Here is a 72089-nt window from a genome sequence, read left to right as displayed (position 1 = left end):
TGTAGGAACTCAACCAAATATAAAAATTTTGAAAAAAAAAAAAATTATTTGGGGGGCCCAAATTTGAAAAAAAAAATATACCTAATGCAGGATTGTACTAAAACCGATATATCTAAACCGTTTTTAAAGATAGATTCAAACAGTTTTTTGCAATGTATTTGCAAAAGCATGTTCTACAAACTGTCTGTAACAGAATTTTAATATTAGTCCCTACGTTTCTAAAATAAACAATTAAAATTTAATAACAATTTTATGATTTCCTTTCTTGCAAACAAACGGACGTATTTTTAAAATAAAATCAATTAACAAAATTCTGTTACAGAGAAAGTTTTCCTAATAGTCTAAAGAATGTGTGTTCTAAATTTCATGCATGTATGTTTAATAGTTCAGAAATTATATCCATTTTTGTCTGGCAATGTAGAAAAAAAATGAAGTTACTGGAAACCGATAAAAGTGGGCTTGTGATTTTAAAAAACATAGCGCAGGAAGTTTAAAAATGACGTCTCAACATCCGATAAGGGCACAAATACCCACAAAATGTTATGCTATGCATTCCACACATATCAAAGAGTATTTTAAAGAAAAACTTTTTTTTTTCAAAATTTAATTTACCGGAAACAACAATAAAATTGGGCGAGTGATTTAAAAATCCATAGCGCAGGAAGTTTAAAAATGACGTCTCAACATCCGATAAGGACACAAATACCCACAAAATGTTATGCTATGCATTCCACACATATCACAGAGTATTTTAAAGATTTTTTTTTGAAAACTTACTCATTTTTCACCAAAAAAATACCATCCTTTCCCCTTCAGTAGATAGTTTCTTTTTACCCGATGACCCAGCCAATTCCAATTTCTCTTCCTGATTAGTTTCAGCGTTATTCTTCCTTCACCCACTCTTTCTAGCACAGCTTCATTTCTTAGTCAGTCTGTGACGCGCCATTTTTCTCTATTTCAATTGCTTCTAGTCGTTTCTCTTCACTTCATTGTAATGTCCATATGTATGTCACATAAATTGCCACACACAACAGAAAAAATCTCATAAACTCCTGGGATGAAGATGCCTAATTTAGCTTTGTCATTTATATTCGCGCTTTCGTTCAGTGGGAGTGAGTAAACTACAAAGTGGTGAATTTTGATTTAAATTTCAGTTTCAGTTCATTTTTCAGTCTTGCTTATTCTCCTCAAATGTTTTTGGACAAAATGTTATTTTCTTAAAATCCGATTTACTTTGGACAAAGTGTTACAGTAACATTCTTTGTGCAAGATTTTACTAATTGAATACCTCCCAGAAAAAGGATGTAACATCAAATTATTGAAGTGAGCGATTTAGTGGGAAAAGTGATTTTGAAGCATTTATTTATACAGGGTTAGTTAAAAGTCCCGCACCACCAAAATAACTTTTGAAGCATGCGGTTCAGTGACATGAAACTTGGTATGTGATGATAACCATATACTAAGAACTCAATAATGATATTACCGAGTTTTTTCTTCTTCCGGTTTAACCGGAAGTAACTTCAACTCTCTTATTTTAAATGGAACACCCAATATATATATTTTTATTTTTAAATAAAGCTCATTAAGAGCTTTTCAAAAAGTACCCACACTTGATGCCTCTGTACACATTCAGTGTTGCTAAATAAAAATTGAAGTGGTGCAAGATATTCTTAAAGCCTGGTTAAATCATTCCTTAAATGGTTTCTATGATCGAGTGACACATTGTAAAGCAGCTGAGGGCTACCAATTTGAGCACATAATTCAGAAGGTTAGCTAGCTTTGTTTTGTTTTTGTTAAGGAAGGAGTATTTGATTATTTTAATAATATTGGATACACTTTTCTGTTTTCTTGACTTAGCAACACTGAATTTGTACAGAATTATCGACTTTTTGAAAAGTTCTTAATGAGCACTATTCAAAAATAAAAAAATATATTGGGTGTTCCATTTAAAATAAGAGAGTTGAGTTACTTTCGGTTAAACCGGAAGTAGAAAGAACACGGTAATACCATTATATAGTTCTTAGCACATGGTTATCCTCACATACCAAGTTTCATATCACTGAACCGTATGCTTCAAAAGTTATTTAGGTGGTGCGTTTATTATTTTAATATTCGATACACTTTTCTGTTTTCTTCACTTAGCAACACTGAATTTGTACAGAAGTATCAAGTGTGGGTACTTTTTGAAAAGCTCTTAATGAGCACTATTCAAAAATAAAAATAATATATTGGATGTTCCATTTAAAATAAGAGAGTTGGAGTTACTTCCAGTTAAACCGGAAGTAGAAAAAACTCGGTAATACCATTATTGAGTTGTTAGCATATGGTTATTCCCACATACCAAGTTTCATGTCACTGAACCGTATGCTTCATAAGTTATTTAGGTGGTGCGGGACTTTTAACTAACCCTGTACAATAATAAATTATTGAATTCAATAGCTGTGCAAACTTGAATCCTTGTTCAGTGAAATGGTTTTGTTTGTAAATATAGGACTAGTGAAATATGCCAATGAAATTATTTTCCTTCCTCCTGAAACATGAATTATAGCTTTGTTGGTTACATTCTTATTCCGGGAAGGTCTTCAATTCTTCTTTTGAAAATGGCTGGATTGATTTGCCATCTTTCAAGCGAAAAATGCCTATCCAGGAGCTATTTGTTTAAAAGATTGGGCACTTGTGTTGTATTTTGTTTCTGTTTTGTTGCTAAATTTCTCAAACTATTACAACGGATTTGCTTTAAAATAAGAAAAAATTGCAAATCAAGGTTTCAGGTATAACTCCCTGTAAAGTTGATTTGAATAATTTCGAGGGAAAAATTGTTCCGAAGCCGGGTATCGAACCCGGGACCTTTGGTTTAACGTACCAACGCTCTACCACTGAGCTACCCGGGAACTCTAACCGACACCGATCCAATTCTCCCTCTATATCCACAGACCTCAAAGTGGGCTGACAACCGTCAAGCAACCAACTTCGAGTGCACACTAACTCCGTGTGACTTAAATTGTGGTTTTTTCTGTTAACGAACAGTGACGTGTATTATGCAAATCAAGGTTTCAGGTATAACTCTCTGTAAAGTTGATTTGAATAATTTCGACGGAAAAATTGTTCTCAGTGTTAGAGCGTTGGTACGTTAAACCAAAGGTCCCGGATTCGATACCCGGCTCCGGAACAATTTTTCCCTCGAAATTATTCAAATCAACTTTACAGGGAGTTATACCTGAAACCTTGATTTGCATAATACACGTCACTGTACGTTAACAAAAATCCACAATTTAAGTCACACGGAGTTAGTGTGCACTCGAAGTTGGTTGCTTGACGGTTGTCAGCCCACTTTGAGGTCTGTGGATATAGAGGGAGAATTGGATCGGTGTCGGTTAGAGTTCCCGGGTAGCTCAGTGGTAGAGCGTTGGTACGTTAAACCAAAGGTCCCGGGTTCGATACCCGGCTCCGGAACAATTTTTCCCTCGAAATTATTCAAGAAAAAATTGTACGCCTACCTAATTACAATCTTACTTCCCTATTACCTCCAAAAGTACCAGCTAAAAGAGGTTGAAGTGATCGGACTTATGGTTGGAGCTAGAGGTACCACTACTCTCTTCATGAAAGATGTGTTTAAGAGGCTTGGAATACCTACATCTATTATTCCGATTGTAACCTTAGCTGCATTGAAATGATCAATTGCTCTACTACAGCATCATCTATATTCGAAATGAAACCAAGTTCATTAGCATTCTTTACTTTTTTGTAACACTTACCTCTCTCTCTAAAACTAGGTATATTTCCACTAATCTCAAAATGTGTTTGCAGCTATGTACTTGTACTTATAAGAGTTTCATTGTGGAAACAAAATCAATGATTCAATGAACTTGTTAATATCCATATGCTTAAGTTGTCCCTTGTGGCAGCTCACGAATGGTGAGAAGATTTCTAAATTATTATTAGCAGATACAATTGAGCTTATTTGCAGTATGCTGTGGAGACGCATTACAGCCTCAGTCTAGTACAGGAACATCATTTTATTTTTACTAACATTTTTAATATTAACCTGGCTATACCTTTCTATTAACGATTGAAACAGGAAACACCGTTTGCTACCCCTTCCACGACTGGAGTTCGATGATACTGGCGTATAGAAGGGAAGAAAAGTAGTTCATCCATTTATGTAAACTAGGAAATATCGCAATTTTGAGTTTGATAATTTTCATTAGGTTTTTGTTTAATCAAAATACAGTACTGTATTAACAATAAGTGTTTTTACTCACAATTGAGTTATCCATTCGGACGTATTCATTATGCAGTGTATATTATACTGTCTACAGCACATTAGCGTACAATATAGAGAATGAAGTTAAATTGAAAAATAATCATAATATGGATATTTAAACATATTTTTTAAAATGGTGGCCGTTCATTTCGATACAGGCTTCAGTTCTTTTGTGCATATTATCGCACTATAGACTATTGTACCTAATCCCAATTACCAGTTTCGTCCTTCGTGCGAGTAACTCATGTTGAAATAATTCTGCACCTACTCTGTGAAAGAGTACCTTACGTACTGTAAATTCAATCTTCACTTCTGCCCGATCCGAAAAGATAAAATTACTCAGAAATGCCATCTACTGTCCGTTCAAGTGGTTTTGTCGCAGGGTCGTAGAAAGGGGGGGGGATCACGTGACAGTTAATTACTTAACGAGGCCCTTTTATTTAAGTTATTTTAAACACTTGTATAATATTACGTAGACGTCCAATAAATTCCTAACAGATATTAATGTTTTCAGAAAAGAGCAAAGACAGCCCAGCCACTAGCTGGCGAATAAAAGCTGGTGGGGGAAACCGGGATGCGACGTAGGCAAACGGACGACAGTACCTGTGCGAAAATGTGATTCAATATTGAAAGCTCTTTTGTCACTGGAAAACGCGAACATATTTCTGGAACGTACTATATTGACTAACTCAAAACTGCTTACGCGCCCTCGGCTCTGTGTCGTGAACGGTTGGAAGTTTACTAGTAGAGGGATGGGAGTGAAGTATATTCAAAAACTCGGGTACAATAAAAATTGAAGTAAAAATAAAATGATGTCCCTGTATATACAGTCACGAAGCTCAATACGTAGTAAATATGCATCCATAGATAGTTGCTAACCACTAGGATCGCTAATATCGCCTCATTACAGACAATGCGAAATAATACCAGCACAGTCTATTGTTCCTAGCAACCTCAACAACTCAAGCCTTCGCGACTGTATATACTAGACTGTGTTACAGCTTAGACATATTTAGAAATTGCCATAAGAAACCTATATGTATAAAAACACGAAGAAATTCCTTGATGAATGGGCCATGTTTAGAAACTAGGAGGCTTTGACAATTCGTAACACAAGAGAACAATATCAATTATGATTGGTAAGGGAAAGCTTGATGTTCTCTTGTTTACAAATTGTCAAGGCCTGCTAATTTATAAACATGGCCCACTGTTTAAGTTATTTCTTCTTTTTTTGTACATAGGTTTCTTATCATAATGTCAACTATGTCGTATATCAGAAAAACACACGATATGTCTCTTGAAAATAAATTAATTTAGAACATCTCTAACATGTCCGTAATGTACGATAGTCTTGCTGATAAGGCAAATAATGTCGTCGCATGTTCTGTTGTGTGAAATCCTTAAGAATCTTAGAAAAAATTAAATATTTCACTTTCCCTCATTAACATAGAATAAACCCGACACTTTTCTCTTACCGTTCAGCCTTAAATCTAAGTTTTCTAAGACATTGAGAAACGTTGGAACACTCCGAGTTACATGCTGATAAAGCCAATCCACCGCTGCTCTTCTTTTGTGTATACTGTTTTCGCTGTAAGAAAAATTCTAATGTAAACATAAGCACGTTGCTATCACATCCGTGATTGGCTCCCAGTCGAAACACTCACATGATGCAGGAAAATATAGTTCGTATTTGGAAACCACAATCTTGCATTATTTGAAAATAAAAAATTTAATTATAGTTGTTAAAAACGATAAACATTTAACTTCACTCATGTGTAAAACATTGTGTAAAATAAAAGTTACTTTTATATTTTGTTATGTACTAGGAACGCGGATGAATACCAACAGTAATACCGAGGTAGTCTGTTCTTGTAACCATGGTGGAAGAAGTAACAAGAAGCTTGTAACAAGCTGGCGTCACTTGAGCTCATAGTTGTTCACGTAAGCACATGGTACCTGAAGTATGGCTTTTGCATTCTCGACTGTCCATTGTGAAGACATAAGACTTAAAAATAATTTAATTACAGTAATTACAGAGGTGTGAAAATTATTAGAATAATCTTAATTTTAAAGGTTTTTTAATAGTTCCTTCACAAATATTCATTGAATTGATGAATATTGGTATATAATATTACTATACTGATGTAGGATATATTTACTACTAACAATGTCGGAAAGCATTGTTGTACATTGGTATTTTTCTTATTTTACAATTGTTATGGGAATTCAGAAATTATTATATTATGTTGACGGAACTGGAAACATCAAAAATTAATTAAGAAATGCTTTAAACAAATTGTTCTTTGCCTTTACATTGTTGTGAAGGTTCAAATGAACGTATACATCTGTTTTGTGCATATAATTTTTTATGTTTCCAATTCCGCCAACATAATATAATAAATTCTGAATTCCCATAACAATTGTAAAATAAGAAATATACCAATGTACAACAATGCTTTCCGGCATTGTTAGTAGTAAATATATCCTACATCAGTATAGTAATATTATATACCAATATTCATCAATTCAATTAATATTTGTGAAGGAACTATTAAAAAAACCTTTAAAATTAAGATTATTCTAATAATTTTCACACCTCTGTATAAAATAAACGTTTCCTAAGCAATTGTGTTCAATTGTATGGTTTTGTGTGTTTTAGTTTGGATAGTTTTATTCCGTGTATAGTTGGTATAGTTCATGTATTTAGTTAGTAACATTTTTGTGTTGAATTGTGTATCGTTTTTGTGCGTTTAGTTTAAATAGTTTGTGTGTTTAGGCTGTACAATTTATGTGTGCAATTTGTATAGGTTTTTGTGTATTTAGTTTGTGTGTGAGTTAAGTCTATATATGGTTCAGTTTGTGTAAACTTTTTTCTTTTTTTTTTATCGTGTGTTTAGTGTGGATAGTTATGTGTTCAGATTATAATTTATGTGTTTAGTTTCCATAGTTTTGGATGTTTAGTTTGCATAATTTATGTGTTTAGTCTGTATTGTTTTTCGTGTTTAGTTGGTATAGTTTGTTTATGTGTTTAGTTTGTAAGTGTATAGTGTAAGCTCTCTTGGACTGGCTCCCCAAGTGTAGCAGACCTTCAGCTCACCCTACACTCCTGTAGGAGGCCGTTGCCCTTATGGGATTTCAGGCTTTTCGTATTTCGTAAGCAAACGAATACATAGTAGTGAGGTTAGGCTTACTTGACGAGTAACGGGAAATGTTTAACATGAAACAGAATGTACAACAGTAGGCGGGAACACGTACTGAGAATCTTTGGCGCCAAACAGCGGCCAATGAAGCCTCACTTCAGTCACGTGCTATTGTTTATGCCAGGATTTTTCTTACAGCGAAAAGATTATAGCAACATTGAACAGAACACGGATGGGGGTGGGTGGGGTAGAGTGAGTTCCATAACGTCAGGAGCGTACTCACCAGTAGGATTCTGCAGCCTAATGTTATAGATAGGCTGTACTACTTGAATTCCAGAACTGTTATCAAGTTGCTGATGATGCTTGCTGTTTGCAGGTTGTCAGAGATGAAGGAGTGGAAGGTGCTGCTGCTGGAGTCAGGAGGGGAGGAGCCCCTGGTGAGCGCGATACCTGCGCTCACCCCCATGATCTGGAACTCCCGCATAGACTGGCACTACTATACCCAGCCAGACCCCCGGCTATGCGGGGGCAAGCCGTGCTTCTTTTCTACAGGCAGGGGTCTCGGCGGTGGCTCCCTACACAACAACATGATATACAACAGGGGCAGCAGCCTCGTCTACGACCAGTGGGGGAGATTAGGTTAGTCTCTTGTTGTAAACCTCGAACAAATACACATCGCGTGTTGCTGGAGGGACTGAAATGGATTGTCAATAGTCCCCAAATCTTTCAGTATCACGGACTCCTTGCAGCTCATATTTCATTTTGCCGGACCTCCAGAATGTTATGTGTATTTCAGGCTGGTTATCATGTTTTACACCTTAAACATTTGCGTAATCTTAAACTTCTTCAATAAATCAACGGCGATATTAAGTTTCAGCCTCAACTTTAAAATTTAAGAGAAAATACATAAATACAAACTAATTTTATGTTATATTATGTCTTTGCAGTGAAATATGAAAACAGTCTTTAAGAATTATCATTAGATTAGGAATGGTTGATGTCTTTGCTGTTTAAAATTGAAAGTCTTTTAGACTCATTATGAGGTTATCATTGGGATGGTTAATGTCTTTGCTGTTTAAAATTGAAAGTCTTTTAGACCTATCATCAGATTATCATTGGCATGGTTAATGTCTTTGCTGTTTAAAATTGAAAGTCTTTTAGACCTATCATCAGATTATCATTGGGATGGTTAATGTCTTTGCTGTTTAAAATTGAAAGCCTTTTAGACCTATCATCAGATTATCATTCGCATGATTAATGTCTTTGCTGTTAAAAATTCGAAGTCTTTTAGACCTATCATCAGTTTATCATTGGGATGGTTAATGTCTTTGCTGTTTAAAATTGAAAGTCTTTTAGACCTATCGTCAGATTATAATTGGGATGGTTAATGTCTTTGCTGTATAAAATTGAAAGACTTTTAGACCTATCATCAGATTATGATTGGGATGGTTAATGCCTTTGCTGTTTAAAATTGAAAGCCTTTTAGACCTATCATCAGATTATCATTGGGATGGTTAATGTCTTTGCTGTTTACAATTGAAAGTCTTTTAGACCTATCATCAGATTATCATTGGGATGCTTAATGTCTTTGCTGTTTAAAATTGAAAGTCTTTTAGACCTATCATCAGATTATCATTGGGATGGATAATGCCTTTGCTGTTTAAAATTGAAAGTCTTTTAGACCTATCATCAGATTATCATGGGGATGGTTAATGTATTTGCTGTTTAAAATTGAAAGTCTTTTACAACTATCATCAGATTATCATTGGGATGGTTAATATCTATGCTCTTTAAAATTGGAAGTCCTTTAGAACTATCTTCAGATTATGATTGGGATGGTTAATGTCTTTGCTGTTTAAAATTGAAAGTCTTTTAGACCTATCATCAGATTATCATTGGCATGGTTAATGTCTTTGCTGTTTAAAATTGAAAGTCTTTTAGACCTATCATCAGATTAAGATTGGGATGGTTAATGCCTTTGCTGTTTAAAATTGAAAGTCTTTTAGACCTATCATGAGATTATGATTGGGATGGTTAATGCCTTTGCTGTTTAAAATTGAAAGTCTTTTAGATCTATCATCAGATTATCATTGGGATGGTTAATGTCTTTGCTGTTTAAAATTAAAATCTTTTAGACCTATCATCAGATTATCATTGGGATGGTTAATGACTTTGCTGTTTAAAATTGGAAGTCTTTTAGACCTATCATCAAATTATCATTGGGATGGTTAATGTCTTTGCTGTTTAAAATTGAAAGTCTTTTAGACCCATCATCAGATTATCATAGGGATGGTTAATGTCTTTGCTGTTTAATATTGAAAGTCTTTTAGACCTATCATCAGATTATCATTGGGATGGATAGTGCCTTTGCTTTTAAAATTGAAAGTCTTTTAGACCTATCATCAGATTATGATTGGGATGGTTAATGTCTTTGCTGTTTAAAATTGAAAGTCTTTTAGAACTATCATCAGATTATCATTGGGATGGTTAATGTCTTTGCTGTTTAAAATTGAAAGTCTTTTAGACCTATCATCAGATTATCATTGGGATGATTAATGTCTTTGATGTTTAAAATTGAAAGTCTTTTAGACCTATCACCAGATTATCATTGGGATAGTTAATGTCTTTGCTGTTTAAAATTGAAAGTCTTTTAGACCTATCATCATATTATCATTGGGATGGTTAATGTCTTTGCTGTTTAAAATTGAAAGTCTTTTAGACCTATCATCAGATTATGATTGGGATGGTTAATGTCTTTGCTGTTTACAATTGAAAGTCTTTTAGAACTATCATCAGATTATCATTGGGATGGTTAATGTCTTTGCTGTTTAAAATTGAAAGTCTTTTAGACCTATCATCAGATTATGATTGAGATAGTTAATGCCTTTGCTGTTTAAAATTGAAAGCCTTTTAGACCTATCATCAGATTATGATTGGGATGGTTAATGTCTTTGCTGTTTAAAATTGAAAGTCTTTTAGACCAATCATCAGATTATCATTGGGATGGTTAATGTCTTTGATGTTTAAAATTCAAAGTCTTTTAGACCTATCATCAGATTATCATTGGGATGGTTAATGTCTTTGCTGTTTAAAATTGAAAGTCTTTTAGACCTATCATCAAATTATCATTGGGATGGTTAATGTCTTTGCTGTTTAAAATTGAAAGTCTTCTAGACCTATCAACAGAATATGATTGGGATGGTTAATGCCTTTGCTGTTTAAAATTGAAAGCCTTTTAGACCTATCATCAGATTATCATTCGGATGGTTAATGTCTTTGCTGTTTACAATTGAAAGTCTTTTAGACCTATCATCAGATTATCATTGGGATGGTTAATGTCTTTGCTGAAAAAAATTGAAAGTCTTTTAGACCTATCATCAGATTATGATTGAGATGGTTGATGCCCTTGCTGTTTAAAATTGAAAGCCTTTTAGACCTATCATCAGATTATCATTGGGATGGTTAATGTCTTTGGTGCTTAAAATTGAAAGTCTTTTAGACCAATCATCAGATTATCATTGGGATGGTTAATGTATTTGCTGTTTAAAATTCAAAGTCTTTTAGACCTATCATCAGATTATCATTGGGATGGTTAATGTCTTTACTGTTTAAAATTGAAAGCCTTATAGACCTATCATCAAATTATCATTGGGATGGTTAATGTCTTTGCTGTTTAAAATTGGAAGTATTTTAGACCTATCATCAAATTAACATTGGGATGGTTAATGTCTTTGCTGTTTAAAATTGAAAGTCTTTTAAACCTATCATCAGATTATCATTGGGTGGGTTAATGCCTTTGGGGTTTAATATTGATAGTCTTTTAGACCTATCTTCAGATTATCATTGGGTGGGTTAATGTCATTGCTGTTTAAAATTGAAAGTCTTTTAGACCTATCATTAGATTATGATTCGGATGGTTAATGCCTTTGCTGTTTAAAATTGAAAGTCTTTTAGACCTATCATCAGACTATCATTGGGATGGTTAATGTATTTGCTGTTTAAAAATGAAAGTCTTTTAGAACTATCATCAGATTATCATTGGGATGGTTAATATCTTTGCTGTTTAAAATTGAAAGTCTTTTAGACCTATCATCAGATTATCATTGGGATGGTTAATGTCTTTGCTGTTTAAAATTGAAAGTATTTTAGACCTATCATCAGATTATGATTGGGATGGTTAATGCCTTTGCTGTTTAAAATTGAGAGACTTTTGGACCTAACATCAGATTATCATTGGGATGGTTAATGTCTTTGCTGTTTAAAATTGAAAGTATTTTAGACTTATCACCAGATTATCATTGGGATGTTTAATGTCTTTGCTGTTTAAAATTGAAAGAATTTTAGACCTATCATCAGATTACCATTGGGATGGTTAATGTCTTTGCTGTTTAAAATTGGAAGCATTTTAGACCTATCATCAGATTATTATTGGGATGGTTTATGCCTTTGCTGTTTAAAATTGAAAGTCTTTCAGACCTATCATCAGATTACCATTCGGATGGTTAACGTCTTTGCTGTTTAAAATTGGAAGTCTTTTAGACTTATCATCAGATTATCATTGGGATGGTTAAAGTCTTTTCTGTTTAAAATTGAAAGTTTTTTAGACCTATGATCAGATTATCATTGGTATGGTTAATGTCTTTGCTGTTTAAAATTGAAAGTCTTTTAGACCTATCATCAGATTATCATTGGTATTGTTAATGTCTTTGCTGTTTAAAATTGAAAGTCTTTTAGACCTATCATCAGATTATCATTGGGATGGTTAATGTCTTTGCTGTTTAAAATTGAAAGTCTTTTAGACCTATCATCAGATTATCATTGGGATGGTTAATGTCTTCGCTGTTTAAAATTGAAAGTCTTTTAGACCTACCATCAGATTATCATTGAGATGATTAATGTCTTTGATGTTTAAAATTGAAATCTTTTAGACCTATCACCAGATTATCATTGGGATAGTTAATGTCTTTGCTGTTTAAAATTGAAAGTCTTTTAGACCTATCATCAGATTATCATTGGGATGGTTAATGTCTTTGCTGTTTAAAATTGAAAGTCTTTTAGACCTATCATCAGATTATGATTGGGATGGTTAATGTCTTTGCTGTTTACAATTGAAAGTCTTTTAGACCTATCATCAGATTATCATTGGGATGGTTAATGTCTTTGCTGTTTAAAATTGAAAATCTTTTAGACCTATCATCAGATTATGATTGGGATGGTTAATGCCTTTGCTGTTTAAAATTGAAAGCCTTTTAGACCTATCATCAGATTATCATTGGGATGGTTAATGTCTTTGCTGTTTAAAATTGAAAGTCTTTTAGACCAATCATCTGATTATCATTGGGATGGATAATGTCTTTGCTGTTTAAATCTCAAAGTCTTTTAGACCTATCATCAGATTATCATTGGGATGGTTAATGTCTTTGCTGTTTAAAAATGAAAGTCTTTTAGACCTATCATCAGATTATCATTGGGATGGTTAATGTCTTTGCTGTTTAAAATTGAAAGTCTTTTAGACCTATCATCAGAATATGATTGGGATGGATAATGCCTTTGCTGTTTAAAATTGAAAGTCTTTTAGACCTATCATCAGATTATCATTCGGATGGTTAATGTCTTTCCTGTTTACAATTGAAAGTCTTTTAGACCTATCATCAGATTATCATTGGGATGGTTAATGTCTTTGCTGAAAAAAATTGAAAGTCTTTTAGACCTATCATCAGATTATGATTGAGATGGTTGATGCCTTTGCTGTTTAAAATTGAAAGCCTTTTAGACCTATCATCAGATTATCATTGGGATGGTTAATGTCTTTGGTGCTTAAAATTGAAAGTCTTTTAGACCAATCATCAGATTATCATTGGGATGGTTAATGTATTTGCTGTTTAAAATTCAAAGTCTTTTAGACCTATCATCAGATTATCATTGGGATGGTTAATGTCTTTACTGTTTAAAATTGAAAGCCTTATAGACCTATCATCAAAATTATCATTGGGATGGTTAATGTCTTTGCTGTTTAAAATTGGAAGTCTTTTAGACCTATCATCAAATTAACATTGGGATGGTTAATGTCTTTGCTGTTTAAAATTGAAAGTCTTTTAAACCTATCATCAGATTATCATTGGGTGGGTTAATGCCTTTGGGGTTTAATATTGATAGTCTTTTAGACCTATCTTCAGATTATCATTGGGTGGGTTAATGTCATTGCTGTTTAAAATTGAAAGTCTTTTAGACCTATCATTAGATTATGATTCGGATGGTTAATGCCTTTGCTGTTTAAAATTGAAAGTCTTTTAGACCTATCATCAGACTATCATTGGGATGGTTAATGTATTTGCTGTTTAAAAATGAAAGTCTTTTAGAACTATCATCAGATTATCATTGGGATGGTTAATATCTTTGCTGTTTAAAATTGAAAGTCTTTTAGACCTATCATCAGATTATCATTGGGATGGTTAATGTCTTTGCTGTTTAAAATTGAAAGTATTTTAGACCTATCATCAGATTATGATTGGGATGGTTAATGCCTTTGCTGTTTAAAATTGAGAGACTTTTGGACCTAACATCAGATTATCATTGGGATGGTTAATGTCTTTGCTGTTTAAAATTGAAAGTATTTTAGACTTATCATCAGATTATCATTGGGATGTTTAATGTCTTTGCTGTTTAAAATTGAAAGAATTTTAGACCTATCATCAGATTACCATTGGGATGGTTAATGTCTTTGCTGTTTAAAATTGGAAGCATTTTAGACCTATCATCAGATTATTATTGGGATGGTTTATGCCTTTGCTGTTTAAAATTGAAAGTCTTTCAGACCTATCATCAGATTACCATTCGGATGGTTAACGTCTTTGCTGTTTAAAATTGGAAGTCTTTTAGACTTATCATCAGATTATCATTGGGATGGTTAAAGTCTTTTCTGTTTAAAATTGAAAGTTTTTTAGACCTATGATCAGATTATCATTGGTATGGTTAATGTCTTTGCTGTTTAAAATTGAAAGTCTTTTAGACCTATCATCAGATTATCATTGGTATTGTTAATGTCTTTGCTGTTTAAAATTGAAAGTCTTTTAGACCTATCATCAGATTATCATTGGGATGGTTAATGTCTTTGCTGTTTAAAATTGAAAGTCTTTTAGACCTATCATCAGATTATCATTGGGATGGTTAATGTCTTCGCTGTTTAAAATTGAAAGTCTTTTAGACCTACCATCAGATTATCATTGAGATGATTAATGTCTTTGATGTTTAAAATTGAAATCTTTTAGACCTATCACCAGATTATCATTGGGATAGTTAATGTCTTTGCTGTTTAAAATTGAAAGTCTTTTAGACCTATCATCAGATTATCATTGGGATGGTTAATGTCTTTGCTGTTTAAAATTGAAAGTCTTTTAGACCTATCATCAGATTATGATTGGGATGGTTAATGTCTTTGCTGTTTACAATTGAAAGTCTTTTAGACCTATCATCAGATTATCATTGGGATGGTTAATGTCTTTGCTGTTTAAAATTGAAAATCTTTTAGACCTATCATCAGATTATGATTGGGATGGTTAATGCCTTTGCTGTTTAAAATTGAAAGCCTTTTAGACCTATCATCAGATTATCATTGGGATGGTTAATGTCTTTGCTGTTTAAAATTGAAAGTCTTTTAGACCAATCATCTGATTATCATTGGGATGGATAATGTCTTTGCTGTTTAAATCTCAAAGTCTTTTAGACCTATCATCAGATTATCATTGGGATGGTTAATGTCTTTGCTGTTTAAAAATGAAAGTCTTTTAGACCTATCATCAGATTATCATTGGGATGGTTAATGTCTTTGCTGTTTAAAATTGAAAGTCTTTTAGACCTATCATCAGAATATGATTGGGATGGATAATGCCTTTGCTGTTTAAAATTGAAAGTCTTTTAGACCTATCATCAGATTATCATTCGGATGGTTAATGTCTTTCCTGTTTACAATTGAAAGTCTTTTAGACCTATCATCAGATTATCATTGGGATGGTTAATGTCTTTGCTGAAAAAAATTGAAAGTCTTTTAGACCTATCATCAGATTATGATTGAGATGGTTGATGCCTTTGCTGTTTAAAATTGAAAGCCTTTTAGACCTATCATCAGATTATCATTGGGATGGTTAATGTCTTTGGTGTTTAAAATTGAAAGTCTTTTAGACCAATCTTCAGATTATCATTGGGATGGTTAGTGTCTTTCGTGTTTAAAATTGGGAGTCTTTTAGACCAATCATCAGATTATCATTGGGATTGTTAATGTCTTTGCTGTTTAAAATTCAAAGTCTTTTAGATCTATCATCAGATTATCATTGGGATGGTTAATGTCTTTACTGTTTAAAATTGAAAGTCTTATAGACCTATCATCAGATTATCATTGGGATGGTTAATGTCTTTGCTGTTTAAAATTGGAAGTCTTTTAGACCTATCATCAAATTAACATTGGGATGGTTAATGTCTTTGCTGTTTAAAATTGAAAGTCTTTTAAACCTATCATCAGATTATCATTGGGTGGGTTAATGCCTTTTCGGTTTAAAATTGAAAGTCTTTTAGACCTATCATCAGATTATCATTAGGATGGTTAATGTCTTTGCTGTTTAAAATTGAAAAAATTTTAGACCTATCATCAGATTACCATTGGGATGGTTAATGTCTTTGCTGTTTAAAATTGGAAGTATTTTAGACCTATCATCAGATTATCATTGGGATGGTTTATGCCTTTGCTGTTTAAAATTGAAAGTCTTTCAGACCTATCATCAGATTACCATTCGGATGGTTAACGTCTTTGCTGTTTAAAATTGGAAGTTTTTTAGACTTATCATCAGATTATCATTGGGATGGTTAAAGTCTTTGCTGTTTAAAATTGAAAGTCTTTTATACCTATGATCAGATTATCATTGGTATGGTTAATGTCTTAGCCGTTTAGAATTGAAAGTCTTTTGGACCTATCATCCGATTATCATTGGAAGGTTAATGTCTTTGCTGTTTAAAATTGAAAATATTTTAGACCTATCATCTAATTGACATTAGGATGGTTAATGTCTTTGGTGTTTAAAATTGAAAGTCTTTCAGACCTATCATCAGATTATCATTGGGATGGTTAATGTCTTTGCTGTATAAAATTTAAAGTCTTTTAGACCTATCATCAGATTATCATTGGGATGGTTAATGTCTTTGCTGTTTAAAATTGAAAGTCTTTTAGACCTATCATCAGATTATGATTGGGATTGTTAATGTCTTTGCTGTTTAGAATTGAAAGTCGTTTAGACCTATCATCAGATTATCATTGGGATGGTTAATGTCTTTGCTGTTTAAAATTGAAAGTCTTTTAGACCTATCATCAAATTATCATTGGGATGGTCAATGCCTTTGCTGTTTAAAATTGAAAGTCTTTTAGACCCATCATCAGATTGTCATTGGGATGTTTAATGTCTTTGCTGTTTAAAATTAAAAGTCTTTTAGATCAATCATCAGATTATCATTGGGATGGTTAATGTCTTTGCTGTTTAAAATTGGAAGTCTTTTAGGCCTATCATCAGATTATCATTGGGATGGTTAATGTCTTTGCTGTTGAAAATTGGAAGTCTTCTAGTCCTATCGTTAGATTATCATTGGGATGGTTAATGTCTTTGCTGTTTAAAATTGAAAGTCTTTTAGACCTATCATCAGATTATCATTGGGATGGTTAATGTCTTTGCTGTTTAAAATTGAAAGTCTTTTAGATCTATCATCAGATTATCATTGGGATGGTTAATGTCTTTGCTGTTTAAAATTGAAAGTCTTTTTGACCTATCATCAGATTATCATTGGGATGGTCAATGCCTTTGCTGTTTAAAATTGAAAGTCTTTTAGACCTATCATCAGATTATCATTAGGATGGCTAATGCCTTTGCGGTTAAAAATTGAAAGTCTTTTAGACCTATGATTAAATAATCATTGGCATGGTTAATGTCTTTGCTCTTTAAAATTGAAAGTCCTTTAAACCTATCATCAGATTATCATTGGGATGGTTAATATCTTTGCTGTTTAAAATTGAAAGTCTTTTAGACCTATCATCAGATTATCATTGGGATGGTTAATATCTTTGCTGTTGAAAATTGAAAGTCTTTTAGTCCTATCATCAGATTATCATTGGGATGGTTAATGTCTTTGCTGTTGAAAATTGAAAGTCTTCTAGTTCTATCGTTAGATTATCATTGGGATGGTTAATGTCTTTGCTGTTTAAAATTGAAAGTCTTTTAGATCTCTCATCAGATTATCATTGGGATGGTTAATGTGTTTGCTGTTTAAAATTCAAAGTCTTTTAGACTATCATCAGATTATCATTGGGATGGCTAATATCTTTGCTGTTTAAAATTCAAAATATTTTAGATCTTCCAACAGATTATCATTGGGATGGTTAATGTCTCTGCTGTTTAAAATTGAAAGTCTTTTAGACCTATCATCAGATTATCATTAGGATGGTTAATGCCTTTGCTGTTTAAAATAGAAAGTCTTTTAGACTTATCATCAGATTATCATTGGGATGGTGAATGTCTTTGCTGTATAAAATTGAAAGTCTTTTAGACCTATCATCAGATGATTGGGATGGTTAATGCATTTGCTGTTTAAAATTGAAAGTCTTTTAGACCTATCATCAGATTATCATTGGGATGGTTAATGTCTTTGCTGTTTAAAATTAAAAGTCTTTTAGACCTATCATCAGATTATCATTGGGATGGTTAATGTCTTTGCTCTTTAAAATTGGAAGTCTTTTAGACCTATCATAAGATTATCATTGGGATGGTTAATGTCTTTGCTGTTTAAAATTGGAAGTCTTTGAGACCTATCATCAGATTATCATTGGGATGGTTAATGTCTTTGCTGTTTAAAATTGAAGGTCTTTTAATCCTATCGTCATATTATCATTGGGTGGGTTAATGCCTTTGTGGTTTAAAATTGAAAGTCTTTTAGACCTATCATCAGATTATCATTGGGATGGTTAATGTCTTTGCTGTTTAAAATTGAAAGTCTTTTAGACCTATCATCAGATTATCATTGGGATGGTTAATGTCTTTAGTGTTTAAAATTGAGAGTCTTTTAGACCTATCATCAGATTATCATTGGGATGGTTAATATCTTTGCTGTTCAAAATTGAAAGTCATTTAGTCCGATCATCAGATTATCATTGGGATGGTTAATGTCTTTGCTGTTGAAAATTGAAAGTCTTTTAGTCCTATCATTAGATTATCATTTGGATGGTTAATGTCTTTGCGGTTTAAAATTGAAAGTCTTTTAGGCCTATCATCAGATTATCATTGGGATGGTTAATGTCTCTGCTGTTTAAAATTGAAAGTCTTTTAGACCTATCATCAGATTATCATTGGGATGGTTAATGTTTTTTCTGTTTAAAATTGAAAGTCTTTTATACCTATGATCAGATTATCATTGATATGTTTAATGTCTTTGCTGTTTAAAATTGAAAGTCTTTTAGATCTATCATCAGAGTATCATTGGGATGGTTAATGCCTTTGCTGTTTAAAATTGAAAGTCTTTTAGACCTATCACCAGATTATCATTGAGATGGTTAATGTCTTTGCTGAAAAAAATTGAGTCTTCTAGACCTATCATCAGATTATCATTGGGATGGTTAATGTCTTTGCTGTTTAAAATTGAAAGTCTTTTAGACCTATCATCAGAGTATCATTGGAATGGTTAATTTTTTTGCTGTTTGAAATTGAAAGTCTTTTAGACCTATCATCAGAGTATCATTGGGATGGTTAATGTCTTTGCTGTTTAAAATTGGAAGTCTTTTAGACCTATCATCAGATTATAAAATTGAAAGTCTTTTAGACCTATCATCAGATTATCATTGGGATGGTTGATGTCTTTTCTGTTTAAAATTGAAAGTCTTTTAGACTTACCGTTAACTTATGAGTTGGATGGTTGATGTCTTTTCTGTCTAGAATCTCCTAGTCGTTATAAAACAATTTGTTAACAGGAAATCACGGCTGGGGATACAAGGACGTCTTGCCTTATTTCAAGAAATGGGAGAACAACCTGGACTACCCTATCAATAACGACGAAAAGTTCCACGGCGTTGGAGGTCCTCAGAGCGTCAAGAGATTTCCTTACATCGATAAGAACGTCTACCCACTTTACGAAGCCTTTCAGGAATTGGGATACCCATCCATCGACATTAATGCTCATTTTAAACCAGGCACCATGATACTTCAGTTCTTCCAGAAGAACGGTAAGCGACAGAGTTCGAATAAAGCATATCTGAAACCGATTCGCCGCAATAGGCCAAACCTGAAAATAGTTACAAATGTCAGAGTCACCAAAGTCATAATCAACCCCAAGACCAAAATGGCAGAGGGCGTAGAATATGCTTCAGAAAATAATAGAAATTTAAAGGGCAAAATCTTCGCGAGAAAGGAAGTAATCATCAGCTGTGGGGCTATTAATTCTCCGCAAGTACTCATGCTGTCTGGCATAGGCCCAAGGAGTACTTTAGAGCCCCTCGGAATTAAAGTAATAGAGGATCTCAAAGTGGGATACAATTTCCTGAACCACATGTTATCAGGAGGTCTCGACTTCGTGTTGAGTAATCAACAATCGACAACAGAGAGCAGTGACCAAATATTTGCAGACATTCTTAACTATGCCATCAACCACAGAGGTCCTCTTTCTGGTCAGGGCATTTTTCATGTCATCGGGGTGATAAATTCTGGTTACACAAACAAATCAGACTTTCCAGACATTACTTTCAATTTTGGACCTTCAGCAGGCTTGCTCAACACTGAAGCCTCCAACAGTCTGACGATCCCTCTGTCGTATTACACACGGTACACTCCAGCAATCATAAATCTCGCGCCGAAATACGTGGGCCTTATAAGCATAAATTCCTCTGACCCTTTCACCTTGCCTCAGATCTATCCGTGGTATAAATCACATGAGGATAACGAAATCTTCATCCGAGGGTACAAATTTTTGGTGAATCGCTTATCGAAGACGAAAGCTTTGAAGGACCTGAACATTTCTGTGGACATCACGCCAAAAGAACTCTGCAAGAACTACGAACTTTTCTCGGATAAATACTTCAACTGTTTGGCGGTAAATTATACTGATTTTACGAACCATTTTAGTGGATCTTGTAAGATGGGCCCCAAAGGGGATAATACGGCGGTGGTAAGCCCTGAACTAAAGGTTCATAACATAAAGAATCTGAGAGTTGTTGACACTTCAGTCACGCCAACTTTGATGAGTGGACATACCAATGCTCTAGCACTAATGATAGGAGAGAAAGGCGCCGATCTTATACAGCAGGACTGGTTGTCGAAAGTCTAGCAAGTTTGTATGTAGGCCTACAATTGCTTATGGTTAGGTTAAGGGGTTAGGTACAGCTTATAACTAGGGACCGGATTTTTATGTAATTACATATATTCCTTTAAACCTAACCGTATATAAATAACAAATCTTTGCGAATCTTGTAATTACCATTAATGTATTAAAATTTAATACTACATATTTTTACATATTTACCCCACATTGCATATTATGGCTTGATATTACATAAATCTAAACATTTAGGGGTTTTATTCATTTTTACTTCTCTAAAAGGAAAACAAAAAAAACCCTCTGTTAGGGAAGTTTACAATTTGAAATACACAGATTTTTACCTACCCAAGAAAAGATATATTTCGGCACAAAACATAACGTCCTTAGTTCCACGCAAACAACAGTTTGTAAATGCCTATAGTTTGAGGTTTTAGTAGGTACTTTGTTTCTTACAGGGAGCAGCTAAAATGCATGTGTCCCACATTTCCTCTTATTTTCTCCTAATCCAGTAAAGCGAAACAGTGCTTGCAGTACTGTTGTGTAATTCATTTCACTCAGTTCTCTAGTTTTAGTACTTGCAGTATAAAGTGTAAGTGAGTTTATCTACTGCTTTAGCTAACTAAAATGGCCCCTGTATCTTGAACCCTAACGACAAAAATAAAATCATGGATTGGGATTGACGAAGCTTTCACTACAGATGGAAAAACAGTAATGTGTCAAGTGTGCGGTAAAAAAGTCGGGTGCTCTATGAAATCACAAATGGAGAGTCTTACCTATCCTATACCTGTCAGATATTGATATGAAATATTTTCATGATTTTACGAATTTTGGTACATATTCAGCTTATTTTTCTTACATAAATATGTACATATTTCACACCTTGATAATACATAAAAATCCGGTCCCTACTTATAGGCCTAACAGTAAAATTTTGGAAATATTCATCATTTTTTTTCCCTCCATTACTGTATTTTGTACAATAATGAAAATTAGTATGTGTAAATCACTGTACTTCTGCTATATGATAAAAAAAATATTTTACGATTATAAAAAAATTATTTAGTATATTTTTTTCAAAATTCAAAATGGCGGCAGTTCGCTATGCAGTGATGAAGCGTTTCCCTCATAACTCATAAACTTTTTAACTTTTTCATATTCACCCCTTTTATTTTATTTACAGTATCATGCTCTTTCAACTACATTCCTTAATAAATAATTTTTTTTTATTTTGTGTTAGAAGTATATTCTGGTATTTGACCATTTTTAATGATTTTTTTTATCAGACAATCTATCAAAGGTAGAGAAGTGATCTTGCATCATATTGTAGACATGATACGCATAAATACGCACAAAAGATTTCATCACAGAATGTTGGATAGTTTTTGAGTTATGAGGGAAACGCTTCATCACTGCACAGTGAACTGCCACCATTTTGCATTAAAATATATATATATATATATATATATATATATATATATATATATATATCAGAGGTCTGCATCTGACGTTTTCGCTCGAGCGCCAAGCAGTTCATAGCATAATCCGATAGGTAACGCACAATCATGATGGGTAAAATTGTCGAGAGCGATAAATCCTCGAATGGTATAAGCCGAGCGTTAGACATTCGTTCTTGTTACAGTGACGAACTGTGTAGTAACCAGTGGCGTAGCGTCAATGTAAGCTAAAAAGCTTAGCTTCCCCAGTTAATAATAATTTCATAATAAACCTGCAGTTTATGAAGAAAATTATTTATTAATTTTAATAGAATTTATATTTACGCATTAAATATTGTGATGCGGCAGCTCAGGATGATTTGTGATGCAGCAGTAAACAAGAAGCCTGCACACACCAGCTTCCAAGCAGACTGGTTTCGTCTGTGTAATCCACCCCGCAGATTTTCCATCCCTTTCTAACTAAACTACCCTAGTCGCAAGGCTCGCAAGAAGCTAGCTTTAACATTTAAAATAAGTAGTTTCTGAGTTATCCCTTTTCGTCAGTTGTGTTCAGTTGAAGTGTTAGTGTGCATTGTGGCTGATATAATAAATAATGAGCCAAATAACAGTTCCTGACACTAATTTCCTTGAATTTTTTTAGGACAATTGTATTATCAAAACTGACTTACGAACAAAAGTGTGATTTAAAAAACAAATGACCGACTCCCTTGCTGTCAATGAAGGACACAACCAAAAGACAGACGCATACTTACGTAATGATATTAATATTGTGATTTCTCTAAGTATGACAGGGAGTGAGCTAATGTTATACATATACGTGTCTATTTGTTAAGAGATATGTGTAAACCGTGAAATCATATTTTACAACGTATCATCTGAGGTCATGCCTTATTGGTGTTACTTACGATGTTCCAACCAATCTTCGACTGCTGACTTGACATTGACTACTATTTATTTTAAGACTGTATTTTTGTAATACGTTTTCTCATATTGCATGAAAGACAACTTGAGTTAGCTTCCCTACTCAAAATTTCATGCTACGCCACTGGTAGTAACATCATAGATGTTTATCATTTCAAAACTTTGCAGTGTTTAACTAATCCCTCCATAGTACGACTACAAAACTTGCTTTAAAATTTAATATAAATGTTGTAGGTAAATGTTTTTTTTTTTTTTTTTTTTTTCACACAGGAGTGATATTGTTTTTGCCACATCTGTTAGATGTTATTGGATGTAAATGTAATTATGATAAACGGAGAACACAATCACGATAATGCAAGAACTGTATCAAGTTTTCTAGTAATAATAATAATAATAATAATAATAATAATAATAATAATAATAATAATAATAATAATAATAATAATAATAATCTCTAATAATTAGTGTATCAATCTTTGCGTCTGTAACAGTTGTGCAGCATGATTATTCGTTTTATTATATTATCTGTGACGTTATCTCTGTACTAATATTGTTATTAATCTCCTACTATATCAATAATATTTTGTAAAACGTTTCTACATTGTCGCAGTATATAGGCGGAACACTATGTATGGACCTATCATATTATATATGTGGTAAATCAAATATTGAATAATTATTAATTAGCAATAATAACTGTTTATCGAAGTTTTTCATACTATTTTATTTATAACTTCATGTTCCTGTTTTGGTACGTTCCATTGACTGTTCCATTAAACGTTTGTCATAAACGCAGAATATAAAGCCTTATTTTTACCGTGTGAGCAAAACATATGTGTATCTTATCTGTCGCCTTCCATATAAGATATGACATGTCGGTGAGATGACCTTGTACTGTGCTTCTATTTATTACGAGCGTATCACGACCGATCGTATCTCACTCGAGGGTGCGACATTCGACCGAGTTCAAGCGAGCGATTTAACTCCAATGGAGCACTCATATATATATATATATATATATATATATATATATATATATATATATATATATTTTTAATCGTAAAAACCCTTTTTCATACAGCATAAATACAGTGTTTTACACATACTAATTTTCATTATTGTACAAGACACAGTAATGGAGGAAATATATGTTAAAGATTTCCAAAATTGTACGGCTGTAAGATGTACGTACCTAACCCCTTAAGGAGTGTGAAGCAGAATGTATATTTTCTACAGCTTTTAAGGCAGAGACGTCATTTTTTGTACACTTCAACCAGTGGCGGTTCCTCGGGGGAGGGAAGGGAGGAACGTCCTCCTCACATTTTCTTCTTTTGAAAGTAAATACCAAATAAAATATGTGCCTTGAAATTCGAGGAAAATTCGATAATTTTTAAGTTCACAGCTATAAGAAAAACTCGGTTGATCGAGTTTTAAACGACGCGCGCTCATGTGCTGTAGAAAACTGTGAGAAAGATGCGAGATTGTGTTTGTGTGGAGGAAATTCAATCCATTCCTCCTCTACTGCAGTTAACACACATAGACAACAGCGCACTAGCGGCCAGAGAAAGAAGCAGAGTTTTAAAGCAAGTAAATGAACGGAGAGGGAGGAGATCCTCCTCTGAATCAGTCATGGGCGGGAAATAGAAACCGACTGGTCGTGCAGCAAGCTCGCTACCGCTGCCATCTAACGATGTTGCATTCAACCGGACTATAACACATCTAGGAGGAGACACAACAAAAACAGTTTTAACGCAAAGCTATGAAAGACACCATATAAACTTTTTTTTTTAAATTATAAATCAAAAATATTATTCACTGCACTTTATATAGGCTAGTATTCATGGTTTGAAACTTTCGTGGATATTTGAAAGTTAAAGTCTGGTTTATATAAAACTAAGAGGAAGTAGCTTAACGTAGTTGGCCCCTGAAATTCACTTCTATTCATTGTTTACTAGACAGGGTAACAGCCAAGTTGTCAGTTTTGTACAAATATATTTGAAACTGAAAGTAGGTACTCCGAACTACATCATTTTTAACATAAAAAATTAATCGGCCACCGGCAGCTTTGAACAATATGATAGTATGACTTTACAAGAACTGACATTCTTCAAAAGTATGTGATACTGAACTTGTAAAATGTACATGTGGCAACACAGACCACGTGGGTGGGTGCAGTGTTCTCGCTTTCCTCAGATTATTTCCCATTCCCATTTCCATTTCCGTAAAACGGTTCCGGTTACGAGTTAGTAGCTAGTCTCTTCCAACACGTGTGATGCTGTAGTGTGCTCGAAAAATGCTACGAGGTTGTGAATTTCCTTGTAATTGTTAATTTGTGCAATTATTCAACAATGAATGGAAGTGAAATCATTATATATTTCGGACAATTTAGGAAACTCAGTTTACAAGAACAGATTATTGCTATACAGAAGGGAAGGCCAACCCCAACACTACCTGGTCTTACATGTATGCATGTAGGCTAATTTGTAGCATGTTTCATTCAAGAAGGTGTCATTTAGAGCTGTTAATTTCTTTCCTCCTCTTAAGAAATATGCAGGAGCCTCCACTGACTTCATCCCCTTACTATAAATATTATTGCATACAGAAAGAACCGTAAGTAAAGTCAAGAGAAGGAATTTCAGTTCTAGGCTGTATTGAGACTTAATATATGATTTTTATTCCCGGTACTAAGTAGGCTAATTGGATACTTTAAAGTAGAAAGGTGCAAAGTGCCAAAATCATAGAAAACGAAATTATTATGCAGAAAAGTGCAATGTGCGTAGGAGGATGGTGTATGAAAGAGGCTACATCCACTTGTGTTTCTTAAGGTATATGTACACCCACAAAACGCAAGAAATGATGAAAAATTATAATTTTCAAAATATAACTACTTTAATAAAGAATTTTCTCCTCTTTAATTTGATATAAGAATTTTCGATTTATGCCTTATGGTTTTTCAGATAAGTCCCATTTTCCAAAATGCTGCGTCATCAGCCACGGTCACTTACTTTTGGAGTGCATTACTTTTGGAGTGATCTTCGTAGCAGTCAATCCCCTCGTCCAGCATTGCTTGTAAAATAAACTTCTTTCTAGTCCCGAAATGGATGCATAGATATCTGGGCATGATCATTAGACTGAAAAAACTTTTTCACATAATTTATCATCTTTCAGTGTTAGTCATAAAACTGTAAATTTGTGTGTCAGTGATGTTGTACGTCATTTTAATAAGAGTCCAAAAGTAGAAATTACAATTCTGAGGAGGATGGGCATAAACCCTGGACAAACACCATCGCAGGATTTGTTGCATCAATGGAAATAGGGACAAAAATGCCAAAAAAAAAACATTCAACACCTGAAGTTAAAACAAGGCGGAGGTATTTGAGAGGCAGAAAGAAGCTGAAACTGGACCGACATGAAGCTGCTTAAGGGGTGACATATGATGATGGAGTCTTCTAGGCTCTGAAAGTTTGTGGCTCATTTCCTGTAAATTGTAATTTTAGAATATTTAATTCTCTCAAACATTATATCTCAGTCAAATATGGTGATACCAAGAAGATATTGGTGTCATTTTGAAGCTTGAAATGTCCCCCAGTGCCTGACAATGAGTAAAATAACATTAATATAGTTAATAATTATCTACGGATTTTTTACATGATTTATGCAAAATAAAATGTTATTGTAAGTTACATATATGGTAATATTTAATTAATGTAAATAAAAATAAAAAATAGCTCTATGTCAGGCACTAAAGAATAGTTTTAGCTATAAAACAGTGAAAAAACTGTGGCTCTATCTTAAAAACTGCATGAGCTATCATGTTTGAAGTTGCATGTCAAAATTATAAACAAAATAATTTTTAAAAACAATTTAGACATAATTTCAAGGCATCTGTTCACTTCATTCTCTTTCTGGTACCATTCTGAATTGCATAAAAATTTTGCAGAGCAAGATTATACAAAACAAATTTTTTTTGTATGTAAAGGTGTACATATACCTTAAGCGAGATATTTAGATGTTACGTTGCCAGCACCATGCAGTTTCAGACGGTAAGCGCCCTGTTGAGCTGCATCATAGAATGCAATGGATCTTCATGTTTGTGCCCAAACTTACACACAGCGAAATGTTTTACAGATGTCAGCTTTCACGTTATAACTTTGGAGTTTGTGCATGTGATACAACGCAGTCTTACATGTGTGTGTGGGATGAAAGCATCGCGAGTAGAGGTGCCAATGAGATTGCCTCGTGTGTACTAAAACTGATGAATATGGACATAACAAACAAGAAGAATCTGATAACTGCGCAGCTGAAAACAAAAATCTTGTAATGGTTTTCATGTGTCTCTTTTTAGTTGCCATTGGTTTATTTGAGCACATAGAACGACGTTTCCTTCTCAGCGGCCACAGTTTCTTGCAATGCGATTCTGATTTCGCTTTGATTGAAAAATGACAGAAAGTGACAAAAGCCTTCATTCCTTGTGACGTGCTTAAAATCGTACAAGACTCTAAAATTGTAAAACCATTTCAAACCGTTTCAATGCTAGAGTCATACAGAGTGATTTATATAGAACTGACGCATTTCTTTCTTTAATTATTCCGTTGGAAATCCATTCAATGACCCAATTTTAGCACCAAATTAAGCAGAATGTTCTGGAGTTTCCATTCCTTGTCACTAGATGCGCAGATGTTTATGTTTTATTCCTATTGTTGGCAGCTGTTTTCGATATTTTGTGTCAACGTGAAAATGCAGTACACATTAAATCAACGACTCTTCCTTGTGAAGCAATACTGGATTACGAATTCAATTACAGCTACTCAAAGGGCATACCAGAGAGAATTTGGTGTTCGTAATCCTCCCAAAAGAAACACAATACTGGGACTGGTAAACAAATTGGAAACAACTGGATCTCTGGTGAGTCAAAAGGGCAAGCATCGTTCATCTAAGCTTCCCACGGTTGTTGTTGACATAAGAGCACGACTGGAGCAGTCACCCAAAAAATCATTAAGACTTTTGTCCCAGGAGACAGGGTACACCTACTCAATGTGTCAGAGAGCCTAAAGCCATATAGGGTTACGGTTGTTCATCAGCTACAGGAACCAGATAAGGATAAAAGATTGAATTATTGTAGTTGGTTTCAGACGTTCATTGTGCAAAATCCTGCCATATTGTCCATAACATGGATCACAGATGAAGCATGGTTCCATTTATCCGGTTATGTGACGACCGAATAATTTCCAGGAACCTGTGGCCACCGAGATCTCCGGATTTGACAACGCCGGACTTCTTTCTATGGGGTTACTTAAAAGACAGGGTTTACGCCACACGTCCCCAGACATTGGACGATCTGAAGCTCAACATCGCACAGGAGATTCAAGCTATTGACAACAGAGTCCTCCAACGAGTGGCCAGTAACATGGAACGACGTGTTGAGTTGTGCCTTATGCAGGATGGAGGACATTTTCAACATTTGCTATAGAGGTAAATAATCTCCCAAAATTCCTCTACATTTTAGGTATAATAAGTTGTCGCTAGCACAATTCGTTTTGAAACAATTAATGAAAGAAATGTGTCAGTTCTACTTAAATCACTCTGTATTTCCTTAATATGCAAGATGTTGCTGATCAACTACACTAATTTCCATCAAGAACTTGAATATTTCTAAGGCATGTTGCATTCAGTATGATGTTAGTAAAGCAGGTAGTGTTTCTGTGAAACAGTCCCACAATAATGAAGCAGGGCATACCATTAAAGTGCTTAAAAAGGAAAAAGAAACATGAAAGATGTGCAGTCAGCATTGTTTCAAGTTAAAGCATAAAATAGGGAAATTACTGAAGAAAAGAAGGGGGATCTACTAGCAATGACTCCCTATCTTCCAAATGAGGAGCATAGGCAGTTCTACAGGCAGATCTGTGAGTAAAAATTGCTCCAGAATAGGAAAAAATAGGTATTGGACTTTGCACCATTCTACTGCAACTGTACCCATTACTTAACCCTCTTCACAATCTGTGTTATATAATTAAATATGGAGAAGTAATGTCTTTACATACCACTATTATTAATGAGTAAACACTGTACTATTGCTGTTTTCTATCAGTAAAAAAAACATGACACAAATATGTGTACAATTATTCTTATAGCTACATTTTTTTTTATCTTATCTCCAATGTTTCATTTTGGCACTTTAACCCTTCTACTTTAAAGTATCCAATTATTCGTTTGCCCCAACTTCAGGGGCAACGTCTCAAATTTCACCTATTTCACTGAATTCGTTGCGCTAGCGAAGAAAAACAAATTTAACAGGTTAGAGTATCCTTGAGGACTTAGGAGCAGTATCCTGATGACGCAAGTATCAAGAAGTACTGGAAAAAAAAAATGGAAATGTTAATTATTTTCTGCACACGTTGGAAGTACCAAATGTCGTCTTCTAAAGATAGTCTGAGGGAAGGATTGAAATCTCATATAAACAGCTTAAAAACAAAGTACAAAAGTAATATAATAACCTGATATTGACATTGCTTGCTCAAACTTAATTTGTAAACAGTTGATAAATAATTTAAGAAATATTGCGGCGATATCACATTTACTTACATTCACGTGCAGAAACTTTCCCTGCACAAAATTACCGTAGGCCTGCCTTTTATTTCGGTTGTATATAACAATATAAGAATGGTTTGCATGCATCTGCTCTTTTATTAAATTTGGTTTATATATAATAATATAATATAATGTAATTTATGTTAATAAATTTTACGAACATATTGTTTCTTTTATTATTTATGTGTAATATCAGGCTCATCGCATTAAATTTAACAAGGAGCAGCCTTCTCGTTAACTACTTCATAATCGCTTCCTCATTCCATGAGGCCTAGTCTGCAGACAACAATGAAATTAATAGTCGAAACGATTCACACATCAATATGACGATAATGAGTTGTTTGAAATTGTAATGAATAATAATATGCCATTACAGAGAATGGATTCATTTGGAAATTTATACCATAATAAAATAATTCAGAATCAATCAATCAATCAATAGTCCTATTTTTTCATATTCGTTCCCGATCCCTTCATTCCAGCGGAATCTGGATCTTACCAAAACTTCATAATTAGACTAGTCTACGTTAAATTATATTTTTATTCTATACATTTATTAATCATCACCATTTCTATTATGATAATGTCTTTTTTATTACCCTTAAAGTTTATTTTAACATTTCTTTAAGCTTTTACACGTTAAAGAATCTTTTCCAAGTCCATCTGATACCTAAATCACAGATCTACAGCAACTGTTTTGAACACTGCCCCCTTGTATAAAGATATAAAGGACTGAAATAAAGAAGCATCAAAATACGTTATTCATTTTTTAATTAACACGTCATCGTCATTGTTGGAATTCCCCACATTAAGTAGACGACATCGCAGATGGCTGATTTTTTTTTTTTTCAGGAAATACTACGATGCACGAAATCACTTAAAATGTAAAAACAAATGAAGATGAATCCGATAATACATTAAAAATCATAGGTAAGCTGCCATTCCATTTGATCAATGTTGTACCAGAAGCAAAATCTGGGCCACGAATAAACAAATGAAGATTTTCAACTAACAAATGCATTGCCGGTGTCACCTATGCAACTCCGGTAAGGGACAATGTAGGCTTAACGTTTCTTAGATTTTCTCAATTGCACAGAACAACGCTCATCGTTAAAATCAATAGGGCCTATTATAGTTTGCTTATAAAGATATTGTTTTGTGTAAGTAGACCTCTATCGCATTTATACAGTGAAATATATTTGTTATAATTTTCAGAACGATATTAGCACAGCAACATCTAAGACATTTGAATCATTTTTAATAGATACTGAAAGCCTGGAACCAGAACTCTTGGTCTGCAGTTTTTTTTTTCTGAGGTATAGGCTTTCGATTCCATAGTAAATACGTCACTATAACAACATCATGACCTGAACCAACACCTGTCCAATAAGACAAGAATTTCATTATAATGTACTGTATAATAATTATTGAGATTGACAATAGATATTGATTTCCGTCACCTGAATGCAAGAACTAGGTAACTCAATTTTTCCTATTTTGAGATATTGCCTATTTACTTATTTACTGCACTAAGGAATATGTCCCGTTTTCTTTTACCTATTTGTTACATTGGAAAATAGATGTCGCTGGTATCGTTCGATCAGTTACCTAGTTCTTGCGTTATATTCTGTGCGATTTTTGCTATGCTATAACACAGATAACTAAAAAACTCAAATTTCGAGTTACCTAGTTCTTGCATTCACATGACGATATAATCATAGCAGTTGGAAAAGTGTCGTGAAATAACAAATTAAAAAATTCTTAGGGGCTCTATCAAGGCCCAAATAAAGACGCTAGCTTAGGAGATGAACGGGACGATAAAAATACATTTCAGTGAAATACCGATAGCGCGTTATCTAGCGGCAAAATTGTGAACTAGAGCCGGAGCAATTTGTCATACAAGATAGAGGGTGTCATCGTCGATGAAGATCGCATTTTGAACTTCAGCTGTTTTATTCATAAAGAAATAAACGACGATAAATTATTTCAATGTAATACCGATAGCGCGTTATCTAGCGGCAAAATTGTGAACTAGAGCCGGAGTAATTTGTCATACAAGATAGAGGGTGTCATCGTCGATGAAGATCGCATTTTGAACTTCAGCTGTTTGATTCATAAAGAAATAAATGTAAAACAAATTGTTTCCGCTGCCCCTTGTATATATCTAATAGACAGTATATGAACTAAGAAGGGAATCCAGTTTTATGGAGAAGAAATTTTAATAGAACAATTTTCTCTTCACATAATTTGGCAATTCTAAATGTTATAGATTTCATCCCCTCTCTTTTCCCCCCACCCATCACGTAGTTCCTGCTTCCTGTTTCCGTGTCTGAAATCCATCAACAGATTGTCGAATTAAAATGCGTGTTTTTTAATTAATAATTTAGTTATTCGTGTTTTGTTTTTGTTACCATAGATTTACGGAAATTGTAGAGGTTCATAATAAAGATATGGTAAGTTCTGAGCTTGTATTATTCTACCATAATGTAGTATAGTTTTGTTCGACTTTGTAATGTATGCTTATGCTGCCATATTTGAAGGGTTTTATGGTGTGCACGTAATATAATTGCGTGAATTATGGGTATCATATGTACTGAAATAAGTTGTCCACGTTTTATTAAGTAAGACGTAGGAAAATAAAATTCTTATACGAACTACAAAAACGTTTCTTTGCTTCAGGTTTCAGAGATATAAGGTAATCGATTTAGGCCTAAGTTACATGCATATAATCTTCAGACAAGGCTGTTAAGCTAGGGTTTGGTTGTACATGGCGTTCGGTTTTAAGTGAATGACGTAAGACTACCCACATGTTTGGAGTACTCCAGCATTTATAGTCACGAGATCCGCTCTCACTTGGCGGAATCGAAACGAAACATACAGCTGCTCTCGTCTAGTGGAATCGAACAGAATCGCATCGCGTTGCAGCCGAATGGATCGCATAATAGCTTTAGTATAGTTACGTGGGGAGGGGGGGGGGGGAAGAAAAAAAAAAGAGAGAAATCTGAGATATTATGATATTAAAACAAAATTTCATTTGCATACGAAAATAAAGTTTAATTTTTACCTGATGTTGCCATTAATTTACCTATTTCGCTCTTAACATTATCACAGGCATCATTATTTCAGCAGCACTTTTGTCTTTCGTTATATAGTATCGAGTAATTATGAACAAGAAGTAGTCATTTTTCGATCATATTATTAAACTTTTAATTTTCTCTGTACGTTCTATTTCAGAAATAACACCCAATAAATAAGTTATGCTACCAAAAATAAATAAATTTGTGGTTCATTTGTTTTGTTTGTTTGTTTGTTTTTTTTTTTTTTTTTTTACAAAAGTTTTACGAGAACATACAATCATACGCGAAATAATAAGTTCTGTTCTGGCAGCGATGCGGTTCGGTTCAATTTAATGAGCCGTTTTGTGCTGCATTGTATTAAATATTGCATATAATAATAATAATAACAATAATAATAATAATAATAATCTCAAATAGTACGTCTCACTTGACGAATGTCATAGGAAGAACAAATATATGCATCTGAAGTCCGATTAGTGTAATAAGTAGCTAGTCAGCGATGTATGCAATTGAGGGGGAAAGCATCTGGCCACCCTACCCCATTATCTCCTGGCTTATTTGCCTCTTGAGTGATGCCTTCTTGATATCACTTTTGAGGTTCACACTTGTCTTTGGACAGATGATTAAACAACAATAATAATAATAATAATAATAATAATAATAATAATAGTAGTAATATCAGGCAGTACATCTCACTTGACGATATGTGTCAGAGGCAGTTTGTATGCATCTGAAGTCTGTTTAGTGTAATAAGTAACTTGTCAACGATGTATGTAATGGAGGGGGGAAAGGAACTCGCCATACTACTCCATTATCTTCTGGCCTAGTCGCCTCATTAGTGGTGCCTTGTTGATATCATTTGTGAGTTTCATACCTTCGGACAGTTACAATAATAATAGTAATAATAATGTATTTATTTACTTTGTGTTTCATTAAATTAGAGAGACCATTAGATAATGGAGAAATTGTACAATGATGCTAACTTCTCCTGTATTTAATATAGAATACAGGGTGATGCCAATAATTCTTTGGTAGGAAGTCGAGACCATTCTTAGGGCAATTTATTCATGTTCGCCGGATTGAACCCGGGGATCTTCCGGCTGGGACTCTGTGGTTCCGTACGAACTACCAGACGTGGTTTCTTCTATCATAATGCACAGATAAAATAATTACGCATTAACATAACATCACAGTCTAGTAAGTTATATACAGTCGCGAAGCTCAATACATAGTAAATATGCAAACATTAGATAGTTGCTCACCACTAGGATCGCTAATATCGCCTCAATACAGGCAATGCAAAATAGTACCGTCACAGTCTATTGTTTCTAGCACCCTCAAAACTCAAGCTTCGTGACTGTATATAGTACACTGTGATAACATGCTGTTGCAGTAGCATCAAGACTAACTTATAAACAGAAATAGGCCTACTAGTTTTATGACTTACGTAAACTAGGTCCAGGCCTCTTTAATCAAATCTGAAGCTTTCTCAGCTATCATTAGAACAGCTGCATGTGGATTGGCGTTTACTAGTACCGGCATGACAGAAGCATCTACAACTCTCAGCTTTTTTATTTTGTGAACTCTAAGCGAAGAATCAACTACAGCTGATCTGTCACTAGAAGGCCCCATTTTGCATGTCCCACTGAAATGATAGGACGGATAACTGTAATTTGTTGCTAAGCAACGAAAATAGTTGAAAGTTCCAAAAGTGAAATCTTTACACTTCGTGTTAGGTTCTGTATCCACTGACATTCCATTTTCTTTTAGAGTTTTGGTGTTCATTAATTCTTTCACCACAAAATCGTTACCTTGTGAAATTACGTCAATATCATGACTGTCTAAAATATAATTTATTATAGGTTGACTAAATGGATCAGTTGTGTTTATAGCTATGTAACCTCGTGTTCTGGGACGTACAGCTATAGTTTCAACTGAGATGCGATTGTAATATGATAACGGTGTATGGAAACTTTGATTTGGATGGAAAAATTGCGGGAAAAATAAGAATTGTATATCAGGGAAGTTTCTTGTTGAGAAAGTAGAGTTTATATAAGCTGTGACGTCAAATGTGCCAACACTTGCAAGTGCTCCTTCATGTCTCCAGAAATACCGAAGGATATCATCAACTACATCCTGGTTTTTTGGTACTGTTTGTCGTTTTTCGTCTAATATCAAATCAATCCCTGTTTTGAAATGGTTTTGAAGGTTTCGTCCCACGTTTAGGTCCTCAATTACGGCAATTCCGAGCGACTGTAACGTTTTTATCGGTCCAATACCAGAAAGCATGAGCAACTGAGGTGAATTTACAGCTCCTGCACATAGAAGAACCTCTTTACTAGCAAATGCTATACGTTTGATGAATTTGTTGTCTTCTAGAACGTATTCCACTCCTTCTGCTTCTCTTGTTTCATGCCCTACAATCACCTTGGTTACCCTCGCGTTTGTGACGATGGCGAGGTTAGGTCGACCATGCCTGATCGGATCTAGGAAGGCCTTGCCCGCGCTTTGTCGAGTCCCGGCATTTTGAAAGAATTGCATCCGCATGGATCCCGCCTGACTCTCGGCATTGATATCTGTCTCCTTAAGGTCTAGTTCTTGTAAAGCGTTGAGGAGGAGACGGGAGTTTGAGTCCTGGTGAGGAAACCTCCCGATTGTCTGCAGTCCAGCTGTGTTGTGGTAGTGTGTATTATTTGCAATGCAAGAGTCGAGATTGTCCTCGGATTTCTTGAAGTAGGGGAGAACATCGTCGAAAGACCATCCAGGATTTCCTATAAACAAATGAAAGAGTAAATAAATTGTTAGAAATAAGTATGGCTACATGAACATACTGTTTAGTAAAATATAGAGGCAATTTTGAAAATAAAAACACGTTAATGAATTCCTTCATGTGCATAAAAAGTAAACATCATGTCGTTGTCCTCATCATTATCATCATCGTAATCATCATCATCATCATCATCATCATCATCATCATCATCATCATCATCATCTAGCGTCGTTGGTATAGCGCTTGGCTTCTATGCCCGAGGTTGCGGGTTCGATCCCGGGCCAGCTCAATGGCATTTAAGTGTGCTTAAATGCGACAGGCTTATGTCAGTAGATTTACTAGCATGTAAAAGAACTCTTGCGGGACAAAATTCCGGCACACCGGCGACGCTGATATAACCTCAGCAGTTGCGAGCGTCGTTAAATAAAACATTTAACATTTATCATCATCATCATCATCATAATCATAATCATAATCAATGGTATCAAGTGTTAAGCTATAAGGCCTGTTACGGTTTTCAGTTTTCCATGGCGAGAGATCCTTCCATTAGGACTGTAGGCTATTTGAAGATATCCTTTGAACGTCCTGTGTTGAATATTCTATCCTTATGTATGTACAACATTTACGAGTAAATCTATTCCTTGTTTCGATGCATACTAACTACCTCCTCTCTAAATATTGGAGAACATTCTGTATACAGAACGGTTTTACAATATACTACGAATAGTACAATACAAAGGGTTAATATCGATACTTAATAAGATACAATACAGAAATATTCATGCAGCGTTGTTGAATGTCATGAAATTTTTTCTAATAAATAGGCCTAATTTTTATTTTTAACATAAATGCGGATGACATGAATATGTTAGGTGAAAATCCACAAACCATTAGGGAAAATAGGCCTACAGGAATTTTACTTGAAGCAAGTAAAGAGATAGGTTTGAAAGTAAATCCAGAAAAGACAAAGTATATGATTATGTCTCGTGATGAGAATATTGTACGAAATGGAAATATAAAAATTGAAAATTTATCCTTTGAAGTGGTGGAAAAATTCAAGTAACTGGTAACAAATATAAATGATACTCGGGAGGAAATTAAACACAGAAGAAATATGAGAAATTCCTGTTATTATTCGGTTGAGAAGCTTTTGTCATCCAGTCTGCTGTCAAAAAATCTGAAAGTTAGAATTTATAAAACAGTTATATTACCGGTTGTTCTTTATGGTTGTGAAACTTGGACTCTCAGTTTGAGAGAGGAACATAGGTTTAAGCGTGTTTGAGAATAAGGTTCTTAGGAAAATATTTGGGGCTAAGAGGGATGAAGTTACAGGAGAATGTAGAAAGTTACACAACACAGAACTGCACGCATTGTATTCTTCACCTGACATAATTAGGAACATTAAATCCAGACGTTTGAGATGGGCAGGACATGTAGCACGTATGAGTGAATCTATAAATGCATATAGAGTGTTAGTTGGAAGGCCGGAGGGAAAAAGACCTTTAGGGAGGCCGAGACGTAGATGGGAAGATATTAAAATGGATTTGAGGGAGGTGGGATATGATGGTAGAGAATGGATTAATCTTGCTCAGGATAGGGACCAATGGCGGGCTTATGTGAGGGCGGCAATGAACCTCCGGGTTCCTTAAAAGCCAGTAAGTAACATACCTATAAATTGTCTTTATTATTTTAACAGTTACTTCGATTTATATTACTATAATTGTTTGATTCTCAGAATTAGCCTACATGTAACCACATTTGTTTCAATTTTGTTATTATTATTATTATTATTATTATTATTATTATTATTATTATTATTATTATTATTATTATTATTATTATTATTATTACATTGTTCCTGTATTTCTGCCATTTTTTATATTTGCTATAATACTGGTTGAGTGGAAGAGAAGGCTTTATGGATTTGACTCTGCCAGTAAAAATAGATCTACTAAATAAATGAATGAATAAATAAATAAATAAATAAATAAATAAATAAATAATAAATAAATAAATTCAGCTACAGAAGAGAAGGCGTGAGGAATTAGGTAATCTACTTCTTTAATTTGTTTTAATCTTGTGTTTTGAATTTCATTTTTTATTTCAAAAGGGAGGCTATTAAATATTTTTACTGCCATATAACGCACTGCAGCTATCCCCAGAAGTTGAGCTTGGAAATTCGAGCATTTCATATTGAGTCTTGGATACTTCGGGGATATTTATCTGAACGACAAGGGTAGAGGAAAAACCAGACGTTGGCATGTTTTACGTGGTTTTTCTTCAATTTGTCAAAGTATTCAGATTCTTACCCATTTCCTGCCAAAGGTTAAAGATACGTTCGTTTCCCCTGTTGTACATCATGAGGTTGATGAGGCTACCTCCACCGAGTCCTCGTCCGGTGGTAGCAGGACAGGACTCTCCCCCGCAGAGAGCCTCTTGCGGTTGTGTACTGAAACCCCAGGACAGCCTGCTAGGTCGAGCGAAGGGCGTGAAAGAGGGCACTCGGACTGGGAGGGGCTCTCCACCCCCCGCCTCCAGCAGCAGCACGCTCCACCCCTCAATCTCAGACAATCTGGGGGTCAAGAAACGAAACCTTCTTTTCATGGGATCATTATTACACCGCGGTTTCGGTATACCTACAGCTGTTGCGTACTTGTGTTGTGTAATGAACATTTTACGGAAATTAATTTATTGATCGTATTCCATACCCTTAAACACTTCACCCAATCCCAAATTTAGGGTTTTCACTGGAGCTGTGAGCAGTATGCGAAAAGGATAAATGCAAACAAGACGAAGAGCATGGGTGTTGGAAGAAAAATAAAGAAGGTAAACTTGCGAATTGTAAATGAGGCATTAGAGCATACATGGGCACAATTTTCGGTTACGTGAGGCACTCGATTTGAAATAGTGCTTACCCACTGAGAAGTCTTACGAAAAAAAAAAGAGACATGAAGCAAGGAACAGAGAAGGAGAGGCTGGAGGGAGAGAGAGAGAGGGGGGGGGGGTGGCTGACAGGACGAAGTTCCTCTTTTGGTTCATAGATGTCGCATTTATTCTTTTTGTTCCACTTTCCCACACTAGATGTCACCCCACCCTAAACCCCTATTTCCACTCTTTCCCGCTAGAGTGTGTGGTGAGCTTGTAGGGGAAAAGTGGAAAGGGGTCGTGGGCGGAGCTTAGCGTTCGCCGTATTACGTTTTTCCCGAAATAGTTTGTTTACTAGGAGAGGAGACTGCAGAGTAGGATGGGAAATATAAACTGCTGTGACCTCCGTCACCTTATCGTAATCGCTAAGGCGGTCAGTGGCGAATTATTAGGAAAGGGCTTGGTTAACGTGAGAGACTCGAAAACTTTTATTCAATTTGGCAAATTAATTCGGCAGCTTTAATCATAAACCTCTTTACTGTTTCTCCGTAGTTGAATTGATTTAAATCACTGGCGAGAAATTGCGTAACTAGCCAATAATATTCCATCACGTTGTTTACGTTTATTTTCTTGAATAGTCCGGCGTTTATCAAGATTACTTAATAGATTTGCACGTTCTCGACCAAACATAATTTCAGAAAATCATATTTCGTTTTCTACGCACATTTGATATATTTTTAATAAATTTCTTTTGGAAATAATGCTACAAACAACATTTAATTCCCCGTACCTTTTAAGCAGCGTGTTTAAGGTATAATGTCGTATTTAGTATACTATGCAAATGTTAAGATCATAAATTTTGTTCGGAATAGTGCGAAAAATAACTTTAATTTGTCTTACCTTCTAATTCAGCATGTTCTTTATGACATAAGGAGTAATGTCGTTATATATTAAATTTATTAATGCCTAATAGGATTTTCGAGCATAGCCCTAACATACATCGTATGTTCTCCCCTTCTAAACAGCAAAAAAACTCTTCCTCCCATTTCTCATGAAATAATCGTTTTCTAACGCGTACACATTGCTTTGATAATACCATTATGCCACCACTGATATTGCTTATGAAACTGATATAGAACCTGCCCACGCCTAGGAGCTACGTGAGGGAGGAACGGGGACTGTGAAGAGATGTCACTCAGAGCGATAAGCTCTGTGAAGGTCAGTGAGGCACAAATTCTTATGTGAGGCACGATGCCCATCTCTGCAGTAGAGCAAGTGGACAGCTTCAAATACTTGGGGTGTACTATAAGCAGTAACATGAGCTGCTGCCAGGAAGTCAAAAGAAGGATAGCATTGGCAAAGGAAGGTTTTAATAGAAAAAGGAGCATCCTCTGTAGAAAGAACTAAGGAAGAGATTAGTGAAGTACTTTGTGTGGAGTGTGGCATTGTACGGAACAAAAACATGGACATTACCATTAAGTGAAGAGAAACGAGGAAAATATAGGCAATATAAAACTTCACTACAACATTTGCTTTTCGTGATTCGTATACATAAATTAACAGCCTTAAAATACGTACATTCAAACAAAATAGACTATGCATTTTCCTAAACTTACGATCCCTAATGATAGCTTAGGTAATTATAGTGGTGTCGTTTTCATTATGAACAAGCGGAAGCCAGAAATAGGTCCAAGCTGTTAAAATCTGCACATTTATATCACTTGCACCCTGCTTGTGTTATGTAATGTTACTTTAAAATCTCTTCACACGATACTCATCTGTTAGCCAGCACGCAGCCTGCTGGTCCCGCCCCCACTATGATGAAATCGAACTCTTCGCAGTCTCCCAGTAGCCATGGTGACACGATATCCTCCGGTGTCTGGTAGTCGATGAATAGGGGCATCAAAGTTGCAAGAATGTAGAGAGCCAGCATGTTTGATTGGAGAGCTGCTTCCACTGAGAACTATGTGTAATGTGTTAGTCAATACGATGGAATGCATGTTTCAGTCGGAGCTAAACTATCCCACAAGAGAGTTTTTCATTATTTTATTACGAGAAATCCAGCATTCTGCAGAATTCCTGCAATCTCTGGTGAAGGAAAGTTGCTGCTCTATCTATTATAGAAGTAATAATAATAATAATAATAATGATAATAATAATAATAATGATAATAATAATAATAATAATAATAATATTCCTGCTCTTCCAGTCAAGTTAAACGACAGAATAATCCCTTTTGCTTCCTGTGTTAAAAACCTTGGAGTTTACTTTGACACGCATTTACACTGGAATAACCTAGTAACTCATATTACCAAAAAAGTGCTTTCCATACTACATTCCTTAAACAGCGTTCGAAAATTCCTCCCGCTATCACTCAAGAAAATACTAGTGGAAACACTAGTAATGCCCCACTTCGATTATTGTGATTTTCTACTGACTGACCTCAATGTCAACCAGTCGCAAAGATTACAACGTGTTCATAATTCTTGTGTTCGCTTCGTCTGCGATGTCCGTCGCGCTGACCACATTACCCCATCCTTCCAAACTCTAAACTGGCTACGGCTTAACGAACGTAGAAATTTTCATTCTCTTGTTCTCCTTTTCCAAGTCCTTCACACCTCTACACCTACCTACCTTGCCTCCCGTTTCAGTTACCTGTCATCATATCATAATCTCTTCACACGCACGCAAAATAGCCGCATACTAGCCATACCAACACATAAGACATCATCGTATTCATCATCATACACAATCTCGCTCTCGCGCTTGTGGAATACCCTACCCAGTGACATCAGAGACTGTCGGAATTTAGTAGCGTTCAAAAGCAAACTTATTAAGCATTTTCTTACTGCGTAGAGTAGGTTTAATTTTTACTTAGTTAATAAAAAAAAATTTTTCTCTCTTCTTAATTTTTACAATGAACTGTCTAGCTTTTATTAGTCTGTTAATTCTTTTAGTACTTTGATTTTTATTGTATTTGTAAATTCAATATTAGTTGTAATTATAATTGTAATTGTATTCTTTATATTGTAGTTGTAATCCCCTGGTAGAGGGGAAGAGAAGGTCTGGTGGCCTTATCTCTACCAGGTTAAATAAATAAATAAATAAATAAATAAATAAATAAATAATATAGTTATAATGATAATAATAATAATAATAATAATAATATGTGTTATTGCAAATAATATAAAATGGTATTAGTTGTAGACTGCGTATTATAAAATAATAAATAATAAATAAAATAATTGCACAACGAGTTATATCCCACACCTGTGGAGTAACGGCTATCGCGTCTGGCCGCGAAACCAGGTGGCCCAGGTTCGATTCCTGGTTGAGGTTTTTTCCGGCGTTTTCCCTCAACCCAATATGAGCAAATGCTGGGTAACTTTCGGTGTTGGAACCCTGACTCATTTCACCGGCATTATCACCTTCATTTCATTCAGAAGCTAAATAACCTGAGATGTTGATAAAGAGTCGTAAAATAACCTACTAAAAACAGTCATCCCTATAACAATCTGTAGTTTACTTATTTATATAGGCTATGCAGTTAGTTAGCACTTTAATAAATTAAATAGAATCATGGATCTAAGTATCATCGAATGTAACTAATAAGTTACTGTGGTTTAAAAAGTTTATTATTATTATTATTATTATTATTATTATTATTATTATTATTATTATTATTATTGTCAATTTATGTCAGATGCGTTTCCAATTCACTGTGGGCTAAAGCAAGGAGATGCACTATCACCTTTACTTTTTAACTTTGCTCTAGAATATGCCATTACGAAAGTCCAGGATAACAGACAGGGTTTGGAATTGAACGGGTTACATCAGCTGCTTGTCTATGCGGATGACGTGATTATGTTAGGAGAAAATCGACAAACGATTAGGGAAAATGCGGCAATTTTACTTGAAGCAAGTAAAGAAATAGGTTTGCAAGTAAATCCCGAAAAGACAAAGTATATGATTATGTCTCGTGACGTGAATATTGTACGAAATGGAAATATAAAAATTGGAAATTTATCTTTTGAAGAGGTGGAGAAGTTCAAATATCTTGGAGCAACAGTAACAAATATAAATTATACTCGAGAGGAAATTAAACACAGAATGAATATGGGACATGCCTGTTATTATTCGATTGAGAAGCTTTTATCATCCAGTCTGCTGTCAAAAAATCTGAAAGTTAGAATTTATAAAACAGTTATATTACCGGTTGTTCTGTATGGTTGTGAAACTTGGACTCTCACTTTGAGAGAAGAACAGAGATTAAGGGTGGTTGAGAATAAGGTGCTTAGGAAAATATTTGGAGCTAAGAGGGATGAAGTCACAGGAGAATGGAAAAAGCTACACAACACAGAACTGCACGCATTGTATTCTTCACCTGACATAATTAGGAACATTAAATCCTGACGTTTGAGAGGCAGGGCATGTAGCACGTATGGGCGAATCCAGAAATGGATATAGTGTGTTAGTTGGGAGGCCGGAGGGAAAAAGACCTTTAGGGGGGCCGAGACGTAGATGGGAGAATAATATTAAAATGGATTTGAGGGAGGTGGGATATGATGGTAGAGATTGTATTAATCTTGCTCAGGATAGGGACCGATGGGGGGCTCATGTGAGGGCGGCAATGAACCTCCGGGTTCCTTAAAAGCCAGTAAGTATTATTATTATTATTATTATTATTATTATTATTATTATTATTACATATTTTTGTTGTTGCTAACGACTTTTATATCACTGTTTTTAAGCTTTGTGAGTACCTAATAGTTTTTTTTTTTAACAAAATACTTGTAAGGTTATACCAGTACGTTACCTATTTGATCTCCTTTCATAAATCACTATTCCTTTGCTCCATAAATTCACAATACAGCATTATTAATACACTTTACAGTAGGCAAGCAACACCAGTTAACTGGCACCAGGATACGAAAAGAAACTTTCCGCTGACTCTGTAACAGTTAAGATAAAAGCAAGGGCTTTTCCATCGAACGCTAGAAAACAGGTTTGTGCGATATGGTATGGAATTTTACATGCTGTTTGTTTGATAACATGTTTTAGACGGTGTTTTAAATACTCAAATACGAACTCCTAATCGTTACTAAGGTAACAGCGGAAAGAGAATTAACGACAAATGAAGATCGAAGTACCAGTACAGGAAGTGCTAGCATACTTTCTAGGAGATAACTTGTCTTCATTATTCTATTGGAAGTAATTAAATTATCAGAAAATAGTTTCAGGAAAGTTATTATTATTATTATTATTATTATTATTATTATTATTATTATTATTATTATTATTAGTAAATATGGGAAATGTTTGTAATTATTCGATTGAGAAGCTTTTATCATCCAGTTTGCTTTAAAGAAAATAATAAGTTAGAATTTATAAAAAAGTTGTATTACCAGTTCTGTATGGTTGTGAAACTTGGACTCTCACTTTAAGAGAGGAACAGAGGTTAAGGGAGTTCGAGAATAAGGTGCTTAGGAAAATATTTGGTGCTAAAGGGATGAAATTACAGGAGAATGTAGAAAGTTGCACATCGCAGAACTGCACGCATTGTATTCTTCACCTGACATAATTAGGAACATTTAATCCAGACTTTTGAGACGGGCAGGGCTAGTAGCACGTATGGGTGAATCCAGAATTACATATAGAGTGTTAGTTGGAAGATCTTAGGGAAAAAGACCTTTGGGGAGGCCAAGGATTAGATGGGAGGGTAATATTAAAATGAGTTTGAGGGAGGTGGGATATGATGATAGGGACTGGATTAATCTTGCTCAGGATAGGGACCGATGGCGGGCTTATGTGAGGGCGGCAATGAACTTCCGGGTTCTCTAAAAGCCACTTGTAAATAAATAAATAGTCCTATTATTATTATTATTATTATTATTATTATTATTATTATTATTATTATTATTATTATTATTATTATTATTGTAGAGTAGCTGGCTACGGACTGGAAGGTCCGGAGTTCGATCCCAGGTGGTGACAGGATTTTTTCTCGTTGCCAAACTTTCAGAACGGCCCCGAGGTTCACTCAGCCTCCTATAAAATTGAGTACCGGGTCTTTCCCGGGGGTAAAAGGCGGTCAGAGCGTGGTGCCGACTACACCACCTCATTCCAGTGCCGAGGTCATGGAAAGCATGGGGCTCTACCTCCATGTCCCACAAGTGCCTTCATTGCATGTTACGGGGATACCTTTACCTTTATTATTATTATTATTATTATTATTATTTATTTATTTATTTATTTATTTATTTTTCCAGTGTGTCGCGGAAGAAAACTTGCACTTCTACCAGATAACGGATGAAACCGTCACTGTGCAGGGAAGCTCTGAGACTTGAGATGGCCATCAACTACAGCTCCTGTAAGATCACGGTGAGTAATTTCCATTGTAAGTTCAAATTATATGTATAGATATTACACTAATCAGAGTTCAGATGTATATAATACAAACAGTTGTTCTTCCTCTGACACATATCGTCAAGTGAGATGTACTGCCTGATAATAGGTGTACACATCAGCCAGAACCTCAATCAGAGGTGAATTTCTCTCTATTAACCTTTATTGTGACAATACAGATATCAGCTGTAAAATGTACATCACAGACAGTCCTTGATTATCATATCGGCAGCTTTTTCTCCTATAGTCAGTGCAATTGAATTCGTATTCCCACTCACTATTACCGGTTGTATGGACGCATCCGCCACACGCAGTTTCTTTACGTTATACACCCTTAATCGTGGATCTACTACAGCTGTGCTGTCACTAGAAGGTCCCATCTTACACGTACCGCTGAAATGATTAGTCAGCATTTCAATATCTTTGATAGTACAGTGCCAGTATTCATCAGTGCCAAATATGAAGTCCTTACACACTTCTGCTGGCGTAGTATTCAAAGAATATCCGAAAGCTTCAAGTTTGGGGGCCAATTTCTTTACCACAAAGTTGTAACTGTCAACCAACACGTCGACATCATGTTTGTCAGAGAAGTAATTGAGGTGTATGAGAGGCTGAGAGAATGGATCAGTGGTGTTGATTGTGATGTATCCCCGACTTCGAGGTCTTACTATGTCCTGTGCCACAGAGATCCGATTGTAGTACGCCATCGGGGATTTGAAAATGGTCCCATTGTACAGAAGGTGTGGAGTAAAGTATATCTGTATGTCAGGAAAGTTTTCTGAAGGATCGGAGTAGCGGGAGTGAATGTAAGCGATGATGTCAAATACACCTTCACTGGCTACAGGTCCTTTTCTTTTCGCTGTGTAAGTAAGCAAATCTTGAAACACTTCTTCACTTTTGGGAAGCACTTCCTGATCTCTTCTTAAATTAAAATGTAATTCAGTTGAGTGAATGTGATTTTGAAAATTGTGTCCAACTTTAAGGTCTGCAATGACCTTGATGCCAAGTGGCTCTAGAACGTCACTGGGACCGATTCCTGAATTCATTAGGATTTTTGGGGAATTTATAGATCCGGAAGTGATGATAACTTCCTTCGTCGCACGTATAATGCCTCTAGAATTCCTGTCGTTTTCCCAAATGTATTCTACTCCTCGAGCTTCTTTGGTGTCTTCATCTATGACAACTTTGGTGACCCTGACGTTTGTGACAATTCTGAGGTTCTTTCTGCTCTTCCTGATCGGTGCTAGGAATGCTCTGCTGGCGCTCATTCTTTCTCCATCCTGCTGGAACGTCTGCAGGCGGGTGACTCCTGTTTGGTTGAATCCGTTGACGTCCGTCACTTTGTAGCCAAGCTCTTGAAAAGCTTTCAGAATGAAGATGTCGTTCTTGTCTTCGTGTGGGAATTGTCCGACGCTCTGTGGGCCTCCAGTGGCGTGATGTTCCCTGTCCTTGGCAATGAGAGGGTCTTGGTTATTCTCCCATTTCTTGAAATACGGCAGCAAATCTTCGTACGACCATCCAGTGTTTCCTGATAGCAAAAATTATTCACTATTAATTGTATAATTTTGTACTTCCTTATGCACTTATTGATGAGATAGATAAATTATTGTAAGTTGAATTAGATATGAACAATGCAATGAATGGAAAATACATTATATTTACTATTTATCGATTTTGAGAAAGCGTTTGACTCTCTTAATAGAGATTATATATGGAGAACAATAACAAAATTTGGTACACCACAAAAAGTCTATAGGCTAACGGTCTTACTAATAAAAACTCTATATACAGACGTTTGTCTTATACTTATACAATGAGTAGCTCGTTTATAAGTCGTGTGTAAATTCCTTACTAATAATCACTACATACGTCGTGTATAACAGTATAACTGTTACACAGCTACGTCATAGCTTCGTCATTACTTCGTTACGAAAGGTAATAGACTATCTGAGGTTCTCTATTGCATCCGGTAGAGCGCTCTAGTATGGCGTGTTAAATATCGATAGTACAACTGGCTCTAATCGATTACCACACTACATTTTGGTCAAAGAGTACAAGCTACAGCAATATTATTCTAATAATTCTATGATCTTTGGTTTGTTCTTCTGTGGTTACAAGGTAACCATCATCATAAAATGACAGTCGATATGAACAGCTGTTAGAGGGGCGGCCATTTTTTCGCTATATACAACCACAGTCTAATATATACAGTCACGAAGCTTGAGTTTTGAGGGTGCTAGAAACAATAGACTGTGACAGTACTATTTTGCATTGCCTCTAATAAGGCGATATTAGCGATCCTAGTGGTGAGCAACTATCTAATGTTTTCATATTTACTACGTATTGAGCTTCGCGACTGTATATACTAGACTGTGATACAACGCTAAAACAAGGGGTTTCGTGTATATAACTACTGCAAAGCAATTCCCATTGTATAGTTACAGCCTGTTTATACGTCCATAGCTTATTCACAGTTTATTAGTAACGTTTTCTGTCTCAACTCTGCATAAGTCTCGTATAAAAACTATACACGGTTTATTAGTAAAACTGTAATTAAACTTATGTATGAAAATTAAACTTGTAATGTCATACATAAAGGTATGCTGTCAGAAAATATAATAACTACATGCGGAGAGAAAGAGGGTTGTATTCTCTCTCCGATCATATTTCTGACTATTATGAATGTTATTATGTAAAGGTCTGTTGGCACTGTTAGAAGAGGTATAAGATGGGGATTAAACGATACCTTGGAAGATCTGGATGATATCTGTTTGCTCTCCAATAGTTTTGGTGATATGCAGAATAAAGTTAATACTTTATTTAGAAGTAATAAAAGGGGCTCATATGAAAATAAACGTAAAGAATACTAAAGAAATGAGATTAAATACAGTAAAAAGACAGATAACGTTATAATAAATAATAATAATAACATTGATACTGTTCAAGAACTTAAATATTTGGGTAGTATAATTGACAAGGATGGTGGAGCCTTTGAGGATGTAAAGAACCGAATAAAAATTGCAAATAGTGCATTTGTCCAGTTGTACTCAATATGGAAATCTTATATTATATCTAGATCTACAAAAATTAAAATCTTTAACAGTAATGTGAAATCAGTCTTATTATATGGCTGTGAGACATGGAAAACAAGTGAAATTATACAAAATAAACTGCAAACATTTGTTAATAGATGTTTACGAAGAATCTTAAAAAATTAGATGGCCAGATATAATCACAAACTCAGAACTATGGAAGATAACAAATCAGAAAGAAATCACAATAGAAATCAAAAGACGAAAGTGGAATTGAATAGGGCACACAATCAGGAAAGAAGATGGAGCAGTAGAAAGAATGGCTTTGGATTGGAACCCTCAGGGTAGTAGAACAAGAGGAAGGCCAAAAAATACATGGAAGAGAACAGTTTTGGAGGGAATTGCTAGGGAGGGGAAAACATGGAGCGAAGTGAAGAAGTTGGCTACAAATAGGGTCCGGTGGAGACACTTTGTGAATGCCCTATGCTCCTCATGAGGAGATACAGAAGTTTGATTGATTGATTGATTGATTGATTGATTGATTGTATTAGATACATTATTGTAAACTGAAGATTGGGGAAATCGATATCAACCTTCTAATTTAAGTATATTACGTTGTGTTCCTTCCTCAGATATTCTTATGACGTCAGATTCTCTGAAGAGTAATTTCATATTATCAACCATGTTTGGAAGCTATCCATTTTTACATACGTAAATATTTTTATATCATTTTATCATATATTTTACAACTAGCTGCCTTTGTATGTAAATAATTTTGGATAATCAACCATATCTTGAAAGTATCCGCCTTCTTTACGTAAATAATTTGGGATTATTTTCAACCATATTTCGGAATTACCAATTGTATGTATGTATGTATGTATGTATGTATGTATGTATGTATGTATGTATGTATGTATGTATGTATGTATGTATGTATGTACGTATGTATGTATGTATGTATGTATGTATTGCGAGTAATTTTACGGCTGTCGCCGTCTCCCGCTTCTCAACTTCCAGGTACTCCGGTTATGCCAATCTCCCATTTGTAGACCCCTGCAGACCATGTCCTCCTGAACCTCCTTGCTCCATTTTTTCATTGGCCTTCCTCTTCTCTTTTTTTCCGGGGGAGTCCAGTTGAAGACCTTATTAGGCCAGCGGTCGGCTGACATTCTCTGGAGATGCCCATACCATATCAGGCGTTTAGTTTCCACAGATTGTAAGATATCTCCTGATACTTGCATTATATTACGGACATCCTGATTCCTAATGTGGTCCATCCTCGAAATTTGACAATTACGGCGCCAGTAATCCATTTCTAAAGCCAACAATTTCTTCTTCATCCTGTCTCTCATTTCCCAAGTTTCAGATCCATAGGTACATATACTTTCTATTATAGTTTTATATATACTTGTCTTGGTTTTCCTTGTTACCTTGTCATTCCACAGGAGTGTATTTAATTGTCTTATGGCCCGCTTTCCTTGACCAATCTTATTATTCATATCTTCATCACTTTTGGCCTGACTGTTGAGGGTAACACCCAAATATTTGAATGACTCAGAGTTTTCTATTTGTGTATCCCCAGTATCTAAATTTACCTTGCTGCGACTACCCACAACCATGTATTTTGTTTTCTTGAAATTAATTGATAGGCCCCCTTCTTTATAAGCCTCACTCAATTTACGAAACATAATTACCAATTTCTTTACATAAATAGTTAGGAATTATATTTTGAAACTACACGTCTTTTTTACATAAATAACTTGGGATTATCAACCGTGTTTTGAAACTACTTGATTTTTTTACGTATAATTTGGGATTATGTACCATGATTTCGAGATTTCTGCCCCTTTATGTACGAACATGGGGATTGTTTCTGCCCCTTTATGTACGAACATGGGGATTGCCAACTGCCTTCAGATTTGCTGCCTTTGCTTTCATAATGTGGGATTATATTCTGTGTTTTAATGTTTTTTCTTTCATTAAAATTATATTAGGTCACCTATCTTATGATTTTTTTTTATCTGGGTTATGTTAATGAGTTATCAATCTGTATTGATATTCACTCTGTTCTTTATATATATATATATATATATATATATATATATATATATATATATATATATATATATATGCAGTTTTGGATTATCAACCGTGTTTTGAGATGTACTGTGTTTACATGCGTAATTGAGAATTATCAACAATGTGTCGAGATTTACTTTTTTTTCATTGAAATGATGTTGAGTTATCAGCCGTGTTATCATGAATGCAATTTGGAATTATCAACCTGTATTGAGATTTTCTCTGCCTTAGTACGTAATTGAGAATTATCAACCGTGTGTCGAGATTTACTTTCATTTTTCATGGAAATAATGTACAATTATCAACCGTGTGTCGAGATTTACTTTCATTTTTCATGGAAATAATGTACAATTATCAACCGTGTTGTCATGAATGCAATTTAAAATTATCAACCTGTATTGAGATTTTCTCTGTCTTAGTACGTAATTGAGAACTATCAACCGTGTGTCGAGATTTACTTTAATTCTTGACGCAAATAATTTTGATTTATCAGCTGTATAGCAATTTTATTTCTGACTTGCAGTAAGTACGTACGCTACAAATTCCATGTTCTTTTGTACCCTTAAATGTTTTATTTATTAAAATGGTGCATTGTGATAATTGTGAGGAAAGTCTTGAAGAGCTTAAATGTTTACTCAATAAAATCTACATTGTACCAATTACGGATATGAAGTTATTACTCGTAACTCCTTAATGAACAAGGTTACAAGAAAGATACACCATACTATTAATTCCATATTGTAGGCTACTTAAACACTTTTGTTTGAAGCAGTTTTTCATTTGGCACTCAATAAAAAGATATTTTGGGCGAGTGGGATAACTGGAACACACTGTATACGGAAAATTGTTCCTCCAAAAGGAATTAATTATTTTATACCGACTTATATCTACTTTTCGTTGCGAATTCAGTCTAAGTTCTGAATGCCGGATTCCAAGATAGTAGGCGTAGATGTAGCAGAAAATGGAAAGAGCTAACTCGTTATGAAGGATTTACGATCCTTTTAAATCATTTTTGTTCACATGGGTGAAAACATTAAATGCAAATTTGTATGAAGAACTTGAGGCTTGTGGCATAAAGATATCTGTAAGAACATAAAGTCTAATTGTTTGATGCTTTTGCTGATTATGATGGTAGGGTCTATAACATAATTTATTTTATGCTCGACCATGCCGAAATGTAGTAATTATAGGGGAGAGTCGGATAGTATCGGACATCGGGTAGTATCGGACAGTGCGTTTCTTTCATCTACCACCATATGGTAGTACCTGAATGACATGGTTACGTTTCTCTATTCGACGTCACAGAAACGTAATCATGTCAATCAGATACTATCATCGTGTGGTAGATGAAAGAAACTCACTGTCCAATATTACCCGATGTCCGATACTACCCGACTCTCCCCTACACCTGGTAGCATCCCTTTAATGGACCTCATTAAAGTACACCTATTCATTAAAGTTCAGGTGTTCCACCAATCAGATAACAGCATTGTAGCAATATGAAAGCGCAAGTATCGATTATTCTCGGATATGCAATCGAAAGACAACTAGCGAAGCGTCACGCAGGCTGGAAATCCAATACTGTCGCAGAAGGTTATGTTCTGTTACTATAATGATTAGCGTTAATTGTAAATAATATTCAAATAAATTCAATTTGTCATCTCGTTTTTCAATGTCTAAATCAATTTCAAGGTTATATCAAGATTAAAGTTTATTTTACTCTCTAGATTATATCAAGGTCAATGACATTTGTTTCTTGGAAAAAATCAATACTTTCCCGTCTGCGCACATCTCACAATTTACGAGATATTGCACAAGGTCAGTTCCGCTCCCCTGTCAGATAAGAATAACATGAATACTTATGAATAATTTCAAGTTAGAAATATGGTCGAGCATAAAAAGTCGTATGAAACTTGCCTATAATGGTAATTAAGATGCTCGTATGAAAAATATGAAACTCGCTCGCGCTCGTTTCATAAACGTACTCGCGTCTTAATTACTACCATTATAGTAATGGTTGCATAATGTACTAATACTAATGCATTTCTAAGCCTGTTTCCTTTGGACATGAAATCTCGAAAGAATTAATTGTATATTAATACGCATTGAAGTTATCGTTGCTCACCAAGCCTTGCCCAGTCGTCGAGCTCGCGTCCGTTGCCCCTGTTGAACAACATGTTGTTGGCGACACTCCCACCTCCAAGGGCTCTCCCATTTACCGTCGAACAAGGCTCTCCTCTACATATTATATCTCCCGGTTGTGTTGTGTAGTTCCAAGTCAGGCGAGTATGGCTTATGTACGGTACGAACGCAGGAACGTTGGCCAGTTCGGGTTCCTCCCCGCCGGACTCCAGAAGCAGCACTGTCCAATTGGATACCTCCGAAAGTCTGCGAATGGATTTTATATGAATCACTGGAAGTGGTATTTAGGGTTGTAAGTCTGTGCCAGATTGTGAGTAGGGATTGGGGACGGAGCGGTTCGGTTCGGAGCAGTTACTGTGACGTCATTACTCGGTTGAACCGAGTACAGTACCGAGTACAAATTTGTGGCGGCAGAGTTACAATTTAGATAGATTGAGTCGATTTTAGAACGTACTTCGAAAGTGAAACCAAGCGTGTTTTAAAAGCGTTGTAGTAAAGCGCTTTCGCTTTGCCAGTTGACGAGAAAAAAAAGCTTCTCTTCATTGCAAAATGGCGGTTGGAAATTTCATTAGCGTGATTACAACTATTAGCGGAGTTATTTTGTATGAAAGGCCTATTTAACTTTCAGTGTTGTTATATATGACAGACAGAATAAAATTGATAAAACAATTTTTAATACTAACGGCTGATAAATTAACATGTGAGGTAAACGTTAAACGCTGCAGCTAATTAAAAAAGAAGATAGAAAGAAACGGGCTCCATGAAGCGCTGCCTAAAACACTTAAAAATAACACACAGAATTATTTACTATTACGGAAATTGGATAAAATAATCAATAAAACGTGGAATCTTGAACTTATTTATTTATTTATGTATTTATTTATTTATGTATTTATTTATGTATTTATTTATTTATGTATTTATTTATTTATGTATTTATTTATTTTTTATTTATGTATTTATTTATTTATTTATGTATTTATTTATTTATTTATGTATTTATTTATTTATGTATTTATTTATTTATTTATGTATTTATTTATTTATTTATGTATTTATTTATTTTTTTATTTATGTATTTATTTATTTATTTATGTATTTATTTATGTATTTATTTATTTATGTATTTATTTATGTATTTATTTATTTATGTATTTATTTATTTACTTATTTATTTATTGATTTATTTATTTATTTATATATTTATTTATTTGTTTATTTATTTATTTATGTATTTATGTATTTATTTATTTATATATTTTTTTATTTATGTATTTATTTATTTATTTATGTATTTATTTATTTTTTTATTTATGTATTTATTTATTTATTTATGTATTTATTTATTTTTTTATTTATGTATTTATTTATTTATTTATGTATTTATTTATGTATTTATTTATTTACTTATTTATTTATTGATTTATTTATTTATTTATATATTTATTTATTTGTTTATTTATTTATTTATGTATTTATGTATTTATTTATTTATATATTTTTTTATTTATGTATTTATTTATTTATGTATTTATTTATTTTTTTATTTATGTATTTATTTATTTATTTATGTATTTATTTATGTATTTATTTATTTATGTATTTATTTATGTATTTATTTATTTACTTATTTATTTATTGATTTATTTATTTATTTATATATTTATTTATTTGTTTATTTATTTATTTATGTATTTATGTATTTATTTATTTATATATTTTTATTTATGTATTTATTTATTTATTTATGTATTTATTTATTGATTTATTTATTTATTTATGTATTTATTTATTTATTTATTTATTTATTTATTTATTTATTTATGTATTTATTTATTTATGTATTTACGTATTTATTTATTTTTTTTAATTGTTTTTATTTATTCTTTTATTTATTTATTTATGTATTTATGTATTTATTTATTTATATATTTTTTTATTTACGTATTTATTTATTTATTTATGTATTTATTTATGTATTTATTTATTGATTTATTTATTTATTTATTTATTTATGTATTTATTTATTTATTTATGTATTTATTTATGTATTTATTTATTTATGTATTTATTTATTGATTGATTTTTTATTTATTTATGTATTTATGTATTTATTTATTTATTTTTTATTTTTTATTTATTCTTTTATTTATTTTTTATTTTATATATTTATTTATTTATTTGGAGTGCGTTACAATGTTGAATGACAGCACTGATATCATATAGCTATCACTCACTTATCAATGTACTATTTATTTATCGTCCTATTACTAGTAAAACCAGTTAAGACCAGTAATACAAGTTTTGTAAAAACAGAAATTAAAACTTTATTAATGCACGAAAAATCATAATAAATTGTTCAAATAAAGTAATTGGTTTGTTGCCTGCATACAACATTTCGGACTTATTTCATTTTAGTAGAATATAGAGCACGGAAAGACAAGTCGGGGACTGTACTTAAAAAATTTATTTTACATGTCTTTTAATTTATTCGCTTCCCTCATTCATTTTACTCTTACTTTGTAAAGGCTTGTTCCTAAGGATTTTATTATCTGTTCATTTGTAATTCTTGATAGCGTATTGTATACATGCCGCCGCAAGGATAACTAATGTTGATGCAGCCGTGCGTAACTAGAACGTCATGACCGCACTGGTAGAAAAGGTGGGTGGGGTAAGAAAGGGGAGTAAAGCAGTCGCTCTCAGGAGCTACAGTTCTGCAGGTCTGGCCTAGAATAACGTTGTAAGTCCGATTTTGACCAAACTGAATTTTCGGCTGAAAAATGTAATATTGCACATCTTGAACCATGTGCTGCCATCATCTTGCTGATATTCACACTACTTTAAAAGCTGTAGTATTTTGATTGTGTTGCTGAGCTGAATAACTATGTAACGCAAATAAAATGGCGGACAAGCATACTTGTAGCGTGTGACATGGGTGGAGGTTATTGCCAATGCAAAGCCAAACAACCCATTTGAGGTTGTTCATATGCAACAAGAATAGTTTAGGGATATAGGATTAGCAGAGCAAACAATAAAGAAGGATCCAGACCTCAACAACTGCCTGGTTTCGGTTCATTCTCATGATCCTATGTCTGTGAAAATGCGTAAATTCCATGATATATTGTTAACATGGACAGTGTATTCTAAAAAGAAAAACCAACCGTTAAAAAAATTAGACAGTAAATCATATTTCACATGATAACTTACCTCGTCTTTATCATGGTCCTATTCTAATCATAAAAGAGAAAAAAAATGATCTGATTGTACTACCACGTTTTCTTCCTCTTAGTCATGGTTACTCTGAATTCTACCATAGCCTAATAACAGAATAAAAAAAAAAAAGAATTCTTATCTGTGTAATATTGATATTGTATGCCTAAACATATAATCTAAGTTATGTAATTTATTTCAAGTTGTTTATAATATAAATTTGTCATTATTATTATTATTATTATTATTATTATTATTATTATTATTATTATTATTATTATTATTAATACTTACTGGCTTTTAAGGAACCCGCAAGTTCATTGCCGCCCTCACATAAGCCCGCCATTGGTCCCTATCCTGTGCAAGATTAATCCAGTCTCTATCATCATTTCCCACCTCCCTAAAATACATTTTAATATTATCTTCCCATCTACGTCTCGGCCTCCACAAAAGTCTTTTGCCCTCCGGTCTCCCAACTAACACTCTATATGCATTTCTGGATTCGCCCATACGTGCTACATGTCCTGCCCATCTCAAACGTCTGGATTTTATGGTCCTAATTATGTCAGGTGAAGAATACAATGCTTGCAGTTCTGCGTTGTGTAACTTTCTTCATTCTCCTGTAACTTCATCCCTCTTAGCCCAAAATATTTTCCTAAGAATCTTATTCTCAAACACCCTTAATCTCTGTTCCTCTCTCAAAGTGAGAGTCCAAGTTTCACAACCGTACAAAACAACCGGTAATATAAATGTTTTATAAATTCTAGCTTTCAGATTTTTTGACAACAGACTGGATGATAAAAGCTTCTTAACCGAATAATAACAGACATTTCCCATATTTATTCTGTGTTTAATTTCCTCCCGAGTATCATTTATATTTGTTACTGTTGCTCCAAGTAATTTGAACTTTTCCACCTCTTTAAAAGATAAATTTCCAAATTTTATATTTCCATTTCGTACAATATTCTGGTCACGAGACATAATCATATACTTTATCTTTTCGGGATTTACCTCCAAACCTATCGCTTTACTTGCTTCAAGTAAAATTCCCGTGCTTTCCCTAATCGTTTGTGGATTTTCTCCTAACATATTCACGTCATCCGCATAGACAAGAAGCTGATGTAACCCGTTCAATTCCAAGCCCTCTCTGTTATCCTGGACTTTCCTAATGGCATACTCTAGAGCAAAGTTAAAAAGTGCATCTCCTTGCTTTAGCCCGCAGTGAATTGGAAACGCATCTGACAGAAACTGACCTATACGAACTCTGCTGTACGTTTCACTGAGACACATTTTAATTATTGAAACTAGTTTCTTGGGAATACCAAATTCAATAAGAATATCATATAAAACTTCCCTTTTAACCGAGTCATATGCCTTTTTGAAATCTATGAATAACTGATGTACTGTACCCTTATACTCCCATTTTTTCTCCAATATCTGTCGAATACAAAAAATCTGATCAATAGTCGATCTATTACGCCTAAAACCACACTGATGATCGCCAATAATTTCATCTACATATGGAGTTAATCTTCTCAAAAGGATATTCGACAAAATTTTGTACGACGTCAACAAAAGTGATATTCCTCGAAAGTTACTACAATTAGTCTTGTCCCCCTTTTTAAAAATAGGTACGATTATGGACTCCTTCCATTGTTCTGGTACAATTTCCTTTTCCCAAATAGCAAGTACAAGCTTATAAATTTCGTTAGATAATGCGCTTCCACCCTCTTGTATTAATTCTGCTGGAATTTGATCAATACCTGGAGACTTGTACTTTTTCAGATTTTCTATCGCAATTTCGACTTCAGAAAGTGTGGGCTCCGGTATAAATGGCTCAGCAGGTTATTATTATTTTTATTATTATTATTATTATTATTATTATTATTATTATTATTACTATTATTATGTACTCAAATGTAACAACCATAAAGAATCTACCAGGAAATATGGACAGTATTTAAATTTCTTTGCTGTACAACGTTGTTCCTCTAGACTGACATACGTTTTTCAACTGTAAATGTTAAAAAAATTGTGTTATTTGGAAGATGAAGGCAATACACATATATAAATGGCGTGAATACTTACTGAAGTATTAATACAGACCTCACACTGTCATATTTTGTAATATTTAACAATGTTAGTATGGAATAAACATATTTTAATTTCTTGACAAACTGTAAAAAACTGACTTACATTGTTTTTCTAGGCAGCCATTCAATTATAATTTATTAATTATATGCAAATAATTTATTAATAGTTTAAAATTTAATAATTAATTTTATACTCTCGAATGTTATATTACGGCGTTAAAATGTGTTTTTTAAAAAAAATACACCCCTTTTGACGTTTTCTAAATTCTTGTTTAAATTTTCAAGTTGTTTGTTCTTATTTCCAAAAATTACAGGAAAACCTGAATTACAAATACCCTGATTAATACATTAATTAAATGAACAATTGTTATGAAGGAGTGTCATTTTGTTAGATACAATGAACATGGAATTAGAAGATGAAGATGTAGAGTGGAAGTAGGATTTCGCACTTTATTTAGTACAATGGATTCATGCTCATCGGTTTACGTGGAAACAGTTGGCGAAACTGACTAAACAAAAGAACTACCATGCGATAAATTGATAGTGATAAATCGAGCTGCAGAAATTATTATAGCTGTGATTTATTGGAATTCAAAATTTCATTACACTTCATTGGTCGAAAATGGAATGACATCATATAAACAGATAATCGTATTAATTTTTTTTAATCATAAACTCTGTCAATTTTGACGTTTTTTCATTATTCTTTTCAAAATTACAGAAAAACCTGATGTGGTACAGAAAATATGAATACAGATTCGGATTCAGGGCACTTCAGTTAACTATGTAGAATGAGTAATTTTTTCTCTTGTAGCAGAAAACATTTTTTGAAATGCATATCAGTGTAATTCATGTGAATCAATGTTGTGAATTGAAAGTACTATAACTGTAGAAGTACCGGTATTCTAGATATACTGTAAGTATACGGAAAAATTAATAAAACAGGAAATTATGGACTAGGAACTCAGAGAAAGAGATAGGCCTTAAGTATGTAAATAAATATAAGATAGAGTAGTAGAGAAGTAATAAGTTATGTTAGTGTTGTAAAATACAGAAAATGTAAATGTAGACAAATAATTTAGGAGAAAGTAGGTGGAAAAGAATGATGAGTAGCTAGATTTGGGAACAGAGAATATAAAGTAATGAAAATTATTAAGGAATAGAATATAAGCCTAGAGTATTTAATAATAATAATAATAATAATAATAATAATAATAATAATGATTTATTTTAGCTGGCAGAGTTAAGGCCGTAAGGCCTTCTCTTCCACTCAACCAGCAAAAAGCGTATAATTATACATGTAACTTACAAAGAATTCAACAATTTGATTTAGATGAGAGTTACATGTATACAAGAGTTATTTACGAATTAAACAACAAAATGCTATGAACTATTAATTAAACACTGAAATAAACTGTGTAGCAGAATTAAACTAAAATACATAGAATGTTAATATATTTCAAATGATATTAGATAATAGAAAGAGATTATTATGAGACAATTTTGAAAATACAGCACAATCAGGATGATGTCTAAAGAAAAAGGTAACAATGTAGTCAGTGATAGTTTAAATCAGTAAGTGATAGTTTAAATCAGTAGTGATAGTTTAAATCAGTAAGTGATAGTTTAAATCAGTAGTGATAGTTTAAATCAGTAAGTGATAGTTTAAATCAGTAGTGATAGTTTAAATCAGTAGTGATAGTTTAAATCAGTAAGTGATAGTTTAAATCAGTAGTGATAGTTTAAATCAGTAAGTGATAGTTTAAATCAGTAGTGATAGTTTAAATCAGTAAGTAAGGAAGGCGAGAATGGAAGGGAGATAGTTTAGGTAAAAGAGACAATAGAAGAGGGTAGATAGTAATTCAGTTAGAAAGCAAGGTTAGGAATTAAACAGGAAATACTTGGCAAATGAATATATTGACATCAAAAGGTGGTAGTCTATATTAAAGAGCTGGTAGATCGTAAGGAAGAAATGTAAAGGTCCACCATAACTGTGAACTGTAAAGTTGGCTGACAAATAAATATCAAATTTACTCCAGCAAAATAGAAAATCCATTTAATCAGTCATTGACCAACTTACACGGTCATTAATGCATTCTTCAATTCATGAGATGCTCAGGTGATAAGCATCAGGTGATGAACTTACTGAAGTGAACACTTCCTTACGATTGGGGCGCGGGATGGGTGAAAAAATAGATCTAAGTGCGCTAGATGTTGAGTAGGAGAAAGCAAAAAAAATCTGTTTTGTTTTCAGAAGTCATTATTATTATTATTATTATTATTATTATTATTATTATTATTATTATTATTATTATTATTATTAGACTTCGTTGAATTGCCACACGCAGCATGCAATCAGGTTGCCGATGTACGGTAGTATAGAGGAGGTGAGCGACCGCTCGGTCTCGTAGTATTAGCAGTTCATATTAAGAGTTGTGACCGATTCAAATAGATGGAGCAGCTACAGCTAATGTATACCTATGTAAGCACTTGTTTTTGCATTACTGTGGTTGGAATAGTCAAAGCTTAACATTTGTTCAGTACAGACAAGAATTCAATCAAACACATTACAATGAGAGTGTCGCTGTTCCAAATAATTGACCCTGGAATACCCTTACCCCCGCAGCCAGTCTTGACTCGTTGGGGAACGTGGTTGGATGCTGTTAATTATTATGCAGAACATTACGGCAAAATAATGGAGGTAATTGATGCATTGGATAGCACAGACAGTTCCGCTGTTGCAGCTGTAAAATCATTGCCTTCTGAACAACTATTGAAAGATATTCTGTTCATTGATTCTAATTTTAAAATCGTGTCCAAAAACATCACCCTGTTAGAATCGTCTGAACTATAACTCTCAGAAGCCTTTAATATAGTGTATAAAGTGTCACAAACCGTTATCCAAAATAACAATTCACTAATTTCAGAAAAAGTGAAATGTAAGTTGAGAAACGTTATTGCTACAAATTCTGCCTATTCACAACTTCGTATTATAAATGATGTAGTATCAGGTCACTACAAGACGTCTGAAGTTGGTGTACTAAAAAGTAGTGACTTTCCGTTCTTCAAATATTCACCTACTACATCGTGTGATGTTGAACGTTCATTTTCCCAATATAAAAACTGTTTGAGTAACCATCGGAGGAGGTTCACTTTGCAGTCGCTCAAAATGTAAGTAACTCTTCACTGCAATGCACATATTCAAGGATGATGCGAGTATATTACATTAAATTTTAAGAGTTAACATATCTCACTACAAAATAATTGTGTATTTACATGTTTAGATATTTCCTACTTCAATGACCATTCATTATATTTCTTGAATGCAGGATACAGGTTTTATTGTAACCGCAGCATACTGCTCAGTGTTTACATCAGAGGCATACTCCATCCTTTGCACGTCCCCTTCTCATACAGTCTATACCGCGTGCGTAGTAAACCTTACGATTCCCGTGGCAATTCCACGAAGTCTAATTATTATTATCATTATTATTATTATTATTATTATTATTATTATTATTATTATTATTATTATTATTCAGTGACCTCTTTCGTATTACACTCGGAATTATAGCGATGTTCACCTGTTAGCCAGCACGCAGCCTGCTGGTCCCGCTCCCACTATGATAAAATCATATTCATCGCCGTCTGTCAATTGCTTTGTCGACGCCAGGTCTTCTGGAGTTTGGTAGTTCAGCAGGAGAGGTACGAACGTTGAAAGTGTACAAAGGAACGTCGGTCCATGGCACTCCATTTCATAGATTACGAACCTGAAAAAAAAAGAAACAACCAATCCAGAAAAAGAAATTCCAATAGTAGACTATTATTAGCTGTCAAAATAAATAGATATTTTTGTCTCTTTGTCACCATAACAGTAAGACATAATAGAAAAAGGAATTATTCTGAAGGCACCAAAAAATTATTTCGATATATTTCTGCACATGAGTTTTCAGACATTTTATACAACACGTTCGTTTCTTCATTCTCTGTCTAGGAGCGATTTCTTAACTGACGTGTTTTGTTCATCCACGAGTTACATTATCAGGGATTGATGTACATGAAATATAATAATTTTAGTACTAGTCTGTCTGTGTGCAGCGATTTCTACTAAACTATTGGACGGATTTTGTTCATATTCAGTATCTACGAGTCAATTTATCAGGGAATGATGTACATGATATATAATAATTTTAGTACTAGTCTGTCTGTGTACAGCGATTTCTACTAAACTATTGGACGGATTTTGTTCATATTCAGTATCTACGAGTCAATTTATCAGGGAATGATGTACATGAAATATAATAATTTTAGTACTAGTCTGTCTGTGTACAGCGATTTCTACTAAACAATTGGACGGCTTTGTTCATATTCAGTATCTACTAGTCGATTTATCAGGGAATGATGTACATTTAATATAATAATTTTAGTACTAGTCTGTCTGTGCACAGCGATTTCTACTAAACTATTGGACGGATATTGTTCATATTCAGTATCTACGAGTCAATTTATCAGGGAATGATGTACATGAAATATAATAATCTTAGTACTAGTCTGTCTGTGTACAGCGATTTCTACTAAACTATTGGACGGATTTTGTTCATATTCAGTATCTACTAGTCAATTTATCAGGGAATGATATACATGAAATATACTAATTTTAGTACAGTCGGTCTGTGTACAGCGATTTCTACTAAACTATTGGACGGATTTTGTTCACATTTAGTATCTACGAGTCAATTTATCGGGGAATGATGTACATGAAATATAATAATTTTAGTACTAGTCTGTCTGTGTATAGCGATTTCTACTAAACTATTGGACGGATTTTGTTCATATTCAGTATCTACGAGTCAATTTATCGGGGAATGATGTACATGAAATATAATAATTTTAGTACTAGTCTGTCTGTGTACAGCGATTTCTACTAAACTATTGGACGGATTTTGTTCACATTTAGTATCTACGAGTCAATTTATCGGGGAATGATGTACATGAAATATAATAATTTTAGTACTAGTCTGTCTGTGTACAGCGATTTCTACTAAACTGTTGGACGGATTTTGTTCACATTCAGTATCTACGAGTCAATTTATCAGGGAATGATGTACATGAAATATAATAATTTTAGTACTAGTCTGTCTGTGTACAGCGATTTCTACTAAACTATTGGACGGATTTTGTTCATATTCAGTATCTACAAGTCAATTTATCGGGGAATGATGTACATGAAACATAATAATTTTAGTACTAGTCTGTCTGTGTACAGCGATTTCTACTAAACTATTGGACGGATTTTGTTCACATTCAGTATCTACGAGTCAATTTATCAGGGAATGATGTACATGAAATATAATAATTTTAGTACTAGTCTGTCTGTGTACAGCGATTTCTACTAAACTACTGGACGGATTTTGTTCATATTCAGTATCTACGAGTCAATTTATGAGGGAATGATGTACATGAAATATAATAATTTTAGTACTAGTCTGTCTGTGTACAGCGATTTCTACTAAACTATTGGACGGATTTTGTTCACATTCAGTATCTACGAGTCAATTTATCAGGGAATGATGTACATAAGATATAATAATTTTAGTACTAGTCTGTCTGTGTACAACGATTTCTACTAAACTACTGGACGGATTTTGTTCATATTCAGTATCTACGAGTCAATTTATCAGGGAATGATGTACATGAAATATAATAATTTTAGTACTAGTCTGTCTGTGTACAGCGATTTCTACTAAACTATTGGACGGATTTTGTTCATATTCAATACCTACTAGTCAATTTATCAGGGAATGATGTACATGAAATAGACATATAATTTTAGTTTTTGTGTGTGTGTGTGGAACATTAGCGGAAATTTTGAGAAGTTACATAGCCGTGGTGAAGTTTTGACCAAACCTGATGGATAAAGAAAATAAGATATGGTCGTATTTCTGCATAATGCATGGTACTCACAAGCTGTAAATTGCAACTTCGTTGCAGGATCGTCAGGTTGTTGTTCACGACATGACACACAGTAACTTTGTATTGCTTGATTTTCACAACCTTTTAGTTCTGCACGCTGATGAATGATGACATTCCTGTTCGCTTTGAGGCCGTCTGAGTGGTTTCTATATATTTTCCACTCGGTATCTATTGTCGTGCAATATCTCCTCTGTCCACGCCCCTTTTTCATTTCTGCATTTTTACTCGTAACCTCCGTCTTAAATTTACTGATACGAGCTAGAAACGATGCACGTCAGGAAGTTTTCCCATAAATATTTTTCGAACTTTATACGGTTACTTAATACTTACGTAAGAATAGTAGATACATGAAAACTCGCTATGATAAAGAAAGCCTAAACCGACCCATACTGCAAAATTTTAAAATAAGTACTACATTCCGAACATACGCACACATTTGTAGGCCTACAATGTTTCACTGATAGACTGATAGAGCACGCTACACATACGTGAGGTAGGTAATTTAACCCGAATCTGCCTAGCGGTACCGTATGGTACCACAGGTACATACAGTAGTTTCCAGTCACTGTGTTGGCAACAATGATTATTTTCACAATTTCTCATTGTTTAATTTACTCACTGCCATTCCAGTCCTTTGTTAGGAAAATAATATTTTGAAGTTATTTGGCTTGGTATGCTTAGTGGCGTTCGGTAATTATATACATTTTCTTGAATCACTCAATTTTAGTATCTGTTTGAAGTAAATATTTGAATACATTCAGTTAGCATTATAATTTTGAATAAATTCTGATTTCATATATTGTAAAAGGTTTATATTAAAGCATTCAATTCATGTTTTCACTAAATATATGAACTGCCAAATATATATGACGTAGAGTTACTTTGGTACCGTATGGTACCACTAGGCAGATGCCGTAGCATTTTGTAAGGAATCGATTTTTCCTCTTTATAGTATTCATATTGATAATTTATTATGGTTCGTGGGACATACACTTACTGAAGCTGTAATAATCATAGAGGATGACAGTATAATAATCTAAGTACTATCTATATTGATCCACCAGACGTCACAGTGAATTCTGATGAAGATTATAGAGAGGAAGGTACAGCCGGTTTACTTGATAATCTCTTAGGAAATCAATTTTATTACGGTGAAAGGCATATGAAAATCTAAAATCGAAAAATCGAAGGAGAATTCGGAGGAAAATTTAAAAGATCCCCAAAACGCGTCCTTGCAAGGGGTTGGGGGCTGTACAAAACTAAATATGTGAGCTCCAAGCCTATTGGCCACTAGTCTCACTCCTGGTTACGCTGCTCCTCTGAAGGAGCTCTAGAAAATTTTGAAGGGGAAGCCGAAATTGGACGTAACCTCTTAGGTACCACATACGCGAGGGGGACTGAGATTTGATCAAGTGATCACGGAACGGGGCGAGGAGGAGATGGCTGGTGTTTGCCGTTAGGATGGCGAGACGCCGTCATCTGTTGTTCTATGACAAAGCATGTGAAGGCCGTCGGAAGAAGCGCCGTGAAATCTAATCTGCAATTTGAGAGGTCCCTGTCCTTTCAATTTGCGACTAATTGAGTGACCTCGTATATTTAATAGACTATTTATAGTATCTGAACTAGGGCATACATCGTTTATAATAAGGGGGGAATATATATGGGGAAGGGCATATAGGTCCGTGGCCCATTTCTTATAGGGCTCATCCCGACATTTGTCTTATGCCTGAGGAAAACCACGGAATACCTTAGGCGAGATGAGTTGTCTCATGTATAAGAGACTAGCCAATTTGGCTATTACGTAGGTGATTGTTGTCATGAGCCTTGTTGAATCGTCTCAATTTTGAGACAAGCCATTTGGCTATATGATGGCTCAATTACGAAGAGGGGGGAGAGATGTAATTAGTTAATTAATTTAAAGTAATAAGGGAGATTAATGGGGATATGAGTGCAGGTCCGTGGCCCATTTCTTTTAGGGCTCATCCCGACATTTGTCTTAGCGCCTTAGGAAAACCACGGAAAAACCTTAGGCAGGATGAGTTGTCTCAATATCAGAGACTAGCCAGTTGGCTCTTAGGTTGAATGACTCTATGAATCGATGGATATATACTAGCCCATTGGCTCTATGATAGTTCCACCGATCAACAAAAGTAGATATTGTTAGGGAGGGATTTTGTTTAGCCCAGTTAAGACAAGGTCATTTTAAAGCGGTTGCACTATCCAAGGAGTCTCATGGAGTTGAGTCGTGGCTACGAAAACCTGGGAGTAACTCCAGCCTCCCTGTCCTCCTGTCTCAATAGTATAGCTAATGGACCTGTCTGGTGTCTACGCCGTAACCTAGGATCATACTGGCCGAGGCCAGATATGAGCGGGTTGGGGTTAGCACGAGCTTCCGCATACAGGTTCCTAGCCAGTCGAGCTGTGATGAAGATAGTGATGTGACAAATAAAGAAAGAAGAAATAAGAAAACACAAAGAAAACTTTTACTCTGAAGAATCGAAAGAGGTTTGAGTCTAAGAACGAAGATGAGATGAGGACAAGTAGTTCAGTTCCGTGCTCACAAAATACAGAAGGAAAGAGTATCCAAGAAGGAAACAATCAAACTCACACGAAAACCAACTTCATAGATACATGATGAATATCTCCCTTCTAACAGTAGCATTTTTCCTGTAGTGACTACACATTTTATAGAGGAATAGCCTACAGAATTATTTGAAGTATTCTTTGACTGTAATGTTATTGATTTTATTTTGTAACAGAAAACCAGTGTTATGCTTTATTTTTAAATGTACAAGGTTTACAAATAACAGATGAAGAAATGAAGTCCTTAATCGGAATTCTTCTCTTCAATGGCTACAGTTTTGTACCTAGCAGAAGCTGCTACTAGGAAAATGCACTGGACACGCAATGAATTAGTTTACAATTGCATGTGGTGTGACCGATTTGAAATATCGTGCGATTTGTCCATTGTGCCGATAATACCAAATTTTAGATCGGCAAGACAAAATGTGAAAGCTCCGACCTCTGATAAATCTGATGAAGGAGAGATTTATGAAAAATTACATTCTGGCATAATGCATGAATTTTGATGAATGTATGATTCCCTATAGACGTCATCCTGCAAACATTTCATCAGGGGAAAGGTTCGGCTTCAATTGTGGTGCCTAAACATTGCTTATGGGCATATCTGATATCTTTTGAAATATGCCAAGGGAAGAGTGTAAATGCAAATGATCACTTTGAATTTGATTATGGTAAATGTGCAGCACCTCTCGTTGAAATGCTCGACAACTTACCACATGATATGAAGAGCCAACCCTTCCGACTGTACGCACTTTGATAAGCTGCGAGGACTGGCTGGCTGGCTGGCTGTCCTCGTACACTCACACAATGCATTACGAGTGAAGTGGGACTCTGTGTAAAATGTTTTGAAAAATTATATGTAAAATCTTAGGAAGTGCAACTAAAACAAGGAGCATTGAGGTGCAAACCCTTGCTATTTGTAAAAGCTAGCTCCATTGCCCTGTTATTATCATACAAGAAATAAAATAATAAAAGATAGTGAATGATATAGTGAAGTTTTTCTGTCATTCCAATAAATAACGACTTAAAATGATGAAATCTGAAGAAAAGAAATTTTGCACTCGTATCTGCCTAGCGGTACCGTATGGTACCACTCCTTATCTTTGAAAGTAGATGATTTTAAACAAAATCGAGTTTAATCTATACTAATAATAAATCTGTAGCCGAAATTTTTCTGGTGATTTTCGATTTTCCAAAAAACAATTGGTCCTAACATATATAATTAGCCACCCTGAAACCGAAAATCGCTTTTTTTTAATTTTTGTTTGTATGTCTTTCTGTCTGTCTGTCTGTATGTTTGTTACCTTTTCCCGCGATAATGACTGAACGGATTTCGATGAAAATTGGCATATAAATTAAGTTCGTTGTAACTTAGATTTTAGGCTATATGGCATTCAAAATACATTATTTAAAAAGGGGGTTATAAGGGGGCCTGAATTAAATAAATCGAAATATCTCGCTTATTATTCATTTTTGTGAAATATGTTACATAACAAACGTTTCTTTAAAAATGATTTCCGATAAGTTTTATTCCTTGAAAAATTTTGTTAGGACTGATATTTAATGAGATAAATGAGTTTTGAAATTAAAATAATTGCCAAGGCGGTGTAACGAAATAAAAAACAAATGACTTCGTCTATAAGGGACCTTGGTCAACAACAATCGAAAGCTATGAACCATAGCCTACAGAGAACGTTTCTATGTTTGTATGAAGTAATATCGGAAGTTAATTTAACCGATTTGTGAAATTAATTATTATTTCACCATTGGAAAGTGTAGTTTCTCTAGATGGACATAATGCTATAATGTTATTACAGTAACTTCTGAGTGAATTGAGGACAGGTAAGATTAAAATAGCTTCTTATGCACAGAAAACTTGATAGGCTATTCTGTGTATTCGTTTCCTGTATTTCTTAAAATAATGTTTATCTCAAAGAATTAACGAACAACGAGAGTGTATTGATTTAGTATGCAGTAATAATATGTTAGCTTAGCATTCCATTATTTTATAATCCAAATTTTAACAATGCCCAATTGAATCGTGTTAAAATACATAAAATACATATGCATTAAATGCAATGCAAAAAAATTTGGTAATGAGCCAAGCAGATTATGTTGCGCTGTTGCAAAATAAAATTTGTTCCTGCTGAGATTCAAGAGCCCCCATAACAAATTAAAAACTTACTTATCGGGGTACATCCGTTATCAACATGCTTTTTATATAATATAATACAATACAATATAATATAATATAATATAATATAATATAATATAATATAATATAATATAATATAATATAATATAATATAATACAATTTAAGCTATTTAAGTTATTTGAAGGGTTCAGAACCATAGTGGGCCAAGCGCCATTTACTGAATACGTAGAAAACAAGAGTTAAAATTAAGTTATTATCATAATTCAATGGAAACATATAACAAGTAAAATAAAGTATACACATTAAATCTAAATGATATCAATGTCCATTAAACTGCTATGGTTGCATGTAATAAAAATTAAGAAACATGTTAAAGGAATTGTCAATGCACCAAATGTGTGGTCTCTGGACCAAAATGATCGCATTTTAAATATTTAAATACAATTTAAATTAAGTGACATATTAAACCATTTATCCTTCTATCAAACACGAATGTTCCCTGGGCGAAATGTCCTATTTTAATTATGTAATTACTTTATATTTATTTCCAAGGGGTTCAGCGGAGCGCACGGGTACGGCTAGTTCCATAATAAGGACGTAAGTTTGAACAAACGTTGAAGAAATTACAAAAATTGCCACATGCCAGAAAACCAGGCAGATTAGGGTTAATAATAGAGAGTGTCATGAGTGTTTCTTGTTACTGTAAACCAGCGATGTCGAAACCAAACGCTTTTTATGACCTTGTCACTTGCGTTGCCAGGAGATTAACAAGGTGAATCGTGTAGAAACCGGCTGATTACAGTGAGATAGGAAGCAGTAGGGGGCGTCAAGCGTGTAGACGAAATGCGACATGAACAACAGAATTTATAATTACGTAGTTATCCATGGTTCTTTTCTACATTGCTTTTGTGAAAACATAAGTAATAGTTGAATATGAAATTACTAACATAAATAAACAACTTTCTCTCAAAGTATAATGCCACATTTTAACATAACAGGCATTTTAAAGTAATATCACAGTCTAGTACAGCGTTTCTCAAACTTTTTTGAAGTGGGGATCAATTTTTTAAGCCAGAACAATTCCGCGGACCACCTTACTCTTGTTCCCTTCGAAAGCAAATTTATAATTTTTGTAGCATATTTTAATACCAATAAGTAAGTAAGTATACCACAGTCTAATATATATAGTCACTAAGCGTGAGTTGTGAGGGTACTAGGAACAACCAATTTTTTAAGTCAGAACAGTTCCGCGGACCACCTTACTCTTGTTCCCTTCGAAAGCAAATTTATAATTTTTGTAGCATATTTTAATACCAATAAGTAAGTAAGTATACCACAGTCTAGTATATATAGTCACTAAGCGTGAGTTGTGAGGGTACTAGGAACGACCAATTTTTTAAGTCAGAACAGTTCCGCGGACCACCTTACTCTTGTTCCCTTCGAAAGCAAATTTATAATTTTTGTACCATATTTTAATACCAATAAGCAAGTAAGTATACCACAGTCTAGTATATATAGTCACTAAGCGTGAGTTGTGAGGGTACTAGGAACAATAGTCTGTGCAGGTACTATTTCGCATTATCTGTGACGAGGCGATAGTAGCGATCCTAGTGGTTAGCAACTATCTATATTTACTACGTATTGAGCTTCGTAACTGTATTGTGACAGCGACGTGAGATTCGAACTCACGACCAGCGTCCCGCAAGAAAGCAGATCGCGCGGGCTTCATGAAGCACTGAGGGACGGCGCGCGGCGGAGAGGGGAAAGGGCCAACGCGGCGAGAGAGTGGAGAGAGAGTGCGCGCGCAACTGCTGCGTACGGAGTAAAGGGGGGACGGACCCTCCCGACTCTTCGAGAAGTCCGTCGAAGTGGAGATATCCAGATAATTCTCTGCACACCTGTAGAAATTTCTCGCAACTATGATTTCGCTATAAAAGAAGAAACGCCAGCGAACTCGAGCAGTTTTTCAGTTGATTAGTCAGCCAGTCAGTGAGAAAGCCAGAGCAAGCAAGCCAGTCTTGTGTACCGGAGTTCGACTCGAGTGTGCGTCCGCAACTGTATCAGCATCCGAAGGCCTGAGTTCGAGTGCAGTGGACCGCAGTTGGAGGGACCTGAGTTCGAGTGCAGTGGACCGCAGTTGGAGGGACCTGAGTTCGAGTGCAGTGAACTGTCTCTGAAGGTCTGTGGTTCGAGATACTGTGAACTCGAGTGACTGAGCTAGAAGAACTGTGAACTGAGAACTGATAGTTCTGATTTGTAAATAGTGCTTTGTAAATATTAGTTAAGATTAACAGTTCATTGTTGTTCGTACTAGTCCAAGTTGTCATTGCCGTCAGTGGAATGCTATAACGAATACTGTGTTGAGTGAAAATTCTATTGTTGACGAGATCGTTTAAGGTGAATTGTAGAAAGGAATTATTGTTGGAAGAATAAAATCCTGTTGTGAGTTAAATAAATTTACAGTATATACTAGCACGGCCTACTTGATGTTTCCTTCGCTTTTTTGTATACGGCCTTGACAAAAAGTAATATTTTCTTGAAATTGGATAATTTCTCAATTCCACCACGAGGCGCTGTCTGGCAAGGTGTGGTGTCCACAGAAGAAATACTCAATATGAATTAAAATAAATGATTAAAGAGTAATAATAACACTTATGAATAATAAATAAGAAAATAATAAGTATTATTAAGTTTAGTTCTGTTAATTATGGTAAAAGCGTGAGTTTAAAAGCAGGGAAGGTACCACATTAGTAACCTGTTTAGTTTAAGTAACATGATGACAGAAGCGTAATTTTGTAGTTCATTCGCTGAGTAGCACCCCTAGGCTAAACTGCGATGTTTCAAAATAATCACTTGGGTAATTATTTACCATAACTTGTACTGAGTTTTATAATTTCACTCACTGCAATGATACATTGCACTTGATATAGCAGATTCAAGAATCATAGTTTCAATATTTTGCGAATCTGTGGATTATAAGTCGCATTCTTCGAAGGAACAAGCTTTTCAGTTAAAGCTGCTGCAATGTTATCTAGAAGCGGCCTAACAAATTTCACAGTAATGATATTAGCAAGTCCGTTTTGGCCGTCATCATCACAAATTGGCATTGCAAGAGTACACAGTAACGGCTCAATTTCTGAACACAAATTTTCTAATATAGTCTTGTTTGGTATTCTCTTTCGATGATTAAGCAGCTGATCTAGAATCAATTTTGCATGAATATTGCCTTCATCGGCCTCTTTCCATACATTTTCTTGTTCTTTATGTAATGAATCTCTTTCAATTAGTTGGAGTTTTTCGGTTGTTTTCGTTATCTCATCTTGCTTCTCTTGTAACACCTGATTAAGTTGTGTAATTTTCACATGCAATCTGTTAATTATTTCTTTTTAGCTCCACAAAGTTGACAACGTCTGTTTGCGTCACTTTATGGTCATTTTCAACTGGCAAGAAGGGAATGTCATTAACTGATGCTGAGCCACTCGGAACATGTTGTTCGAATAATGAAAAAACAGTATTACTAAAAGATTTGCGTTTCTTGGGTGGAGGGAGATCAGTTTTAGTAACTGTTCGTCATGGTCTCCTGATATCTGTCACTTTATTCCTAGGATAATGAGGGAATATTGTTGGCACAGCATTTGGTTTTAATAGCCTAAATTTCCCATTATTAGAATAATATTCTTCCCTGAAATGTAAACTACAAACGACTGAAGATGGGGAGTTGCTTTAGGAACAAAGTCTCGGCGTGAAATCACTTTAAGCCATTTTCGCATCTTTCCCTTACTTACTTATGGCTTTAAGGAACACGGAGGTTCATTGCCGCCCTCACATAAGCCCGCCATTGGTCCCTATCCTGTTCAAGATTAATCCAATCCCTATCATCATATCCCACCGCCCTCAAATCCATTTTAATATTATCCTCCCATCTACTTCTCGACCTCCCTAAAGGTCTTATTTCCTCTGGCCTCCCAACTAACACTCTATATGCATTTCTGGATTCGC

At 34.3% G+C, this 72089-nt stretch overlaps 3 protein-coding genes across 4 annotated transcripts in view; 1 reads left to right on the top strand and 2 right to left on the bottom strand.

Annotated features, from left to right (window-relative positions):
- LOC138700935 (glucose dehydrogenase [FAD, quinone]-like) overlaps positions 1-20897 on the top strand; it is a 21652-nt gene extending 755 nt beyond the window's left edge. Inside the window, exons 2-3 of the mRNA XM_069827375.1 lie at positions 7781-8043; positions 19400-20897. Of these exons, the coding sequence (XP_069683476.1) occupies positions 7781-8043; positions 19400-20748 (1612 nt within the window). The 3' untranslated portion in view covers positions 20749-20897. The remainder of the gene's footprint in view (positions 1-7780; positions 8044-19399) is intronic.
- A 12775-nt stretch (positions 20898-33672) lies between these two features.
- LOC138700937 (glucose dehydrogenase [FAD, quinone]-like) lies at positions 33673-43380 on the bottom strand. Of its 2 annotated transcripts, none has more exons than XM_069827379.1 (3): positions 43231-43380; positions 37859-38121; positions 33673-35550 (listed from the first exon to the last, which is right to left on the bottom strand). In XM_069827379.1, the coding sequence occupies exons 2-3, from the start codon at positions 37908-37910 to the stop codon at positions 34232-34234; spliced, it is 1371 nt and encodes a 456-aa protein (XP_069683480.1). In that variant the 5' UTR covers positions 37911-38121; positions 43231-43380; the 3' UTR covers positions 33673-34231. The 2 variants fall into 2 exon arrangements, with proteins under 2 accessions (XP_069683480.1, XP_069683478.1); XM_069827377.1 differs by having other exon boundaries at positions 37859-40377; positions 43231-43370.
- Positions 43381-44689: 1309 nt separating this feature from the next.
- LOC138700936 (glucose dehydrogenase [FAD, quinone]-like) lies at positions 44690-63475 on the bottom strand. Its single transcript, XM_069827376.1, has 4 exons — positions 63343-63475; positions 60963-61148; positions 52059-52321; positions 44690-46347 (listed from the first exon to the last, which is right to left on the bottom strand). Exons 2-4 carry the CDS (start codon positions 61130-61132, stop codon positions 45020-45022), a joined length of 1761 nt encoding a protein of 586 aa, XP_069683477.1. The 5' UTR covers positions 61133-61148; positions 63343-63475; the 3' UTR covers positions 44690-45019.
- Between the last annotated feature and the right edge of the window lie 8614 nt (positions 63476-72089).

This window comes from Periplaneta americana, chromosome 6, assembly GCF_040183065.1.
Source record: "Periplaneta americana isolate PAMFEO1 chromosome 6, P.americana_PAMFEO1_priV1, whole genome shotgun sequence".
In the NCBI taxonomy this organism is placed as follows: Eukaryota; Metazoa; Arthropoda; class Insecta; order Blattodea; family Blattidae; genus Periplaneta; species Periplaneta americana.
The sequence above is the reverse complement of the archived record's forward strand: the minus strand, read 5'-3'. Positions and strand labels throughout refer to the sequence as shown.

Coding starts and splice junctions, on each gene's coding strand:
- LOC138700936 (XM_069827376.1), bottom strand. CDS start 61,132: ATGGAGTGCCATGGACCGACGTTCCTTTGTACACTTTCAACGTTCGTA. Junction 52,322..60,962: donor GGCTGCGTGCTGGCTAACAG/GTGAACATCGCT, acceptor ATCCATTCGCAG/ACTTTCGGAGGTATCCAATT. Junction 46,348..52,058: donor CGACGACTGGGCAAGGCTTG/GTGAGCAACGAT, acceptor TTTTGCTATCAG/GAAACACTGGATGGTCGTAC.
- LOC138700937 (XM_069827377.1), bottom strand. CDS start 38,222: ATGTTCATTACACAACACAAGTACGCAACAGCTGTAGGTATACCGAAA. Junction 35,551..37,858: donor TAACCTTTGGCAGGAAATGG/GTAAGAATCTGA, acceptor ATTTGTTTATAG/GAAATCCTGGATGGTCTTTC.